Genomic DNA, 72,089 nt, shown 5'->3' with positions numbered 1-72,089 from the left:
TATATGAAGTTTGCTTTTTTTTTTTAAAAAAAAAGGGTCTTTTTTTTTTTTTTTTGCAAAGTAATAGTAGGTTATAAAAGTGAAAATTAAAGGAGTAATAGAGGACTTAAAATTTTTTAAAAAAGAAAGAAATAATGATCATAAAAATAGTAAAAATATATATAGGACTTTCTCTGATGTTGTTGTGGGTATTGTGGGTTCAGTTCATTTTCGGCTAGTTCCTTGTTCCGGCTTATATTTCTCAAGACCTATAGGCCCCTTCCTATATAGTCGGTACTAACCACGGGGTTTTAATTTATTGCCTGTCGCTTCCAAGGCGGTTCCCTCTGTTATAGCTTCTTCTGTTTGCTGGTCTCTTCAGTGTCTGATTTCCGCCCTGATACAAAGGGGGTGGTGGTGGACACCTTTTCTTTTTTTTTTTTTTAAGGCTCATTTGTTCAGTCGTGCTGTGGGGAGGGAGGGACGCTGCAAATAAATAAGACTGGCATGTGCTCGCAGTGCCTCAGCCACACTGGGCCTGCCTCCCGCTCAAGGTGCATGTAGCCTCCCTGCCCACACTGCTCAGGCTCTAGATTGCTCCACTGGGAACCATCTGCAGCTGGCCCTGGGCTGCTTGCTCCTCCCAAGTCTAAGCCACTCAGGTTCAGGCACTCGGGTAGTCCTCAGAGGCACAGACTCGGTTGGGCCTGCGTTTTGTGCCCTTCCCAGGTCCGAGCAGCTCAGACAAGAAAGACAAGACATATACTTGTCTTTCAATGATGAGGTGTTTGGCGAGCACGGTTGCTGCGACTTAACGCCTCCCCGCCGCTCGGTTATCTGGGTGTACAACCAGCGCACCTTCTCAGGCTGATGTTGACTGTCCAGAACCCCAAGAAGTTTTAGTTAGCAAAGAAGCCTGCTTACAGTTTTGTAGATAATGTCTCTCTGGGGCTGTGATTGCCCTCTTCCAGCTCTGGCTGCCTGTCCCTGGAGGGGGACGTTCTGCAGGCGGCTATCTCTGTACAGTCCTTTGTTCCGTGCGCGGGCCTGGCGGTGTCTTAGGTTAGGGCTGGCTTTTTGCGTGGTAGATATCCCACAGTATGGTTTGCTAGCCCAAATTATTTTGCTCAGGTAGTGCTCGGGGTATTCAGGCCAGATTCTTACTCTAAGCCATGCAGCCTATGCCGTGCCTCCCTGCCCAGCCCCCACTTGCTAATGGCGGATGCAGGCGTCTGCACTGCTTATCCACTGGGGGAGTTACCGTAGGGCTCGTAATCTGTGGGTTTTAACTGTTTATTTATTTTTCCTCCCTGTTATGTTGCCCTCTGTGCTTCCAAGGCTCGGCACAGACTCTGCAGTGAGAAGGTTTCCTGGTGTTTGGAAACTTCTCTCTTTTTAAGACTCCCTTCCTGGGATGGAGCTCCGTCCCTCCCTCTTTTGTCTCTTTTTTCGTCTTTTATATTTTTTCTACCTCCTTTCGAAGACAATGGGTTGCTTTTCTGGGTGCCTGATGTCCTCTGCTGGCATTCAGAAGTTGTTTTGCGGAACTTACTTGGTGTTTAAATGTTCTTTTGATGAATTGGTGGGGGAGAAAGTGTTCTCCCTATCCTATTCCTCTGCCATCTTAGCTCCTCCCTCGCTATTTTATCCTATCCAAACAATAGTTTGAAGAAGATAGGAGTTAAATCTTTGAATTTTTGTTATAATTCACTAGTGAAGTCATCTGGTCCTAGGTTTTTATTTTGGGGGAGGTTTTGATTACTGTTCCAATATCTTTACTAGTGATTGGCCTATTCAGATTTTCTATTCCTTCATGATTCATTTCTGGAATGTTTCATGATTCTAAGAATTTATCCATTTCTTTTCACTTGTCCAAATTCTTGGCATATAGTTGTTCATAATATTCTCCTATAATCCTTTGTATTTCTGTGGTATTCATTGTTATTTCTCCCCTTTTGTTTCTTGTTTTATCAGAGCCCTCTCTCATTTTTAGTGAATCTAGCTAAAGGTTTGAAAGGATGCCCATTCTCCTCACTCTTATTTAACATACTAAGGAAACTCAGCCAGAGCAATGAGAAAAGAAAAAGAAATAAAAGATATTTCAATTGGAAAAGAAGAATTAAAATTTTACTATTTGTGGATGCTGCTGCTGCTGCTAAGTCACTTCAGTCGTGTCTGACTCTGTGCGACCCCTGAGATGGCAGCCTACCAGGGCCCCCTGTCCCTGGGATTCTCCAGGCAAGAATACTGGAGTGGGTTGCCATTTCTTTCTCCAATGCATGAAAGTGAAAAGTGAAAGTGAAGTCACTCAGTCGTGCTGACTCTGAGCGGCCCCATAAACTGCAGCCTACTAGGCTCTTCCATCCATGGGATTTTCTAGGCAAGAGTACTGGAGTGGGGTGCCATTGCCTTCTCTGATTTGTGGATAGCATAATATTATACATAGAAAACCCTAATGATGCCATCAAAAGACTATTAGAAATAATAAACAAATATAGTGAATCAGGATGCAAAATCAGTGTACAAAAATCGATTGCATTTCTGCTGCTACTGCTGCTAAGTAGCTTCATTCGTGTCCGACTCTGTGTGACCCCATAGATGGCAGCTCACCAGGCTCCCCCGTCCTTGGGATTCTCCAGGCAAGAACACTGGAGTGGGTTGCCATTTCCTTCTCCAATGCATGAAAGTGAAAAGTGAAAGTGAAGTTGCTCAGTCGTTTCCGACTCTTAGCGACCCCATGGACTGCAGCCTACCAGGCTCCTCCGCCCATGGGATTTTCCAGGCAAGAGTACTGGAGTGGGGTACCATTGCCTTCTCCTTTACTATACACTAGCAAAATGAAAAATTAAAACAACCCAATTACAGTCATAATAAAAGAATAAAATACCTAGTAATAAATTTAACCAAGGAAATAAAAAACCTATACACTGAAAACTGTAAGACATTGTTGAAATAAATCGAAGATGGCACAAAGAAATAGAAATATATTCCATGTTCATGAATTGAAAGAATTAACATTATTAAAATGTGCATATTACCTAAAGCAGTCTTTAGATTCAGTGTACTCCCTATCAAAATCTGGATAGTATTTTTCATAGAAATAGAACAAAAAATCCTAAAATTAGTATGGAACCAAATAAGACCCCATGAAGCCAAATTAATTCTGAGAAAAAAGGAATAAAGCTGGAGGTATCATACTCCCTGATTTCATATTATTACAAAGCGACATTTATTGGCAGAAAAACAGGTATATAGATCAAAGGAACAGAATGGAAAGCCCACAAGTAAATCCACACATATATGGACAATTATGTGACAGAAGAGCAAAGAACATACACTAAAGGAAAGGATAATCTTTTCAATAAACAGTATTGGGAAAACTGGACAGCCACATGTCAAAGAATGAAAGTAGACTACAATATCACAGAAATATACACAAAAATCACCTTAAATACTTAAAGACTTGAATGTAAGATCTGAAACCATAAACTCCTAGAAGAAAATATAGGTTGTACACTCTCTGATATTGGTCTTAATAATGTCTTTCTAGACATGTCTTCTCAGAGAGGGGAAACAAAAGCAAAGATAAATAAATGGTACTACATCAATCTAAAAAGTTGTGGTGGATTCGTTTTGGTGTGTGGCAAAGCCAATGCAATATTGTGGAGTTAAAAAATAAAATAAAATAAAAAAGACCCTATTTTAAAAGCAAAAACAAAAAACAAAAAAATATAGTTTTTTTTCATAGCAAAGGAAACTATCAGAAAAATTTTTTTAAAAAGCCTACCAAATGGAGGAAGATCTTCGCAAATCATATATCCAATAATGTATGATATTCCTAATATATAAGTAACTTATACAACTTTAAAAAATGACAAAACAGCCCATTTTAAAAATGGACAGAGATCTGAATTCACATTTTTCTAAAGAAGACATACAGATGACCAATAGGCACATGAAAAAAATGTTCAACATCTGACATTATTAAAGCCACAATGATATATCACCTCATGCCCCTTAGAATGGCTGTTATAAAAAAGGCAAGAAATAACAAGTATTAGCAAGTTTATGGAGAAAAGAAAACTCTCATACACTGTTGATGGGAATGTAAAACTTAGTGTAGCCACTAAGGAAAAAATTATGGAGATTCTTCAAAAAAAAAAAAAAAAAGAGAATAGCACTACCATATAATCCAAATGTTACTCTCAGGATATTTATCCAAAAAATATAAAAACTTAAAAAGGTATATGCAGCCCTACATTCATTGTTGCATTACTTATAATAGCCAAGATATGGAAACAAACTTAAGTGCCTATCAACTGACAAATGGATGAAGAAAATGTGGTGTATGTATACAATGGAATACTATTCTGTTATAAAACATGAATTTTTGCCATTTTCAACAACATGGATTTTGTTGTTGTTGTTGTTCAGTTGCTAAGTTGTGTCCAATTCTTTTGTGACCCCATGAACTCTAGCCCGCCAGGTTTATTTGTCCATGGGATTTCCCAGGCAAGGAACTAGAGTAGGTTGCCATTTCCTTCAACAAGGTATTTTCCTAACCTAGGGATTGAACCCATATCTCTTGCATTGGCAGGTGGATTCTTTAACACTGAGCCACCTGGGAATAGCAACATGGATAGACCTTGAAAATATTCTAAGTGAAATAAGTCATGTGGAGAAAACAAATACCATATTATTTCACTCATATGTGGAATATAAAAACAAAATGAGCAAACCAAACGAAACAGAAGACAAACACACAGATAAAAAAACCGGAGTAATGGTTACCAGAGGGGGAGTGGGTGGGTAGGACAAAATCGATAAAGGGGATCAATTTTATGGTGATGGGCAGAAACTAAATCTTTGGTAGTGAGCACACTGTGATGTATACAGAAGTTGAAATAAAACATTATACAGTGAAACTTATAAATCAATGAAAAGAAAATTTAAAAAATAACAAAACCAAAATAATACAAAACTGTACCTTGCATATCTGAAAATATTTTAATCTTCTCATTGCACTTGACTGTGATTTTTAATAAATATGAGGATGAATGGAAACTTTCAGATGACAATTTAATTCAGCAGCTGGAAAGCATTCAAGCATATACCTTTTAATATCAGATATTGCTAATGACAAGTTTGATGGCAGTTGATTCTTGTTTTTTCCCCTCCCACTATCCCCTACCCTAGGAAACATGTAGGCTTTCCTCTTTATAACATAGATGCTTTTTATTCATTTCATTTTTCATACACACTTCAAGAGTCCTTTCAAACTGAAGATGTGTTTCCTTCTACAGTTTTAAGGGACTTTTTCTATTATTTCTTTTATTGTTCCATTTCTGTCTACTTTCACATTTTTTTCTTCATGAAACTATTTTCAGTCACTTAAAAAATTTTTTTTGATTGATCACTAGACTTGGGGTTTGCAGATATTTTATGCAAAATGCCAGGTAGTTAATACTTCAGGCTTTGTTAGTGAAGTGGGAACTTGGGGAATACTGTGTGGTATTTACACAATAAGAGGTAAACTCTGGCTCTGCCTGCCCTGTTTACCTGTGACAGATCCCACTAAATGGTAGGCATGCTTTGCACCCAATTGCTCAACACTGGAGACACTTGAAGAAAAAAGAGCCAGTATTCAGAGAGGGAGAAATAGGGTGGATGAGGTAAGTGAGGGTGGAACAGGAAGCCACCTGGGTCAGTTTCATTCACTGCCTCAGTGATACTTAATCTTTCTGTTTCTCAGGAGAGCCAAGCTCTCTCAAGTTGGGAAGTTGCCTGGAGGTGAGGAAATTTGCTGCTTCTCTGTGTCCCCAAATAGATCTGATAGACAGAATTCCTGAAGAACTATAGATGGAGTTTCGTGACATTGTACAGGAGGTAGTGATCAACACAATCCCCAAGAAAAAGAAATGCAGAAGGCAAAATGGTTGTCTGAGGAGGACTTAAAAATAGCTGAGAAAAGAAGAGAAGCAAAAGGTAAAGGATAAAAGGAAAGATATACCCGTTTGAATGCAGAGTTCCAAAGAATAGCAAGGAGAGATAAGAAAGCCTTCCTCAGTGATCAACGCAAAGAAATAGAGGAAAACAATAGAATGGAAAGACTAGAGATCTCTTCAAGAAAAATAGAGATACCAAGATCTTTGCATTTTTTCATGCAAAGATGAGCACAATAAAGGACAGAAATGGTATGGACCTACAGAAGCAGAAGATATTAAGAAGAGGTGGCAAAAATACACAGAAGAAATGTACAAAAAGATCTTCATGACCCAAATAACCATGATGGTGTGATCATTCATCTTGAGCCAGACATCCTGGAATGTGAAGTCAAATGGGCTTTAGAAAGCATCACCACGAAAAAAGCTAGTGGGGGTGATGGAATTCCAGCTAGGCTATTTCAAATCCTAAAAGATGATGCTGTGAAAGTGCTGCACTCAATATGCCAGGAAATTTGGAAAACTCAGCAGTGGCCACAGGACTGGAAAAGATCAGTTTTCATTCCAATCCCAAAGAAAGGCAATGCTAAACTCTTCAAACTACTGAACAATTGCACTCATCTCACTTGCTAGTAAAGTGATGCTTAAAATTCTCCAATCCAGGCTTCAGAAATACATGAACCGTGAGCTTCCAGATGTTCAAGCTGGATTTAGAAAAGACAGAGGAACCAGAGATCAAATTGCCAACATCTGTTGGATCATCAAGAAAGCAAGAGAGTTCCAAAAAAAAAACATCTACTTCTACTCTATTGACTATGCCAAAGCCTTTGACTGTGTGGATCACAACAAACTGTGGAAAATTCTTCAAGATGGGGATACCAGACCACCTGACCTACCTCCTGAGAAATCTGTATGCAGGCCAAGAAGCAACAGTTAGAACTGGAAATGAAACAACAGACTGGATCCAAATTGGGTAAGGAGTATGTCAAGGCTGTATATTGTCACCCTGCTTATTTAACTTCTATGCAGAATACATCATGTGAAATGCTAGGCTAGATGAAACAAGCTGGAATCAAGATTGCCAGCAGAAATAACAGTAACCTCAGATATGCAGATGACACTACCCTTATGACAGAAAGTGAAGAGGAACTAAAGAGCCTCTTGATGAAATTTAAAGAAGAGAGTGAAAAAGTTGTTTCAAAACTCAGCATTAAGAAAACTAAGATTATGGCATCTGGTCCCATCACTTCATGACAAATAGATGGGGAAACAATGGAGACAGTGAGAGACTTTTTTGGGGGGTTCCAAAATCACTGCAGATGGTGACTGCAGCCATGAAATTAAAATACTCTAACTCCTTGAAAGAAAAGTTATGACCAACCTACACAGTATATTAAAAAGCAAAGACATTACTTTGCCAACAAAGGTCCGTTTAGTCAAAGCTATGGTTTTTCCAGTAGTCACATATGGATGTGAGAGTTGGACTATAAAGAAAGCTGAATGGCGAAGATACTTTTGATGCTTTTGAACTGTGGTGTTGAAGACTCTTGAGAGTCCCTTGGACTGCAAGGAGATCCAACCAGTCCATCCTAAACAAATCAGTCCTGAATGTTCATTGGAAGGACTGATGCTGAAGTTGAAACTCCAATAGTTTGGTCACCTGATACGAAGAACTGGCTCACTGGAAAAGACCCAGATGCTGGAAAAGATTGAAGTGGGAGGAGAAGGGGACGAGAGAGGATAAAATGGTCGGATCATATCACCGATTCAATGGATATGAGTTTGAGTAAGCTCTTGGAGTTGGTGATGAACAGGGAAGCCTGGTGTGCTGCATTTCATGGGGTTACAAAGAGTGGAACACAACTGAGCAACTGAACTGAACTGTGTTCCCGACTGAAATTCCACCACTTGGTGCTTGGTAATTGCCAACTGCAGTGTCCCCTACATGCAGTGGGATTACTATCCTGTAGCTTGAGCATGGTTGTGGTTGCTAGTTGGGGACGCAGGCCAGAACTGGAGATGGAGCAGGAATAGGACCAAAGCGAGATGCCCTGGCTTGGTTTCTGGAACTCACAGTGGTAACCTCCTTGAACAGTGTCCAGAGGCAACAGAAAATGGCAATAGGCAATAGTCTGCCACCTCTTCCACCAAACCTTAATTTTCTTCTTCCTATATACAATTTCTTTGTCATGTCCTGAAAGGATTTCTTTTTTATATTCATTTGTCCTTTATTCTGCTTTCTATTTCCAATTGCAATTATGTTTCCAAGATTACTTTCTGTAACTGTTATTTATTTGATGCCATCTTATTTGGGATTTATGAATCATCTACCTTTACAAATCATTCTAGGAATAATAGCTTCTGTGTGTCTAGGCTTGTCAGATTAACAAAAAAGTAAAAATAAATAGATGAATAAATTTTTTTTAAAATGCAGAACTCCCAGTATTGCATGGGACATACTTATACTAAAAAAAAAATGCTTGTTTAAAATTAAATTTAACTAAAGAGTTTATTTTATTTGGTAACCCTCTCTCTAACCATGAGGTATTTCAGTTACCCTTTCAATTTACTTTATATCTTCAAGAAATTTATTGAAATGTCTTATTCATGGAAAGCTCCCTTCAGATTGCCTTTATTTTTGCTGGCTTATGATTTATTTTTATCCCTTATTACCCTTTAAATGAGATTCAGGGAAAGAGAAAAGTAAATGTATTTGTGTAGACTTTAATATTTAAACATAAATGCTTTCAAACAACCTCCCAAAATACTAAGTAGGACTACTCACACTGCAAAAATTTTTAATGTTTAAAATTTTCATAAATTTTAATAATCCCTTTGTGATTTTGACACTATTATATCCCTGAAGTCTAAATCATCTATTTATTTAAAAGAATATAATTCCATTTGGTTTAGTCTTTCTCATTTTATCTTCAGAATGGAAGATATGGCTTTCATCATAATAGTGATGCCTCGGGGACTGAAATCAAGTAGTCCAGGACTCAAGTATATTATTAACTAAACATAGTAGTTCTTACAGAAAACATCAGGTGGGACATTTCTGATGTCTCAACACAATCAACTCAATGATTGTCTCATCAAATATTCATGAATTTCCTAGAAATATGTAGTATTTTATTCTAAGATATAAAATTATATTTTTTTAATGAAATTTAGATATCTCATTATTAATATTAAGAGGAAAGCTGTTCCCTTCCATAAAAAGTGCATTATAATATAGTCATCTTATAATGTACATGTGCACACTTAAACCACATATAAAAATATTTTTATCCTACTGGAACCACATTTTCTTGGTGATACCAAGTGGTATCTCAAGTTTGAATTTGTATTTTCAGGTTGAAAAAAAAAAAAAACAATCTGTGGCATTTAAAAACTTTCCTAGCACTTACAACAAGACTATGTAATTCTATTAATATTTGATATAAATAATTTCAGAGAGTACTAATATCAGAGAAATTTACCCTGAGACCAAAATAAATGAGACAAAGCAAGACCACATCATTATTTTTGTCCAAGTGCCACAAAGACACAAAGCCACTGTGCTACTCAGAAAATACCAGATGCCTCCTCTCTTGGCCAAAATGAATAATTGTTGTTTATTTACCAATGATACTTTTATCCTCTTTCTAATCTTTTCTTCCTATAGATAAGATTTATTATGTAACTCCACATAGAATTACTCCTGCTTTCTGATAGGAATGAATATAGAGATAACATCTTCTGTATACCTTCCCCAAATCACCAATCAAAGCCTAAACTGTATAATAAGTATTGTACTACTTTTTTTTACTGAGACCTCATGGTCCCTCACATGTGTGTTCTCTCACTGCAATGAGTAATAAACCAGCTTGCATAACAGCATGTGTTCCTATACATCTTTGTCTAAAGAATATTGACAATTGTTATTTGAAATATTTTTAAAACATTATATTCTGATGTAAACAACAATATTCAAATGAAATTATGGTATCCTGGATCACCTATAGTTTTTGTATACAATTAAATGCTTATGACCAACCTTGATAGCATATTGAAAAGCAGAGAGATTACTTTGCCAACAAAGGTCCATCTAGTCAAGGTTATGGTTTTTCCAGTGGTCATGTATGGATGTGAGAGTTGGACTATAAAGAAAGCTGAGTACCAAAGAATTGATGCTTTTGAACTGTGGTGTTGGAGAAGACTCTTGAGAGTCCCTTGGACTGCAAGGAGATCCAACCGGTCCGTTCTAAAGGAGATCAGCCCTGGGTGTTCTTTTGAAGGAATGATGCTAAAGCTGAAACTCCAGTACTTTGGCCACCTCATGCGAAGAGTTGACTCATTGGAAAAGACTCTGATGCTGGGAGGGATTGGGGGCAGGAGTAAAAGGTGATGACAGAAGATGAGATGGCTGGATAGCATCACCAACTCGATGGATGTGAGTTTGAGTGAACTCCAGGAGTTGGTGATGGACAGGGAGGCCTGGCGTGCTGCGATTCATGGGGTCACAAACAGTCAGACATGACTGAGCGACTGAACTGAACTGAACTGAATTGCAATAGGAATCCCATAAGGATAACAGCTGATCTTTCCATAGAAACTCTTCACACCAGAAGGGAATGGCAGGACACACTTAAAGTGAAGAAAGAGAAAAACCTACAACCCAGATTACTGTACCTAGCAAGGATCTCATTCAAATATGGAGGAGAAATCAAAAGCTTTACAGACAAGCAAAAGCTCGGATAATTCAGCACCACCAAACCAGCTCTCCAACAAATGCTAAAGGATCTTCTCTAGATAGGAAACAAAAAAGGAGTATAAATTCAAACCCAAAACATTAAAGTAAATGTCAGCAGGATCATACTTATCAATAATTACCTTAAACGTAAATGGGTTGAATGCCCCAACCAAAAGACAGAGACTGGCTGAATGGATACAAAAACAGGACCCCTTTATGTGTTGTCCACAAGAGACCCACCTCAAAACAAGGGACACATACAGACTGAAAGTGAAGGGCTGGAAAAAGATATTCCACACAAACAGAGACCAAAAGAAAGCAGGAGTAGCAATACTCATATAAGATAAAGTAGACTTTAAAACAAAGATTGTGAAAAGAAACAAAGAAAGATACTACATAATGATCAAAGGATCAATCCAAGAAGAAGATATAAAATTATAAATATATATGCACCCAACATAGGAGCACCGCAATATGTAAGTAATAGTGGGGCCCAATAAAAAAAATGGGCCAAAGAACTAAACAGACATTTCTCCAAAGAAGACATACAGATGGTTAACAAATACATGAAAAGATGCTCCACATCACTCATTATCAGAGAAATGCAAATCAAAGCCACAATGAGGTACCATTTCATGCCAGTCAGAATGGCTGCGATCCAAAAGTCTACAAGCAATAAATGCTGGAGAGGGTGTGGAGAGAAGGGAACCCTCTTACACTGTTGGTGGGAATGCAAACTAGTACAGCCACTATGGAGAACAGTGTGGAGATTCCTTAAAAAACTGGAAATAGAACTGCCTTATGACCCAGCAATCCCACTGCTGGGCATACACACTGAGGAAACCAGAATTGAAAGAGACACTTGTACCCCAATGTTCATTGCAGCACTGTTTATAATAGTCAGGACATGGAAGCAACCTAGATGTCCATCAGCAGATGAATGGATAAGAAAGTGGTGGTATGTATACACAATGGAGTATTACTCAGCCATTAAAAAGAATACATTTGAATCAGTTCTAATGAGGTGGATGAAACTGGAGCCTATTATACAGAGTGAAGTAAGCCAGAAAGAAAAACACCAATACAGTATATTAACACATATATATGAGATTTAGAAAGATGATAACAATACCCTGTATGCAAGACAGCAAAAGAGACACAGATGCATAGAACAGTCTTTTAGACTCTGTGGGAGAGGGAGAGGGTGGGATGATTTGGGAGAATGGCATTGAAACATGTATAATATAAGAAACAAATCACCAATCCAGGTTCGATACAGGATCCTTGGGGCTGATGCATGGGATGACCTGGAGGGATGGTACAGGGAGGGAGGTGGGACGGGGGTTCAGGATGGGGAACACGTGTACGCCCATGGCAGATTCATGTTGATGTGTGGCAGAACCAATACAATATTGTCAAGTAATTAGCCTGCAATTAAATTAAATTAATTAAATTAAAAAAAAACACAATAATAGTGGGAGAATTTAATACCCCACTCACACCTATGGATAGGTCAACTAAACAGCTGTGTGTTACATATACACAATGCAGTATTCAGTTCAGTTCAGTTCAGTTCAGTTGCTCAGTCATGTCCGACTCTTTGCAACCCCATGAATCACAGCACGTCAGGCCTCCCTTGTCCATCACTAACTCCCGGAGTTCACCCAGACTCATGTCCATCGAGTCAGTGATGCCATCCAGCCATCTCATCCTCTGTCGTTCCCTTTTCCTCCTGCCCCCAATCCCTCCCAGCATCAGAGTCTTTTCCAATGAGTCAACTCTTCGCATGAGGTGGCCAAAGTACTGGAGTTTCAGCTTTAGCATCATTCCTTCCAAAGAAATCCCAGGGCTGACCTCCTTCAGAATGGACTGGTTGGATCTCCTTGCAGTCCAAGAGACTCTCAAGAGTCTTCTCCAACACCACAGTTCAAAAGCATCAATTCTTTGGTACTCAGCCTTCTTCACAGTCCAACTCTCACATCCATACATGACCACAGGAAAAACCATAGCCTTGACTAGACGGATCTTTGTTGGCAAAGTAATGTCTCTGCTTTTGAATATGCTATCTAGGTTGGTCATAATTTTCCTTCCAAGGAGTAAGCATCTTTTAATTTCATGGCTGCAGCACCATCTGCAGTGATTTTGGAGCCCCAAAAAATAAAGTCTGACACTGTTTCCACTGTTTCCCCATCTATTTGCCATGAAGTGATGGGACCTGGATGCCATGATCTTAGTTTTCTGAATGTTGAGCTTTAAGCCAACTTTTTCACTCTCCACTTTCACTTTCATCAAGAGGCTTTTGCGTTCCTCTTCACTTTCTGCCATAAGGGTGGTGTCATCTGCATATCTGAGGTTATTAATATTTCACCTGGCAATCTTGATTCCAGCTTGTGTTTCTTCCAGTCCAGCATTTCTCATGATGTAGTCTGCATATAAGTTAAATAAGCAGGGTGACAGTATACAGCCTTGTCATACTCCTTTTCCTATTTGGAACCAGTCTGTTGTTCCATGTCCAGTTCTAACCATTGCTTCCTGACCTGCATACAGATTTCTCAAGAGGCAGATCAGGTGGTCTGGTATGCCCATCTCTTTCAGAATTTTCCACAGTTTATTGTGATCCACACAGTCAAAGGCTTTGGCATAGTCAACAAAGCAGAAATAGATGCTTTTCTGGAACTCTCTTGCTTTTTCCATGATCCAGCAAATGTTGGCAATTTGATCTCTGGTTCCTCTGCCTTTTCTAAAATCATCTTGAACATCAGGAAGTTCACGGTTCACATAATGCTGAAGCCTGGCTTGGAGAATTTTGAGCATTACTTTACTAGCATGTGAGATGAGTGCAATTGTGTGGTAGTTTCAGCATTCTTTGGCATTGCCTTCTTTGGGATTGGAATGAAAACTGACTTTTTCCAGTCTATTACTAAGCCATTAAAAAGAAAACATTTGAATTAGTTCTAATGAGGTGGATGAAACTGGAGCCTCTTATACAGAGTGAAATAAGCCAGAAAGAAAAACACCAATACAGTATACTAACGCATATATATGGAATTTAGAAAGATGGTAATGACAACCCCATATGTGAGACAGCAAAAGAGACCCAGATGTATAGAACAGTCTTTTGGACTCTGTGGGAGAGGGAGGGGGTGATGATTTGGGAGAATGGCATTAAAACATGTATAATATCATATAAGAAATGAATCGCCAGTCCAGGTTCGATGCAAGATACAGGAAGCTGGGGCTGGTGCACGGGGATGACCCAGAGGGATGGTATTGGGAGGGAGGTGGGAGGGGGGTCAGGATGGGGAACATGTGTACACCCGTGGCAGATGCATGTTGATGTATGGCAAAACCAATACAGTATTGTAAAGTAAAATAATAATAATATTAAAAAAATTTTTAAATAAAAATAAAAAAAGAAAATTAACAAGGAAACACAAACTTTAAATGATACAATAGACCAGTTATTTCTAATTGATATCTATATGACATTTCACCCCAAAACAATGAATTTCACCTTTTTCTCAAGCACACACAGAACCTTCTCCAGGATAGATCACATCATGGGCCATAAATCTAGCCTTGGTAAATTAAAAAAATTGAAATCATGGCGAACATATTTTCTGACCACAATGCAGTAAGATTAGATCTCAATCACAGGAGAAAAACTATTAAAAATTCCAACATATGGAGGCTGAACAGCACACTGCTGAATAACCAACAAATCAAGAAGAAACCAAAAAAGAAATCAAAATATGCATAGAAATGAATGAGAATGAAAACAAAACAACCCAAAACCTGTGGGACACTGTAAAAGCAGTGCTAAGAGGAAGGTTCATAGCTATACAGGCATACCTCAAGAAACAAGAAAAAAGTCAAATAAATAACCTAACTCTACACCTGAAGCAACTAGAAAAGGAAGAAATGAAGAACCCCAGGGTTAGTAGAAGGAAAGAAATCTTAAAAAATTAGGGCAGAAATAAATGCAAAAGAAACAAAGATCAGATCAGATCAGTCGCTCAGTCATGTCCGACTCTTTGCGACTCCATGAATCGCAGGACACCAGGCCTCCCTGTCCATCACCAACTCCCGGAGTTCACCCAGACTCACATCCATCGAGTCAGTGATGCCATCCAGCCATCTCATCCTCTGTCGTCCCCTTCTCCTCCTGCCCCCAATCCCTCCCAGCATCAGAGTCTTTTCCAATGAGTCAACTCTTCACATGAGGTGGCCAAAGGACTGGAGTTTCAGCTTTAGCATCATTCCTTCCAAAGAAATCCCAGGGCTGATCTCCTTCAGAATGGACTGGTTGGATCTCAAAAGCTGGTTCTTTGAGAGGCTAAATAAAATTGACAAACCATAAGCCAGACTCACCAAGAAACAAAGGGAGAAAAATCAAATCAATAAAATTAGAAATGAAAATGGAGAGATCAAAACAGACAACACAGAAATACAGAGGATCGTGAGACTACTATCAGCAACTATATGCCAATAAAATGGACAACTTGGAAGAAATGGACAAATTCTTAGAAAAGCACAACTTTCCAAAACTGGACCAGGAAGAAATAGAAAATTTTAACAGACCCATCACAAGCACAGAAACTGAAACTGTAATCAGAAATCTTCCAACAAACAAAAGACCAGGTCCAGATGGCTTCACAGCTGAATTCTACCAAAAATTTAGAGAAGTGCAAACACCTATCCTACTCAAAATCTTCCAAAAAATTGCAGAGGAAATTAAACTTCCAAACTCATTCTATGAGGCTACCATCACCCTAGTACCAAAACCTAACAAATATGCCACAAAAAAGAAAACTACTGACCAATAGCACCGATGAACATAGATGCAAGAATCCTTAACAAAATTCTAGCAATCAGAATCCAACAACACTTTAAAAAGATCATACATCATGTCCAAGTGGGCTTTATCCCAGGGATACAAGGATTCTTCAATATCTGCAAATCAATCAATGTAATACACCACATTAACAAATTGAAAAATAAAAACCATATGATTATCTCAATAGATGCAGAGAAAGCCTTTGACAAAATTCAACATCCATTTATGATAAAAAAAAAAAAAAAACCATCCAGAAAGCAGGAATAGAAGGAACACATGTCAACATAATAAAAGCTACATATGACAGACCCACAGCAAACATTATCCTTAATGGTGAAAAATTGAAAGCATTTCCCCTAAAGTCAGGAACAAGACAAGGGTACCCACTCTCACCACGACTATTCAATGTAGTTTTGGAAGTTTTGGCCACAGCAATCAGAGCAGAAAAAGAAATAAAAGGAATCCAAATTGGAAAAGAAGAAGTAAAATGCTCACTGTTTGCAGATGACATGATCCTCTACATAGATAACCCTAAAGACTCCACCAGAAAATTACTAAAGCTAATCAAAGAATATAGTATAGTTTCAGGATATAACATCAACACACAGAAATCCCTTGCATTCCTACACACTAATAATGAGAAAATAGAGAAATTAAGGAAACAATTCCATTCACCATTGCAACGAAAAGAATAAAATACTTAGGAATATATCTACCTAAAGAAACAAAAGACCTATATATAGAAAACTATAAAACACTGGTGAAAGAAGTCAAAGAGGAAACAAATAGATGGAGAAATATACCATGTTCATGGATCTGAAGAATCAGTATAGTGAAAATGAATATACTACCCAAAGCAATCTATAGATTCAGTGCAATCCCTATCAAGGTACCAACAATATTTTACAGAGAACTAGAGCAAATAATTTCACAATTTGTATGGAAATACAAAAAACCTCGAATAGCCAAAGCAATCTTGAGAAAGAAGAATAGAACTGGAGAAATCAACCTGCCTGATTTCAGACTATACTACAAAGCCACAGTCATCAAGACAGTATGGTACTGGCACAAAGACAGAAATATAGATCAATGGAACAAAATAGAAAGCCCAGAGATAAATCCACGCACCTATGGACACCTTATCTTTGACAAAGGAGGCAAGAATATACAATGGAGAAAAGACAATCTCTTTAACAAGTGGTGCTTTGAAAACTGGTCAACCACTTGTAAAAGAATGAAGCTAGAACACTTTCTAACACCATACACAAAAATCAACTCAAAATGGGTTAAAGATCTAAACATAAGACCAGAAACTATAAAACTCCTAGAGGAGAACATAGGCAAAACACTCTCGGACATAAATCACAGCAGGATCCTGTATAACCCACCTCCCAGAATATTGGAAATAAAAGCAAAAATAAACAAATGGGACCTAATTAAAATTAAAAGTTTCTGCACAACAAAGGAAACTATAAACAAGATGAAAAGACAGCCATCAGAATGGGAGAAAATAATAGCAAATGAAGCAACAGACAAAGAATTAATCTCAAAAATATACAAGCAAATCCTGCAGCTCAGTTCCAGAAAAATAAATGACCCAATCAAAAAATGGCCAAAGAACTAAATAGACATTTCTCCGAGGAAGACATACAGATGGCTAACAAACACATGAACGCATGCTCAACATCACTCATTATCAGAGAAATGCAAATCAAAACCACAACGAGGTACCATTTCATGCCAGTCAGAATGGCTGCGATCCAAAAGTCTACAAGCAATAAATGCTGGAGAGGGTGTGGAGAAAAGGGAACCCTCTTACACTGTTGGTGGGAAACTAGTACAGCCACTATGGAGAACAGTGTGGAGATTCCTTAAAAAACTGGAAATAGAACTGCCATACAACCCAGCAATTCCACTGCTGGGCATACACACTGAGGAAACCAGAATTGAAAGAGACACGTGTACCCCGCTGTTCATCCCAGCACTGTTTATAATAGCCAGGACATGGAAGCAACCTAGATGTCCATCAGCAGATGAATGGATAAGAAAGCGGTGGTACATATACACAATGGAGTATTACTCAGCCATTAAAAAGAATACATTTGAATCAGTTCTAATGAGGTGGATGGAACTGGAGCCTATTATACAGAGTGAAGTAAGCCAGAAAGAAAAATACCAATACAATATATTAACGCATATATATGGAATTTAGAAAGATGGTAACAATAACTCTGTATGCAAGACAGCAAAAGAGACACAGATGTATAGAACAGTCTTTTGGACTCTGTGGGAGAGGGAGAGGGTGGGATGTTTTGGGAGAATGGCATTGAAACATGTATAGTATCATATGTGAAACGAATCTCCAGTCCAGGTTTGATGCATGATACAGGATGCTCGGGGCTAGTGCACTGGGATGACCCAGAGGGATGGTATGAGGAGGGAAGTGGGAGGGGTGTTCAGGATGGGCACCCGTGGTGGATTCATGTTGATGTATGGCAAAACTAATACAATATTGTAAAGTAATTAGCCTCCAATTAAAATAAATAAATTTATATTAAAAAAAGAATCACTATATATCTTAGGTAAGATATTTAAGATAAGTAATGTTTGGGGTCAGGATAGGCTACATTATCCTGAAGAAACAAAGAAAATCCAGAATCTCAGTGTCTTCATAATGTTTACCCTTCTCATCCTGCTTGTTTTTTATGAATCAACACGGAGTTTTATTCAGTGTAATCATTTAGGGACCCAGGATAATGGAGACTCATTTTTTGACACGTGCTTCTATGGCTACTGAGGTTAGGAAAATAGGACACTGTTAAATGTGCAGTGACCCCTAAATCTTCTTCCCAGTGGTGATATTCCTTACCTTTCAAGATTACATGACACAGTTCCACACTTAATCTCTTTGTCTCTGAACAATTGTTTCAGATTCAAAAGACTAACTTGGAAATATCTAAACCCATTCAGAATTTTTAACTAACTCTGGGTGACTAAGTCTGGCATTTAAAATTTTTATTTACTTTTACTGTGAGGATGAATTTTATTGGATGTATTTGATTTAAATTTGAATTTTATTTCATTTATTCTTCAAAAATTGCTCAAAATATGTGTTTTTTTTTCCCTTTTCTCCCTCTAACTCTGTTATTTTTCAGTTGTTAGGTCGTGTCTGACTCTTTGCAACCCCATGGACTGCAGCACACCAGGCTTCCCTGTCCTTTACTGTCTCCCAGAGCTTGCTCAAATTCCTGTCCACTGAGTCAGTGATGCCATCCAACAATCTCATCCTCTGTTTCCCCCTTCTCCTGCCCTCAATCTTTCCCAGCATCGGGGTCTTTCCAGTGAGTCAGCTCGTCACATCAGGTAGCCAAAGTATTGGAGCCTCAGCTTCAGTATTAGTCCTTCAAGTGAACATTCAGGAATAATTTCCTTTAGGACTGACTGGTTTAATCTCCTTGCTGTCCTAGTGACTCTCATGAGTCTTCTCCAGTACCACAATACAAAAACATTGGTTCTTCAGCACTTAGCCTTCTTTATGGTTCAACTCTCATATCCATACATGACTACTGGAAAAACCATAGCACTGACTATATGCACCTTTGTCAACAAAGTGTTGTCTCTGCGTTTTAATGTGCTGTCCAGGTTTGTCATAGTTTTTCTTCCAAGGAGCAAGTGTCTTTTAATTTCGTGGCTGCAGTCACTGTCCACAGTGATTTTGAAGTCCAAGAAAATAAAATCTATCACTGGTTCCACTTTTTCCCTATCTTTTTGCCAGTTCCCTGGTGGCTTAGCCAGTAAAGAATCTGCCTGTGATATGGGAGACCTAGGTTCGATTCCCAGGTTGGGAAGATCCCCTGGAGAAGGGAAAGACTACCCATTCCAATATTCTGGCCTGGAAAATTCCATGGACTGTATAGCTCATGCAAATAGTCGGTTACAACTGAGTGACTTTCACTTTGTCCTTGATAACGCTGTAAATCCCTGCATCTCTGGATTTTCTTCTATTCCTATTCAATACTGTTTGGAAAATGAGCATTTATATTCTGAATTTGTATGTATCTGTTATTATTTTGTTAAAAGAATCCTGTAATCACTAACTTATGATATTAACATGCTGTTTTCCAATATGTTCACCTAAAGCTCTAACTTTACATTGTCTACCTCAAGTTATTATAGGTGAGAGTTTTACCAAGTGTTTTGTAACTGCCTGTCACTCATTACCTTCCTCCCATTCTCTAAAACTGTTTCACCAACCACCATTCTTTATACTGACTACATCCCATGGCTTGAACAAAATTTTTTTTAAAACAATCAAGGTAAATTTGCTTATGCTTCTGGTAATGAATTGTCTTAACATCTTAGTGGCTTAAAACAGCAAGACTTATTTCTATTTATTGTTGCACATAGGCAAGGAGGCTCTGACTTTAGTGGCAGTTCAGTTGCCCCAAGAGTGGGAAAATACAAAGCTGGGAATGCTATACTTCTGTCTGAAAAAAAAAAAAAAAAAAACATCTTGTTTCTATTCATATTTTCTTGGCCAACTCAAGTTATATTACTATACCTTATTTCAAGCCAATGAAGAAGTGGACTCTTGTTATGTGTCCAGAGTGGAAAGAATCATTAGACTTTATGTACAGCTCAGATGACTACTACAATGGTGAAATCAATTATTAATCATATTCCAAGCATCTATTAATTAAACTCCCACTAATTTTTAAAAAGGGCAGTTTAACATTCAGAGATACACAGTTAACTTAAGGGAAGAAAGTTAAAGGAACAATGAAGCAACAAAATGAAGAAAGAAATTAAGAAATAATTCTATTTTTCTTCCATTTTTCTTTGAAAATTATATTTCTCAATTCTGATGTACTGATACTAGTGCACATATCATCAACTTTTTTAAAATAAAGAACCTGATAGAAAATATTTTAGGCTTGGTTTTGTCAACTGTACGGCTTCTATCTTAATCCTCAACTCTATTAAAATGTAAAAACAACCATGGACAATATGTTAATGTATAGGTGTAGCTGTGTTCCAATAAAACTTTATTTATAAAACCAGGTTGCATGTCAAATATGGCCCACAGGCAATATTTTACTGACCTCTATAATAAGAATCTGTATGCATACACGTATTTTGACAAATGTGCTATCCACTAATAGTCAAACTAGAATGGTAGAATCTATATTTATTGAAGTATAATTTATGTACATTGCTATATACAGGTATAAATATAGTGTATATTGTATAATGTATATTATACACAGTTACATGTGTATAATATAGTGATTCATGGTTTTTAAGGTTATGTTTCTTTTATAGTTACTATAAAATATTGACTATATACACTGTACTGTACAATATATCCTTGTAGCTCATTTTATATGTAATATTTTGTACCTCTTAATCCCCTAAGCTTATATTGCTCCTTCCCCTTTCCATCTCCCCAAACTGGTGGTTACCACACACTGGTAACCCCTAGTTTGTCATCATAGCTGTGAGTCCTCTTCTTTTTTTTTTATATTCATTAGTTGACTGTATTTTTTAAATTACATGTATGAGTGATATCATATAGTATTTGTCTTTCTCTGTCTTGCTATTTCACTCATGTTGCTGCAAATGGCAACATTTCATTCTTTTTCATATGGTAAAATTTCATTCTTTTCCATAGCTGAGTAGTGTTCCATCACATACATACATACATATACATATAAATATGTATATATATATATATACATACACAAACACATATATATACACACACACACACATCGCACATCTATTTTTCTTCTTTATCCATTCATCTACTGATGTACACTGATGAACACTTAGGTTATTTCCATAACTTAGGTTACTTCCACAACTAAGTGACACACACACAAATACTCGAGTGGAATTTCTACATCATGCTATTTTGCTGTGCTTTCTTGCTCACTCATGTCTGATTCGTTGCAGCCCCATGGACTGTACCCTGCCAGGCTCCTCTGTCCATGGGGGATTCTCCAGGCAAGAATACTGGAGTGGATTGTCATGCCCTCTTTCAGGGGATCTTACCAACCTGGGGATCAAACTCAGGTCTCCCACATTGCAGGCAGATTCTTTACCATCTGAGCCACCAGGGAAGCCCAAGTATACTGGAGAGGGTGGCCTATCCCTTCTCCAGGGGATCCTCCCAATCCAGGAATCAAACTGGGTTCTCCTGCATTGCAGGTGAATTCTTTACCAGCTGAGCTACCAGCGAAGCTGTTTCTGGGTCATATGGTAATTCAAGTTTTATTTTTGTGTGAAACTTCCATATGTTTTTCACAGCAGCTGCACCAATTTACATTCCCACCAACAGTGTAAAAAGGCTCCCTTGCCTCCACATTTTGGCCAACATTTGTTATTTTTGGTGTTTTGATGATAACCATTCTGAAAGGTGTGAAGTGTTATCTCATTGTGGTTTTGATATTCATTTCCCTAATGACTAGCTATGCAAATACTCTGGGGGCTTGTCTTCCCAGTGTAGGACCCTCAGGATGGAGAGACACACATGAGAGTCAAAATTCTCATTCCTGTGGGAGAACCTCTCCAATATAATTATTCTCCAACTTGTAAGTCTCCTACCTGGGAGATGTGGAACTTGACTATATCAAAAGTATGCCTCTCCTACCTGTCCCCTTGTCATTGCTTCTCTTTGTCTTCAGTTGTAGAAAATCTTTCCAGATGGATTCTGGTCTTTTTTTTTTTTTAATTAGTGATTGTTCTGTAAAATCCAGTGCCCATTTATGATAAAAGCTCTCCAGAAAGTGGGCATAGAGGGAACATACTTCAACATAATTAGGCTGTATATGACAAACCCACAGCTAAGATTATAGTCAATGGTGGAAAATCAGAAGCATTTCCTCTAAGATCAACAATAAGACAAGGATGCCTGCTCTCTCCACTTTTATTCAACAAAGTATTGGAAGTCATAGACACAGCAATCAGACAAGAGAGGTATATAAAAGGAATCCAAATTTGAAAGGAAGAAGTGAAACCGTCACTGTTGACATAATACTATGCATAGAACATTGTTCATATATGTTGGATATAATGCCAGGCTCCTCTGTCCGTGAGGGATTCTCCTGGCAAGAATACTGTAGTGGGTTGCTGATGACATAATACTATACATAAAAAGTTGTGAAGACACTACCAGAAAACTACTGGAGCTCATCAATTAATTCAGTAAAGCAGCTGGATACAAAATTAACATACAGACATCCATTGAATGTCATTACACAAACAACAAAGTATCAGGAAGATAAGTTAATGAAACAATCACATTTGCTATCACATGAAAACAATAAAATACCTAGGAATGAACCTGCAATTGCTATCACACAAAAACAATAAAATACCTAGGAATGAACCTACATAAAGCTGTAAAGGACCTGTATTTGTAAAACTATAAGACACTGATGAAAAACATTGAAGAAAACACAAACAGATGGAAAAGCATATTGTGTTCATGGATTGAAAGAATTAGTACTGTTAACATGACCGTACTACACAAGGACATTTTAAGATTCAACACAGTATATAAAAACAAACTCAAAATGAATTAAAGACCCAAATGTAAGAGTAGAAACCATAAAAATCTTAGAAGAAAACATAGGCAGAACACTCTCTGACATAAAGTGTAGCACTTATTTTTTTGGTTATATCTCCAAAAGCAAGGGCTTCCCTTGTGGCTCAGTTGGTAAAGAATCCGCCTGCAATGCGGGACACCTGGTTTCAATCCCTGGGTTGGGAAGATCCCCTGAAGAAGGGAAAGGCACCCACTCCAGTATTCTGGGCTGGAGAATTCCATGGACCGTATGGGGTCACAAAGAGTCAGACATGACTGAGTGACTTGAAGGAAGTATGGTATTAACATGCTATACAATTCATATTCAGAGACACATAGATTGAGCATGTAATATAATAAGAGGAGATAAAAGTTAGGTTTATGGATCTCCTAATGAATTTGCAAAACTAACTTGTTCTCCCCCATAAACTCTCTGAAACTGATAGCTAGGTAAAAAGTCTCTTTGCTGTCAGCTATCTTCCTTGCTGTCAGCTATCTTCCTTCAGTGTGAAAATCCATAAAAAATTATACTTGTGTACAAATGTAAAATATTCTTTCTGTTCTGCCTTATAGAGACTAGATGTCTATGGGTCCACAGAAGATAAATGAGATTGAAGCATTTAGATATATTTGAAAATCTAATTTAGCTATCTATTTTATCAGAATCAAATGCTCTAATTGGATAAATTGAGCACTGAAGCATATTTACTATAAAGAATGCCAAAATGATCAAATTAGCCATGCATTGATCTTTAGAATCATGTCTAATTATACAGTACTTTTCCCTGATAGAACTTTGACTTGGGAATAGCATTCATGATTAAGAGTGATAAGGAATGAGTTCTGTTTTAATGATTCATCTGGGTCATTCTAAACTAAGAATAAAGACAGATGAGATGGCTTGGAAAATCAGAAGTTATTACAGAAAATCATGGAATAATTGTTTCTGTAGACTATGAAGATATTATAACTTATGACCTAGGAGTTTTCCCTTATGTTATATAGAAGACACATAGAGGAATACTTAGTAGTATGGTCCATTTTAACAAAATGCCAGCAACTCAATGTTCATAAATAACAGAATAGATACATAAATAATATATTCATAGATGAAAAGAGTCTACTTCAATAAAAATGAGAAAACTGCAACTGTTGCATTGATATGAATTATTAAAAACATAATGTTGAGCTAAAGATGCAACTCATACAAGAATACTTACAATATGATTTCATGAATTTGAATTTTATAAGCATCACATTTAAAAGAAAATATTGTTTAGGGATATAGATATAAGTCGGAGAAGGCAATGACACCCCACTCCAGTACTCTTGCCTGGAAAATTCCATGGACAGAGGAGCCTGGAAGGCTGCAGTCCATGGGGTCGCTGAGAGTCGGACACGACTGAGCACTTTCACTTTTTCCCTCACTTTCACTTTTCACATTCATGAATTGGAGAAGGAAATGGCAACCCACTCCAGTGTTCATGCCTGGAGAATCCCAGGGACGGCGGAGCCTGGTGCGCTGCCGTCTATGGGGTCGCACAGAGTCGGACACGACTGAAGCGACGCAGCAGCAGCAGCAGCATAGAAATAAGTAGAAAACTATAAAGTAACACAAGGAAATAATTGACACTAAAGTTAAGACACCATTTAACATAGAGAGGATAGGTAAGGATTTAAGATTAAGAATATAGGGAACATCTAAATATATTAATAATTTTCTGTCTTAACCTGTCTGAGTAGGTTAAATTACTTTTAGTCTATGGCCTTTTTAGGGGGCTTCCCAGATAGCTCAGATGGTAAAAGAATGCCTGCAATGCAGGAGACCCGGGTTCAATCCCAGGGTCAGAAAGATCCTCTGGAGAAGGGCATGGCAAACCACTCCAGTATTCTTGCCTGGAGAACTCTATGGACAGAGGAGCCTGGCAGGTTACAGTCCAATGCATCTCACAGAGTTGGACACAACTGAGCAACTACAATTTCACTTTCATGGTCTTTTTTATGGCCAATTAATTTCACAATTAACTAATAAAAATATAGTCTCTGACACTCAAAGTTGTTAATATATTAGAGTCAACTATCCTTCCATAAATTAATTTCAAGGAACATCAGATATGCGAGTCTTGTTGTCTTAATAAACTGTCCCTTTCACATACACAGATACGCAAACACACCGAACCTACATTTTATTCTCTAGTCCTAAATTCAGTTTTCAACAATTAACAATAAATATCAAATTTCCTCTGTTGCAAAACTCAACATGAGCCATCAATTGACCTAATTGATCAAAATCACATTTTCTCTAAAGTAATTTGTTCCTCTATAAGCCCAATGAAATAAACATAGTAAATCTTGTGCTATAAAACCAGTGAGGCAAGCATAATATGTATAAAATTTATGAAACCTAGCTTAGAAACTATGCATTAAGCTTGAGGGAGGCTTGGATTGACTAGGAAGAGCAGAAAAGTTAGAAAAAATCCTGAAAATCTCACTGGAGAATGAGATGAAAGGGAACTCACTGGAAAGGGCTTATTATGTATCTGTTATTAATACTACAGGAAATGTGCTACTTTTAGTGTAAAGATATGTAATGATAGATCTGATACTTGCTTCGGATAACCTGTGGCAGATTCATTTTGATATTTGGCAAATCTAATACAGTTATGTAAAGTTTAAAATAAAATAAAATTAAAAAAAAAAAAAAAGAATTAGAATGGATAGTCACTGTTTCCCTAAAAATTAACCCTAGAGAAATTATAGAAGGAAACAAAGAATTCAGAAAACAACATCACAACCAAGAGAAGTTCTTCTAACAAACGAATGTGCTAAGTCACTCAGTCATGTCTGATTCTTTGTGACCCCCATGGACTCAGGCTCCTCTGTCCATGGGATTCTCCAGGCAAGAATACTGGAGTGGGTTGCCATGCCCTCCTCTAGGGGATCTTCCCAACTCAGGGATCAAATCTGGATCTCTTATGTCTCCTAAATTGGTAGGTGGGTTCTTTATCACTAGTGCCACCTGGGACGTCTAATGAAAAAGGGAGAGATCTCTTCAGTTCAGTTCAGTTCAGTTCAGTCACTCAGTTGTGTCCAACTCTGTGACCCCATGAAGCACAGCACGCCAGGCCTCCCTGTCCATCACCAACTCCCAGAGTCCACCCAAACCCATGTCCATCGAGTTGGTGATGCCATCTAACCATCTCATCCTCTGTAGTCCCCTTCTCCTCCTGCCCCCAATCCCTCCCAGCATCAGGGTCTTTTCCAATGAGTCAACTCTTCGCATGAGGTGGCCAAAGTACTGGAGTTTCAGCTTCAACGTCAGTCCTTCCAAGAACACCCAAGACTGATCTTCTTTAGGATGGACTGGTTGGATGTCCTTGCAGTCCAAGGGACTCTCAAGAGTCCTCTCCAACATTACAGTTCAAAAGCATCAATTATTCAGTGCTCAGCTTTCTGTATAGTCCAACTCTCACACCGATACATGACCACTGGAAAAACCATAGCCTTTAATAGACAGACATTTGTTGACAAAGTAATGTCTCTACTTTTGAATATGCTATCTAGGTCGGTCATAACTTTCCTTCTAAGGAGTAAGTGTCTTTTAATTTCATGTCTGCAGTCACCATCTGCAGTGATTTTGGAGCCCAGAAAAATAAAGTCAGCCACTGTTTTTTCCACTGTTTCTCCATCTATTTGCCATGAAGTGATGGGACCGGATGCCATGATCTTAGTTTTCTGAATGTTGAGCTTTAAGCCAACTTTTTCACTCTCCTCTTTCACTTTCATCAAGAAACTCTTTAGTTCATCTTCACTTTCTACCATAAGAGTAGTGTCATCTGCATATCTAAGGTTATTGCTATTTGTCCCGGCAATCTTGATTCCAGCTTGTGCTTCCTCCAGCCCAGCTTTTCTCATGATGTACTCTACATATAAGTTAAATAAGCAGGGTGACAATATACAGCCTTGACATACTCCTTTCTAGTCTTTCCCATTCTTTTGACTTCCTCTTTCTTTGCACTGATCACTGAGGAAGGCTTTCTTATCTCTCCTTGCTATTTTTTAGAACTCTGTATTCAAATGGGTATATCTTTCCTTTTCTCCTTTGCTTTTCACTTCTCTTCTTTTCACAGCTATTGTGAGGCCTCCTCAGATAGCCATTTTTGCTTTTTTGCATTTCTTTTTGTGGGGGGATGGTCTTGAGCACTGCCTCCTGTACAACGTCACAAACCTCCATCCATAGTTCATCGGGCACTCTATCAGATCTAGTGATGGTTTTCCCAGTAGTCATATATGGATGTGAGAGTTGGACTATAAAGAAAGCTGAGCACTGAAGAATTGATGCTTTTGAACTGTGTTGTTGGAGAAGACTCTTGAGAGTCCCTTGGACTGCAAGTTGATCCAACCAGTCTGTCCTAAAGGAAATCAGTCCTGAATATTCATTGGAAGGACTGATGTTGAAGCTGAACTCCAATACTTTGGGCACTTAATGCTAAGAGCTGACTCGCTTTTGCAAGACAGCAAAAGAAACACAGATCTAAAGAACAGACTTTTGAACTCTGTAAGAGAAGGGAAGGGTGGGATGATTGGAAGAATAGCATTGAAACATGTATATTACCATATGTGAGAAAAAACTGACAAAGAATAATATAAAATCTGAATAAGTCTATTAAAGTAATTAAACTCATCATCAAAAACCTCTCAGTGAAAACTTTGGGTACATATAATCTTGTTGGTGAATTTCTTTATTAATAAAGATCCAGTGATTCCAATCATATACAAACTTTTTCAGAAAATAGAAGAGGAGGACACATCTCTTAATTTGTTTTTCAAGGCCTGCATAACCCTAGAAGCCAAAATTGGACAATAAAATAAAATTATAGACCAACATTTCTCATGGGCAGAACAGAAAAGTCTTCAATAAAATATTATTAAAATGAATCCAGCAAAGAATAACTGATAAAACATAATAGAGCATGTGGGATTTATCTTAGAAGTGCAAGGTGCTTTAATAACAAAAAAATCAGTCAATGTACTTTACCTAATTAACAAATTAAAGAAAAAATAATGATTATCATCATAAATGTGTTAAATGAAATCATTTGATGAAATCCAACAGCCATTCATCATTTTTAAAAAATTCAGCAAAGTAAGAATACAGAGACTCTTTTCTAATATGACAAAAATCACCTGTAATGCTCTCTACTTAAAATTGCATAAAGGAGAAGGTGACGGTGCTTATTACTTCTACTTAGCATTGTATCGAAAGTCTTCTTGAGAACAAGGCAAGAAAAAGAAAGATGCAACACTGTCTTTATTCACAGATGACCAGACACAGCTATAAAAAGAAAACCATAAAAATCTGTAAAGCAACTTCTGGATCTTATCAATGAATTAACAAGGCTGTATGACCCTATTTCATTAAACAAAATGAATTGTATTTCCATGTACTCAATGCAGTGTATTGAATGGTGTCCTTCACCCCAAATTCATGCCACTCAGGACCTCAGAATATGACCTTATTTGGAATGAAAACATTTGCAGTTAGGAGATGGTCATATTGGATTACTGTAGACTCTAAATCCTACAATTAATTTCCTTCCAAGGAGATGGATGGGCATAGAGACACACAGAGAAGAGCCCATGTAAAGATGGAGGCAGAGATTGGAGTTGGGCTTCTCTGGTGGCTCAGATGGTGTGAATCTGCCTGCCATGCAGGAGACCTGGGTTTGATCCCTGGGAAGATCCCCTGCAGGAGGGCATGGCAACCCACTCCAGTATTCTTGCCTGGAGAATACCCATGGACAGAGTAGCCTGGTGAACTATATAGTTCATGGGGTTGCAAAGAGTCAGACACGGCTGAGCAACTAAGCACACACAAACAAGGAATATCCACTGTCCCCGTCCACCTTGAAGAGATAAGGAAGGCTTTTTCCTTAGAGCCTTCAGAGGGAGTCTGGCACTATTTACACTTTGATCTCAGACTTCTAGGCTCCAAAACTGTGAGAGAATATATTCCTGGTGTTTTAAGTCATCTAATTTATAGTACTTTGTTCTGAAACTTATATATCAGGAATAAAATTTTAAAAATAAAATTAGAACATTCTATTTATACTAGCATCAGAAAACACAAAATACTTAGAAATGAAGTTTTTAAATATGTGAAATTTCTACATGGAAAACTACCACAAATCATTACTAGAATAAATTAAAGAAGACAAGTAAATAGTTACATTTACAGACTGGAAGACTGAATATTAAAATGCTGGTCTTTATAAATTGATCTATGAATTCAACATGATCTCAATAAAAATCCAGTCTTTTAAAAAAATAGAACTTGTCAAGTTATTTCTAGAATTTACATAAAAGAGAAAACAAAGGAAAAAGAAAACAAAATTTTATATGCAAATTCAAAAATAATATTATAGTTAAAGCGCTTACAGTTCAGTGCAACGCCATGGACTGTAGCACGCCAGGCTTCCCAATCCATCACCAGCTCCTCAAGCTTGCTCAAACTCATGCCCATTGAGTTGGTGATGCCATCCAACCATCTCATCCTCTGTCATCTCCATCTCCTCATGCCTTCAATCTTTCCAGCATCAGGGTCTTTTCCAATGAGTCAGTTTTCTCATCAGGTGGCCAAAGGATTGGAGTTTCAGCTTCAGCATCAGTCCTTCCAATGAATATTCAGGACTTATTTCCTTTAGGATTGACTGTTTTGATCTTGCTGTCCAAGGGACTCTCAAGAGTCTTCTCCAACACCACAATTCAAAAGCATCACAAAGGTAAACGTATACAGTGTACTGTTGGTACAAAGATAGACAAAGTGGTGAATAGAATAGAATAGAGGCTTCAGAAGTAGACCAACATGTACCTATTGATTGAGATTGATTTTTTTTTTCCTACCTGGGTACCAAACTAATTGAAAGAGGTAGGGTAGTCTGCTCAACAGATGTAAATGGAAATATTAAATAAACTTAATGGAGAAATACAAAAAATCATAATATCATAAAAATTAATCCCTGATATATCATGGTTATAAGCACAAATTAAATATAAACCTTGTAAAGGAAAACCTCTATAAGCGAATATCTTTGTGACCTTGAATAGGCAAATATTTCTTAGAATACAAAATGAACTTTTAGAAGGAAAAAAGTATATTAGACATAAAACCCCTGCTATCTAAAAACATTGTTAAAACTATCATAATGCAAGTTGCAGATGAGAAAAAATTGTAATAATTATATCTAAGTACTGCATATATGTTTTCTCTCCCTTTTAATAAATAATGAAAAGACAACATAATTATATTGATAAAAGGCTTGTTGCCCCAAAGCATGGGAAAGGTGCTTAACATGTTTAGTCTTCATTAGTGAAGTTGCTCAGTTGTGTCCGACTCTTTGTGACCCCCATGGACTGTAGCCCACCAGGCTCTGAAAGGTTGTTGTTGAATCACGCGAATACACCAGGATTCTTGGCTCCCGGAGGAGAAGAATTCAATCCGGGGCCAGAGACAAGGCTTGATTGCTCAGAGCTTTTGTGTAATAAAGTTTTATTAAAGCATAAAGGAGATAGAGAAAGCTTCTGACATAGGCATCAGAAGGGGGCAGAAAGAGCACCCCCCTGCTAGTCTTCAGCTGGGTGTTATATAGTCACTAGCAGTCTGTTAATGAAAGAAAGGAATGTTTTAAAATTTAGAATGGCACCAAATGGTTTATCTTGGGCCATAAAATAATTAACTTGAATCTTAAAGAAGGGCAGACCACCATACAAATAGTTTCATTTACATAGATTAGGGGAACAATATCTGAGTATAACATACTAGTTTGTCAAGTAGGTTTTGGGCCAAGAGGCGAACCGACTTGGAGACAGAGTTTGGGGTAAAGGCGTAGTACATTAGCATAGCTTAAGACAAACATTTTCATAAGAAAAAGGCATTGGTTATCTCTAGGCTCAAGAATAGCTAACTTTAGGAGAAACCAGGTGTCATTATGGCAACACAGTATTTTAAGAGAAACCTCTCTTTAAATTTGTATAGAGAAGGAAAAAAATATTGTTACCTTCTGCCCCTTAAGAGAGAGAAAAATGTCTGACACTTGCAGGCTATTTCCTCCATTTGGAGACCCCTGGCCTTCCTACCTGTTACCCTCTCAGCTCCTCCGTCCATGGAATTTTCTAGGCAAGAGTACTGGAGTGGGTTGCCATTTCCTTCTCCAGGAGATCTTCCTGACCCAGGGATCAAACCTGGGTCTCCCTCATTGTAGGCAGATGCTTTACCCTCTGAGCCACCAGGGAGTCCCCATAGACATACAATTAAATTTTAAAATGAAAAATCATTTTTTAACTAGAAATCATTTTACATCAAGTTAGAGTAGTTAAAAAATATAAAAACTTGCAGCACAAAATGTTGACAAGGACACGGATTAGTTGGAACTCTGTCTTTGCTCATAGGAATATAAATTAATACAATTACTTGGCCAACTTTTTGTTCTGTGTTTTTAATGTATATTATTTATTGTACAGATTTGGGTGTGCTAGGTCTTACTTGTGACATGCAGTATTTTCAATCTTTTTTGCAGCATATGAGGTCTTTTAGTTGTTGCATGCAAGATCTTTAGCTGTGGTATGCCAACTCTTAGTTGTGGCATGGGATCTAGTTCCCTGACTGGGGGCGGAACCCAAGCCTCCTGCAGTGGGAGCACAGAGCCTTCACCACTGGAACACTGGGGAAGTCCCTCTCTTGTTTTTTATAGTGCTACATGTGTACCAAGCCAATTGTAAGATAAATGAAAATATAAGTCCTTAAGGAAAGAAGATTTGTGCAAGAAAGTTCATATAATGTTTTCATTTAATTAAACAATAACCACAAACAGGAAAGAGTCTAAGTGTCCATCAATCAGGAAATGGACAAATTGTGATATGAAATACTAATAAACCCAACAGTGTAGATGCATCTCAGAAGCCTAAAACTAAGTGTAAGTGCCCAAACACAGAGTGCATACTGTAGGATTCCTTATATATGAAATTCTGGAATGTTCCTTACTAGTCTATAGAGGTAGAAATAAGAACTATGGTTGCCTACGGAAAAAGGGAAATTGCTTTTAAGGGTCTCAAGAACACTTTCTTGGCTATGAATATTTTACATATATATATATATATATATATATATATATACACATACACACATGTACTAGTTACATGGGTGTGTGTGTATATATATATATATATATATATATATATCAAAATTTACAAAATGGTAAGCTTGACTCTGAACATACACATGCATGCACACACACACACACACTCCAATTTATTAGTGAGTCTGACAGCAAATCCTTATATCATATTTGTATATCTTTCCTCAGCAGTATTTTTTATGAAAGTTAAACTGAAATTCAAAACTGTTTCCAAGTTAGCCAGATAAGTGGGTCTTACATATTTTTCTGGTCTCTTTGAAGCTTCACACAGTTCATACCATTTTGGAATGACTGATCCATAATTATGCCCCAAACTTCTTGCATCTCAACTGAATGGCATTACTTATTTCTTAATCATTGAGGCCCAGTGTATAGAGCTCTTCATAAGGTTCTCTTTTATGTTTTGTTTACCACATACACACTTAGCTACAGGGCATATTGAACCCCACCTGTGTTTGGTTGCGGCTTCCGCTACTTCTCTCCTCCCCTGAAATTTTGGCTGATTAATAATTCCAACTAGTTCACAGTCAGTTTCTTTCTCTAGATCATTTGTACAGATTAAAATCAGCAGAAGTCCAAGGACTAATTTCAGCAGGACTCCAGATATGTTCTCAATATATAAGCATTTGTCTATTAATAAGGAAACAAGATAAAGGAAAATGTTTACTTAGGTAAACTGTTGATGGAAAGGAGAGGTTTAACTTCAAGAGTTGACAAAATGATATATGTCCAGAATCCATAGCAACATAGAAACTCTGTTGTTCAAATCCGAGCTTAAAAAGGAAGCTATGAAGGTGAGAGTAAAGTCACTCAGTCGTGTCTGACTCTTTGCGACCCCATGGACTGTAGCCTACCAGGCTTCTCCTTCCATGGGATTTTCAAGGCAAGAGTACTGTAATGGATTGCCATTTCCTTCGCCAGGGGATCTTCCTGACCCAGGGATCAAACCTGGGTCTCCTGGTAGGCAGACACTTTTACTGTCTGAGCCACCAGGGAAGTCCAAAAGGAAGCTATTTGGGAAAGAGTAGAACATTCAGGCACCCGATAGTTGCAGAGGGCAGCGTGATCAGTGTGGGGATAAGCATTTTATTAAAGATGGTGGGCAGGGGTTAGGCTACCAGAGAGAAAAAGTTGTTAATGGAGTTATTGGGTAGATTTAAAGATGCTATTGAAGGTCTTGTCTTGCCGAGTATGTGCAATGGACAGCAGGGTTTATCTGACACTGGATCAATTTTTTTGCAGCTTAACGAAGTTATTTAGTGTCTTTAATATACTTTAAGAAAGTAGAAAAAGACTGTGCATTTGAAGCAGCGTCTCATGGCTCTCAGCCTCAGTTATATAGGCACTCATGTATCAGAGCGTGACATGATTTACTAAACCATATTGCCATTTGTGAAATATATTCGGTCACCCAAGACTGAAGATAAAAGCCTTCCCTTTCCATTGCTATTCCTTTCTTACCACCCAAAATCTTTGATTCTTCCCTGAAATGCTTCACAGATCATCCTCTTCTCACCAACCCCTAACTGCCACTACTTTTGCTTAGAACCTAACTCATGTCTAATAAGATCGACTGAAAAAAATTTAAATTTGTCTTCTTTTATCAGTATAACATTTAATTCACAGAATGTTCAATAATGAAGAAAATAAAGATAATGCTACAGTTACTACTGCTTATGCTGCTTCCTACTATATATATTTAACACCAACAATAGGCAAAGTGCTTTATGTACATTATTTCAGTTTTCCTGGAAGACAAATGGGATAATGTTCTTATCTTATATTACATTTGGGGAAATAGAAAGCTGAGTAATTTGCCAAAGATCATGCATATCTAGTAGACAGGATCATGTATTAGTTTCCTATTACTGATAATAACAAATTACCATAAACTTAGTGACTTAAAACAATTCCATGTGGGTTATCTTACAGATTTGAAGGTTGGAAAGTCCATAATGGCTCTCAGTGAGCTAAAATCAAGATGTTGATTGAACTTTTCTGGAGACTTTGTAGTATAACCTATTTTATTGTCTTTCAAGTCTGTGGAGGCTGCCCTCATCCCTTAGCTTATGCCCCTTTCCATCTCCAAAGGCTGTAACAGCCAATGAGGTCTTTCTTACATTTACTTTGACAGTAATGCTTCTGCTTCCATCTTCCACATTTAAAGGACTCTTGGAAACAGTGAAAGACTTTATTTTTGAGGGCTCCAAAATCATTGCAGATGGTGACTGCAGCCATGAAATTTAACAACGCTTGCTTCTTGGAAGAAAAGTTATGACCAACCTAGACAGGATATTAAAAAGCAGAGACATTACTTTGCCAACAAAGGTTTGTCTAGTCAAAGCTATGGTTTTTCCAGTAGTCACTTATGGACTATAAAGAAAGCAGAGAGAAAAAAAAAAAAGAAAGCAGACAGCTGAAGAATTGATTATTTTGAACTGCGGTGTTGGAGAAGACTCTTGAGAGTCCCTTGGAGAGCAAGGAAATCCAATTGGTCCATTCTAAAGGAAATCAGTCCTGAATATTCATTGGAAGGATGCTGAAGCTGAAACACCAATACTTTGGCCACCTGATGGGAAGAACTGACTCATTTGAAAAGACTCTGATGAGGTGAAAGATTGAAGGCAGGAGGAGAAGTGGATGACAGAGGATAAGATGGTTGGATGGCATCCCCAACTCAATGGACATGAGTTTGAGCAATCTCCAGGAGCTGGTGATGGACAGGGAAGCCTGGTGTGCTTCAGTCCATGGGGTCACAAAGAGTCAGACAGGACTGAGCAACTGAACTTAACTGAACTGAACTATGATTACGTTGGATCCAATTGTAATACAGAACAAACTCTCATTTTCAGGTCAGCTAATTAGCAACCTTCATTACCTCTTTCCATATTAGTTAGCACTTTATATATAGTATAGCATAGTCACAGGTTCCAGGGATTATTAAAACATGTACATCTTTGGGGGACCATTTTATTGCCTAATGCAGGTATAAATTGAGGTCTCTCAGATTCTACCTGACTAATCACTATCGTGTCCAACTCCTTGCAACCTCATGGACTGTAGCTGCCAGGCTCCTCTGTCCATGGGGTTTCTCCAGGCAAGAATACTGGAGTGGATTGCCATGCCCTCCTCCAGGGGATCTTCCCAACCCAGGGATTGAACCCAAGTCTCCCACATTGCAGGTGGATTCTTTACCATCTGGGCCATCAGGGAAACCCAATCAGTATTCAAGTTTAACAGTACATTCTAACAGAGAAATATGATTGCAATGTACCCCTGCTTTAAAAACTTTAATAACTCTACGTTTCCTTTAAGATAAAGTGTTAACACAGCATCTCAGACCCTTCACAATTCAGACTCTACATATTTTCCTAGTCTAGGTTTTCCATGTTCCCAGCCATGTTTTGTGTATGGCCACATGGACATATTCGCTTCTCAGTGAGAGCACTGGTTTTTCCCCCTATCTTCAATAGTGAGCACATTCTAATTTGTGCACCTGTCATAGTCTCCATTCTTTCTCTACCTAGAAAATTCTATTAATTCTTTAAGGAGTAAACTCAAGCATCAATCCTTTTATGAAGACATCTTTTTTTTTTTATGTTGTGGGAAGAGTATACCCCCACAATGTGCTCTTTTAGAATTAAATGTAATTCTTTTTTATAAAGAGTAATTTTCACACTGATTTTTACTACATACATAAACCACTCACTAAAGTCTGGGGTATCAAATTCAGGGCCATGTCTCTTTGCCTTTCTTTTTTGGGAGAAAGCAGAGTTCTTTAAAAATGCTGGAAATAAATGAAAGCTAAGTGAATAAGCAACAGAATAATTTAGTATGCCTCTAAACTATTTATTTATTTATTGAGAAACCTATATGCAGGTCAGGAAGCAATAGTTAGAACTGGACATGGAACAACAGACAGGTTCCAAATAGGAAAAGGAACACGTCAAGGCTGTATACTGTCACCCTGCTTATTTAACTTCTATGCAGACTACATCATGAGAAACGCTGGGCTGGAAGAAGCACAAGCTGGAATCAAGATTGCTGGGAGAAATATCAATCGCCTCAGATATGCAGATGACACCACCCTTATGGCAGAAAGTGAAGAGGAACTAAAAAGCCTCTTGATGAAAGTGAAAGAGGAGAGTGAAAAACTTGACTTAAAGCTCAACATTCAGAAAACTAAGATCACAGCATCAGGTCCCATCACTTCATGGGAAATAGATGGGGAAACAGTGGAAACAGTGTCAGACTTTAATTTTTGGGCTCCAAAATCACTGCAGATGGTGATTGCACCATGAAATTAAAAGACACTTACTCCTTGGAAGGAAAGTTATGACCAACATAGCATATTGAAAAGCAGAGACATTACTTTGCCAACAAAGGTCCATCTAGTCAAGGCTATGGTTCTTCCAGTGGTCATGTATGGATGTGAGAGTTGGACTGTGAAGAAGGCTGAGTGCCAAAGAATTGATGCTTTTGAACTGTGGTGTTGGAGAAGACTCTTGAGAGTCCCTTAAGTGCAAGCAGGTCCAACCAGTCCATCATAAAGGAGATCAGTCCTGGGTGTTCATTGGGAGGACTGATTGCTAAAGCTGAAACTCCAGTACTTTGGCCACCTCATGCGAAGAGTTGACTCATTGGAAAAGACTCTGATGCTGGGAGGGATTGGGGGCAGGAGGAGAAGGGACGATAGTAGATGAGATGGCTGGATGGCATCACCGACTCCATGGACGTGAGTTTGAGTGAACTCCAGGAGTTGGTGATGGACAGGGAGGCCTGGCATGCTGCAATTCATGGGGTCGCCAAGAGTCGGACACGACTGAGTGACTGAACTGAACTGTATTGAACTGAAACCTTTTATTTTTAAAGTTTTAAATTTTATTTCTACTTGTAATTTTTATAAACCCTTGCAATTTTTATTTGGCAGAGATGATATCATCAATAACATCTCGCAGAGTTAGTGATAAGTTTCTTATAGCCTTTTCTCTTTGGATGAGTACTACCAATAGGATCATTGTTCTGATTCTTTGTATAAACAATGTCAGTAATTCCCCCAAGTAAACTGGCTGAATAATTGAAGTGGCCTCATTATGGAGCCTACATATGAGCTGCAATTTCTAGACTTGGTGACTTATGAAATTAGGATCTTAGTGACTAGTTAAGTCTTGGAATATTATTCTTAATGGGCATGAGGTGTTATTATGTGTTTTTTGGTGCCCTGGCCTCAAAGGAAAAAAGTATCCAGTGGAACATATCAGTTCCTGATATATCCAGGACATATCAGTTTTCCATTTATGAATTGGCAACTGGAAGACCACACCTTTAGGGAAGTTATCTTTGATACTAGACTTTGCCCTACTGCATGCAGACATGGCAAAACACCGAAAGGAGTTCATGTACTATATCCCTGTACTATACACATTAAGGCTGCCTTACCACATATTTCTAAACTGACTCTTCATGATTGTCAACTAGGAGATTTCATCTGTTGGAGCAGAGCCCTGTGGAAAAACAGGGCGGGGCAGGGGGGTGGGGGGCGGTGGAAATGAGTTGTGCACAATGCAAAATTGGAACAAAGATCTTACATTAGCTGGGTTACATATACAGACTTCCATTAGTTTTTTTCCTAGATGGCAAGTATTTGCCTATTGTTCTCTGAAGGTTGTTGAATCAAATTTAGAAATGCCTCTGGTCTAATCAATAGATTGTAATAGTTTGTTCTTTCTCTGGAAGAGAGAGAGACTAACAAAACAATGGTTTGATTAGTTTAACATTGCTTGTACATGTTAAGTGCAAATAGAAATGCAATTGCCTGTAATTCCTTCCTGGTGGTCTCATTTGATGAGTCCAGCATTGCTCAGAGGTTTTTGTTTAATTAGTAGGGCCTTATGATAGATGGCAAATTCAGCTGTCAGCAGGACTGAAGGTAGTGGCATGAGAATGAGAATGTTCTCAATTAACAATTACAGCGAGGAGGGAAGAAAAGGGGAAAAGGGTCACTCCAAATGGATGACAACCAGGGATCCATAGGAAATGAGAATAGTTACGATCACGCATATCAAAGAGAAAAAGGAATTAGATATGAGTGTTGGTCACACACTTGGGAAGAAGCTGTTTACTATTTGAAGTCGATCACTTATTCCAAAGACCTTGGATGAGCTGTCTTCTGTTAAAGATCAGCTGCTTCTAGGGGGTCTCTGCTAATTTTCAGTTTGAAGTTCCCTATTGGAAGAGACTTCCAGGTGTGAAGAAATTTAAATTTCTTCTTAGCTGTGAAATACAAACTCGAGGTTTGATTCCCTGGAGTTTACCTTCTGTATTTGTTCTTTCCAATATCTGATAAAATCTCTCCTCATAAGGTTCAAGAGCATATTTTCTCTGATCTCTCCTCCAACAAATGAAATCTCCTAGTTGACAATCATGAAGAGTCAGTTTAGAAATATGTGGTAAGGCAGCCTTAATGTGTATAGTACAGGGATATAGTACATGAACTCCTTTCGGTGTTTTGCCATGTCTGCATGCAGTAGGGCAAAGTCTAGTATCAAAGATAACTTCCCTAAAGGTGTGGCCTTCCAGTTGCCAATTCATAAATGGAAGACTGATATGTCCTTTTAACCATGGTTCAGATGGCTATAAAAGGTACTGCTAGTATCTTTGGCCAAGAGAACTCAAGGACTTCTGAAAGTTTTACTGGTTTGAATTTAAGTATGCTATTGGTCCTTCACAGGTCGCTCAGTGGGTAAAGACTATGCCTGCAATGCAGGAGATGCAGGAGACACAGGTTCAATCCCTGGGTTGGTAAAATCCCCTGGATAAGGGCCTGGCAACCCACTCCAGTATTCTTGCCTGGAGAATCCCATGGACAGAGGAGCCTGACGAGCTACAGTTCATAGGGTTGAAAAGAGTCGGACATGACTGAAGAGACTGAGCACAGCACAGCACATTGGTCCTTCCAATTCTTTCAGAAGATTGTTGGTGGTAAGGAAAGTATAATTTTTGGAGTAAGGGGTAACACTCCTGTGTGTGTGTGTATTTGTGTGTGCAGGGTATGTGATAAGTTTAACTAGTTTTTAGTCTGTCAGGAGAGAGTGCTTTTCTCTCCTTAGATAAATCAATCTATAGATACTTAACTGTGTTTTGACAAAATTGTAATTTATCTTTTGAGACTTTATATCCCTTTTCTGATAAGAATGAGAAAAAAAAAAAAGCAATGGGAATCTTTTCTACAGGCTTCTATGTTCTCTAAACAATTTGGAACATCTACATATTATTTCAGAATTGAATAAGAGAGGGAAAGTTAGATCTTTTAAGTGTAGATTGAGGATGTGGGGAAAATAGAAGGGGTGCCTACCATTCTACTCTTTGATTCCATGAATTTGAATATTTTAGATACCTAATATGGCTTCCCTTGTGGCTCAGCTGGTAAACAATCTGCCTGCAATGCAGGAGACCCCAGTTTGATTCTTGGGTCGGGAAGATCCACTGGTGAAGGGATAGACTACCCACTCCAGTATTCTTAGGCACCCTTGTGGCTCAGCTGGTAAAGAATCTGCCTACAATGTGGGAGACCTGGGTTTGGTCCCTGGGTTGGAAAGATCCCCTGGAGAAGGAAAGGCTGCCCACTGCAGTCTTCTGGCCTGGAGAATTCCACAGAATGTATAGTCCATGGGTTATAAAGAGTTGAACACAACTGAGTGACTTTCACTATTTGATTATCTAATAAGTGGAATCATATAATATTTGGTCTTCCCTGGTGGCTCAGATGGTAAAGCATCTGCCTATAATGTGGGAGACCTGGGTTCAATCCCTGGGTCGGGAAGATCCCCTGGAGAAGGAAATGGCAACCCACTCCAGTATTCTTGCCTGGAAAATCCCATGGACGGAAGACCCTGGTAGGCTACAGTCCATGGGGTCGCAAAGAGTCGGACATGACTGAGCGACTTTCTTTCTTTCTTACGTCACTGACTTACAGTTACATCTGGTTTTAGTGCTGACCTATAGCAGAGTTTTTCCAAATGTGGTGAGAGTAAAAAAACTCAAGAGGAAGTTCTCTGGCTTGAACAACAGTCATATAGGGCCTATGCCTGTGTTCTCCCTTGTGATTTTCCTTTATATGACAAACGTTTCTATACAACCCCATACCACCCAGTGTGTGCACAAAAAGATAAAATGAAATAGACAGCCTGGTTCTTCCAAGGATGCCACCAAATGGAAATGTATAATAAAACCCAGTAATCTTACTGTCAATAAATATCTGAGAAATGCAGCATAAATAGAATAGTGCCCATCAACTGATGAATAGATAATTAAAATGTGGTGGATTCATTTTGATATTTGGCAAAACTAATACAATTATGTAAAGTTTAAAAATAAAATAAAATTAATAAATAAATAAATAAATAAATTACAAAAAAAAAGATACCACAAAAGGGATGAATCTTGATCCTTGTACATGCTATAAGAGGGATGAACCTTGAAAACATTATAAGATCACATATATTATGTAAAATATCCAGAATAGGCAACTCAATGGAAATAGACATTTGCTTAGTGGTTATTACCCAGGGATGGGGTACAGAGGATACTTGAGAGAGAAAACTGGGGCTAAAGGATATGACTGCAGGGCTTAATAGTCAGCTGCCTGTTGCTCTGGCTAAGCCATGAGCCACCATAGTTAAATGGGAACCCTCAGCTAGTTCCTGCACTATTCCCAAGGTAAAAGGAGAATTTACTCCATAATTCTGAACAGCTTGCTTAAGTTCCTTCAGTATTTTGAAGGGAACCTGTTTGTGTACAGCCTCATATACCCCTTTAGGATTATTAGGCTCTGTCCCAGAAGCTATCCGTTCATGTATTGTCACTGGAAATGCCATAGTTATAGCATCCAAGTCACCCTCCTGCCGAGTCTGACAAATGCCTTTCTGGAGAAGTGACAGAACTGCTGCCTGTTGTAAGGAAGGATAAAGCTTAAGCCTCTCCAGGGGTTAAGCCAGGAGAGGGAGAAAGAGGAGGCAAAGGAAATTTGTCCTTCCCAAACAAAGGTGCAGAAGGAACTGTAGCTTTAATAGCCTCCTGCATTTTTGTTCTATCCCCTCAGGCTTTGCATATTCAGGTTCTCCCTTTGATAGGGTTTCACCTTCATCTTCACTCCCTTCTGAGCTTTCTGTGTCTGAAGAGGTTCTAAAATAGATTTTATCAGTGTCCAAATTGACCAGATAGGTACAGGCAAGGGCATTCCCTTGCAAAGAAGCTTGTCTAATTTATTATCTACCTTCTCCCATGTTCATAAATCTAAATAAGGAAGAAGGGAACCATGAGCAATGTTTCTCAATGGTGTGTAAAAGCTCCAATAGCCTGTCCTCACTTATTTTTGTTCCTCGGCTTTTAAAAGCTGCCTTAAGAGGCATATAGGCTTCCCTCAATGCAGGAAACCCCAGTTCGATTCCTGGGTTGGGAAGATCCCCTGGAGAAGGGATAGCTTACTCACTCCCGTATTATTGGGCTTCCCTCGTGGCTCAGCTGGTAAAGAATCTGCTCGCAATGAGGGAGACGTGGGTTCAATCCCCAGGTTGGGAAGATCTCCTGGAGAAGGGAAAGACTCCAGTGTTCTGGCCTGGAGAATTCCATGGACTATACAGCCCATGGGGTCGCAAAGAGTCGGACAGCACTGAGCAACTTTCACTCTCTTTCTTTCTAAGAGGCATATATGCTTCTGATATTTCAGCCTAGAAATCAAGCAAGATTCAGTTCAGTTCAGTCATTCAGTCTTGTCTGACTCTTTGCGAACCCATGGACTGCAGCACGCCAGGCTTCCCTATCTTTCACCAACTCCCGGAGCTTACTCAAACTCATATCCATCAAGTCAGTGATGCCATCCAATCTTCTCCTCCTGCCTTCAATCTTTCCCTCCATATTTTTGGGCTCCCTAGAACAGGACGGGGGAGCCTGGTGGGCTGCCGTCTTTGGGGTCGCACAGAGTCGGACAAGACTGAAGCGATTTAGCAGCAGCAGTATATTCTGAGATTTTTGTGTATGTCTGACCAATATTCTTCCGAGGTGTCTGCAACAAAAACAAAAAGGGGGATATGCAGGGGTTAATAGTCAGCCACCTGTTGCTCTGGCTAAGCCATGAGAAATCACCATGGGAAAATAATAAAAGCAAATATGACAATACAGCATAATCCAAGTAAAAGTACATCGGGTTGATCAGTTTGGGTTGTCATGTCCTGCTAAAGTAAGGAAAAACATAGTGTGGACCTTGGAAAGCCTGGTCAGCGCAAGTTCAGAACACCGCTTGTGCACATACTAAGATGTTTTCCCAAGGCATATGCAGGTCTTTGACCTCCAGCTAAGGGATAGCCCTTGTCCAAGAAAATAGCAAAGATAGTTGAAAGTAGTCAATAAAATGGGAGATATGACCGAGGACAGAGGAGACTGACTTCATCGTAACACAACAGATACTTTCTGCTTGCCAAGACGCTAAATAAAAGTGATGTGGCTCCAAGAAACAGGGCTCTTGACCCAAGAGGTCTTGAGTCCCCTAGTCCCATCTTTAAAACTTTAATTCTGTCTCTAGTTTATTTTTCCCAAACTGTGCATCGACTACTTTCGATCCCTACCTGCTGTGCTGGCTGCAGCATATGACTTTTTTTTTGAATGATAAAATCTTCTAAAATTGATGAAGTAATCATTGCACAACTAAAATATTTATTCTATGCTTTAAATGGATAAGTTGCATAATATGTGAATTATATCTCTAAAAGCTGTTGCCAAAGTCCCCCACAGATTTCTAGTTCTTATTCTTAGAAACTCTGGAAAGTCAAAAACAAAACAAAAAAAACACAGTAGGTTTGACATTATAGCAATAGAAATCATCACATTTATAAAGGGGAAAATTGTTTTGTTTTTTTTTTTAAATGGACAGATCTTCAGTAACTTGTAGGAGAATTTTTAAAAGCCAACAAATAGATAATTGCTGTTCCAAATGCAGGAGAAAAAAAAATATTTGAAGAAATAATGATTGAAAACATCAAATTAGACAAAATATATAAATATACACAATATACAGACTTAAGAAATTGAAAATCTTCCCCGAATAGGATAAATTCTAAGAAAACAATGATCATAATCAAATTATATATATTAAAAAAAAAACAAAAAAAACTTTGCCTCCTGAGAAACGTGTGTGCAAGTCAGAGAGCAGCAGCTAAAACTGGACATGAAACAATGGACTGGTTCCAAAATTGGGAAAGGAGTACATCAAGGCTGTATATTGTCACCCTGCTTATTTAACTTCTATGCAGACTACATCATGTGAAATGACAAACTGGATGAATCACAGGCTGGAATCAAGATTGCCAGGAGAAATATCACCAACCTCAGATACGTAGATGTTACTACTCTAACCACAGAAAGCAAAGAGCCTCTTAATGAAGGTGAAAGAGGAGAGTGAAAGAGCTAGCTTAAAACTCAATAGTCAAAAAACTAAGATCATGGCATCCAATCTCATTGCTTCATGGTAAATAGATGGAAAAAATGGAAACAGTGGCAGGTTTTATTTTCTTGGGCTCAAAAATCACTGTGGATGGTAACTGCAGCCATGAAATTAGAAGACGTTTGCTCCTTGGAAGAAAAGCTATGACAATCCTAGACAGCATATTAAAAAGCAGAGACATCACTTTGCCAACAAAAATCTATATGGTCAAAGATGTGGTTTTTCCAGTAGTCATGTAAGGATGTGAGAATTGGACAAGAAAGAAGGCTGAGCACTGAAGAATTGATGCTTTCAAACTGTGGTGCTGGAGAAGACTCTTTGGAGTCCCTTAGACAGTAAGAAGATTAAACCAGTCAAAGTAAATCAACTCTGAATATTCATTGGAAGGGCTGATACTGAAGCTGAAACTCCAATACGTTGGCCACCTGATGCAAAGAGCTGGTTTATTGGAAAAGACCCTGATTCTGGGAAAGATTGAGGACAGGAGGAAAAGGGGGTGACAGAGGATGAGATGGTTGGATGGAGTTACCTCCTCAATGGTCATGAGTTTGAGCAAACTCTGAGAGATGATGAAAGACAGGGAAGCCTGGTGTGCTGTAGTTCATGGGGTCGCAAAGAGTCAGACACAACTTAGTGACTAAACAACAACAAAAATAAATACAATTTAAAAAATGAAAATAGCTAGATTTGAAAAATGACATTTTAGGTATAGGGGTCCAAATTACCAAATTATGGTAAACAATCTGTTTATATATTTGCTTATCCATTAGAGTGGATAGTTTTCAATTTGGGGATTGAGTCTTCATTTTCTCTGGAATTCCAGGAGGTAATACAAAGCCTGGCACAGGGTTAAAGAGTACATAGATGCTTATTTGAAGTATCCTGAGTAGTTTTCAAGATTTATCTAGCGTTACCACAATAATATAGCACTTTAAACAAGCACAGTAAGTATTATTTATAGAGAATCAATGTGATCAACTTTCTTTGTCCATGACCTATTTTAATCCTCTCAATTGTCATGCAAAGTGTCATTTGCATTTTATCAAGCTCCAGACCTGGAAAGGGTTCAAGTGCATACAATACTCAGTTAAGCAAAAATCTATTTGCACACCTGTCTGACCCATGCTCATGCTTCAAGTCTAAAATCATTTTCTGCACCTAGCTGCTTTTCAGGTTCTTAATTAACTAACATTCTTGGATGGAAATTAAGGAAAATGTACTCTTTTAGCATACCCTGGTTTAAGGTAACTCCTTTCAATAATGTTCCAACATACTTGAAATATATCTTGAAAATTGATGTGTTCTATTTAAGGCAGTTTTGATTTTGAAGTTTTAATGGTCCCAACAATGGGAGGATAAAGATCTATTGTTGGCTCTCCTGCCATATCACACCTAAGGCCAATAAGACAATTTTCTTTTGAAGCATTAGAGCTCTCTGGATTTGTAAAGGAATCAAAAAAGAAAGCGAGAAAGTAGAATTGGCAGCTACAGATAAAGTGCCCATAACCTCTTTGAGACTGAGAGTTGTTCCCAAAAGGCTTTGTTAATGAAAGTGACTTTTTTTTTTTTTTTTTTGATTATGTGCTTTTTCTTCATCTTTACTTGCAGGTATCTCAAGAAGTTGATTAGTTCAATTGTGAATATCATATGCATCTTCATTCTCTAGATTTTGAATCAGTTTCTTGGAAGCTGCTCATGTATCATTGATAAAAACAGCCTATTATAGTCAATGTGTGCTGCTTTATAAGCAGAGTCTCAGGACTCTTTCTGCCACAAAAAAGAGGTATGCCAAAACAGGCAAAGCATTCTAGGAGAAAGGCACATGGGAGCAAGGAGTTAGGACTCCATAAACCAGTTTGGAAAGTACTGTTTTTAACTCTGAGGTTTAAAAGGACATGTTGATTTCATATTTTTTTGGGGTGGGGGGAAATTTGGAAAAAAATATTGAAATTGGTTTTAGAAATACAACTAATCCACAGAAAGAGATAACTTTCATATTCGTATAATAGAATACTCTGATGCTGTCTATGTGGTGAGTTTACAGGGTTTACAAATAGCTAATAATTACCAGATGTAGAAAGTGATCTCTCCTTTTTCCTTGAAAGGAATGCCTATAACATACAATGTTTGCATTTTCTTGTCCATAAAATTTTATTCTAATGATATCTATTACAGAGGGTTGTAAGGTTAAGCAAGTTGGAAAATCTAAATGCTAGTTTAATTATCTGCTCAAAATACATAATACATGAAATAACATCAAAAAAACCAATAACAATATAATTCTTAAGATAACAACAGTTATAAAAGGGCAAATGTCTCTAAAAATAAATTCAGAATACCAAATTGCACATTGTACAAAAGTCTTTCCTGATTGAATATCAGTCATTTCAATCAGGTGTCTTAAATTTCTCTAAACACACACTTCATATCTTCATTTGGGATAAAATTTAATATACACCAAAAATACATTTTGTATTTTTCCCTTTTCAAATATTCAACTTCTTTAAACTGAATATTTGAAGATACATAAAAAAGTAAACTTCTTTCTCTTCTTTTATACAATATTGATGGCAATTCATTCCATTTAAAGAAGCATGAGAATTTCTTAAAAATTAACAAATTGCATGTAGGTGACATTCACACCTTTACTACAGAATCTAAAGAATTTGTCTTGCAGTTTTGGGCAGTAGCTTTCATGTAAAATTCCTCAGTAATTGATACTTAAGACCTAGAAGTTTCCATGTTCCTAAGTGCCTGACCCTCTCTTTATAAGTAAATATTTCTAAGTTTTAAGTGTTGAATTTGCTGTTTGAATTTCTAAGGCCCAGTGTTATTCTCCCCCTACTATTTTGGATGCTTTAACCAAAACATATTATTTTTTTCTGTACATGAGTTTTCCATTCCCTTGTGTCCTTCCCCAGTCTTAGCAACCTGGAAAATTTGGATTCCATCAGGGATTACTTCTCATGTATAACCCATTGTACTTAATACTACCTTCTTAATGGCAAAAATTACTGTTTTTCATATTGTGTTTTATATGATTTTCTATGGACTATTAATGAAAAGAAGGGACCACATTTAAATTTTTAAATATATATATATTTTTTTTCTTCAATCAGCCAAACCCTTCCATATATTAGGAACTCATGACAAAGATAGCTAATAACCTATAAAACATTCCTTTCTATTTAGCAGGCTCCCAAGTTTTATCTTGGTCTATTGTTGCTAGAAATGAATGCTACATTTCCAATCTCTGTTAAACCTAGATGTGGTCCAGAAACCTTAAGTGTTGGGAAGGAATTCCAGGAAGGTTCTGTCAGAGGATCTGACTCAAATGAGAGGGACATTTTTACCCATCTCTTTTCTCTTTTTCCTTCATTAGACTGGAAATTCAGATGTAATACCAGAGATTCAGCAGTCATCATGACCCTTAGAATGGATGCCACATGGTAAGATGGTGAAGTAGGCTGTTAGATGAAAGAGACAGACTCAAGAGGCTACAAAGCTAAGGTAGGAGCCCAAAGAGGGCTATATTTGTTTTTTTAACATGAGAAATAGAATCTTCGAGTGATTAAACCATTTTTTTAATATTCTGTCACTCAGTCAAATACAATCTAAAAGAGCTAAATTTAAAACAAAAGAAACAAAAATGTTAAATGCAACATTCATTTCTTTATGTGTGCAAGATAAAGGAAAAAGGTATTTTGAAAGTAATAGCATTTAATTAAGTACATGATCTTCACCCGTTTGTTTGAAAAGATAACAAAAAATTAACAAATCATGCATGAAAGTATTAACATGGCAGCCTTATAATACATGTGTTGTCACTTGACAGAGTTGACTCTGAATTTTTGGAAATGATCTCTTTTGGTTTTTAGAACCAGCAACAATGTACAATTGTATGGCATTTTCTTAGTGTTCTTCTTTGAATCCTCTTTCTTCATACCCCTTCAAATGCTACATAGTTCCTTAGGGTTTTTTTTCCTCAATTTTTATACTGTTCCTGGGTGAGTTCCTCAACTGATAGAACATCAGCTATTGATTTTATGGGCTTAAGGGTCAAGACCCAAACCTGTATGTCTAATGAGCATCCTTTAGGAATTTCAAAACCACCACTGGTACAAAGATCTCACTTATTTCTACTTTCATTCTCTATCCCACCCTCGTCAATCTGCTTCTCCTATAATATTCCTGAGCTTGATAAATTGTACCACTGTCCTTAACCTAAACTGTTATCTTAATCTTCAGTTTTTTCTTTCCCCATTATGACTAATCAATCATTAATTGCTACTTTGGAAATGAAGGCTGGATTCTTTACTTCTTCTCTATCTAATAGGCTTTTGAATTAGATTTTTCATCCTGAAACAGCCTCATTACCAACTTCCTGCTGCTTGTTTCTCCTTCTCATACCTCATTCTCCACTTACAGCTCATAGAACTGCTGTCAATTATCTTTTAAAAGGCAAATAGATAATTTCTAAATATGGTCATGTTTACTGACTGCTTATTGCCTACAAGCCAGTGTTCAGATTCTTTGTCTTGTCAGGGAAAGTCCATCATGAATTTTCTTCAGTGATAGCTTCTATGTCCCAGCCTAACTGAACTTCCTAAAATACACTGTGTCCTTTCACACTTTCTAGAACATTCTCCTGCCTCTGCCTAAAGGTTCTGTCTTTTTTTTCCTCCCTCTTCTTTGTCTATTGTGCTCATTTTCATAATTCTAAATTCATATTAAAGCCTGGTTTCCCTACAGTGCCTTAATCAACTCTAGTAGAGTTGCTTATGTTGTTATCTGTGGGGCTCTAAACTCCAGGGCACCATTTAGAAATCTGTGGCATATAGTTTATGAACTATGAATTTATAAATTTGTTTTCCATACTAAACTTGAGGTTTTAAGGATGTGGGCATTTTTAAAATATTATTTCTCATGTTTTCCTGAAATTAAAAAAAAAAAAAAACTGTGGTCAACATATTAATTAAAAAAAAAAAAACTCTTTTTTCTACATGAGGGATAAAACAGAAATGTAGTCAGTCTTTAGATTTAAAAGACAAGTCCTCAGCAATGGTGCACAAGAATGTAAATTGTTCCTTAAAATAGATTTTAAAAGATTTTTACTGGCCAGGCGAACTCTTAACACATAAAGGATGCATATTCATGAAGATAAGTTTTAACTTTAGAGTGGACCTGCATTATCTATAGCCTTTAATAAAAAAAATTCATTCAGGTTATCTCAGTTTAATGCTTGCATGGCTAAGCCCACTGCTCTTAAAACAAATATGTCAGAGAAGATTGTAACTGTGGGTCAAATTTCTATGATTAACATGACATTTCACTGTCCATGAAATTTAAATGAGTCTTTTAATCTTAGTTTCAAAGTTTGAAGAGGCTGATCTGTGAGTTTTACTTTTGTCTGCATTGATTGTATTGCTCCTGAAAAGACTACATTTTTAGCTTTGAAGTCTAGATCCTGATTTAGCCAAAGAAGAGGATGAGAGAAACTGCTTCAGTTAAGTTTTCATTTACAGAACAACCTGACCTGATTTTTGAAGCTGAGTGAGTGGAAAGGAAGTAATTTTCAATTCCTGTTAATATCATTTGGATAACTAGAGCACTATCCCCCTAAAAACTGAACCAATGAAACTTTACAAAATCCTAGTAGCAATCAGCCACAGTTACCTTTTCTATCATATCAAGTATCAGAGTTAGCTTATAAGAAAGAAAGAAAGAAATAAAAGCCAGACCATTAGTAAATCCTTATGCCCCTTCCTCAAATCAGTCAGCTCCTCTGTAAAATATAATGATTTCCTTAACAACAATCCTTGCTGTTTCTTCTCTAAGGAAAGTTTGCAACATCAAAATGAAATCAAGTAAGAAATCAAAATGGGCTGTAATGTTCTACAAGATATGAAGTTAAACTTGTTCCTCAGCTTGATAATATGACTTCTTTCAAGGAAACACCAATTTTACAAGTAGATAACTTTGGCCCGTAAAAGTAGCATTTCTAACACAAGAATTGTCTCTGTTTCTCTTTTCATGAAAGATACTACTATGTATCAACACCCATACTCTACTAGCTGAGAAGCAGAACAATCATTTTCCTTAATAGTGATTTAAAATATTTTTTACCATGCATTTCTTTCCCATACATTGAAATATTGAAGATAAAATATTAATAGAAAATAAATAATGTTGATAAATATAATACATGACTTGCATTGTTCAGTTCCTATTACAGTGCTCAGTTATGAAAATATATCTTAATAAAATTTCATTTGTAGTCCCATAATAGTGTGTATCATGAATGCCAAAGCTATCTTGAGTTGTATGTTTTAAGAATCAACATTTTGGAAGCACATGTAGAGTTTTAATTTAGGAATCATGCTTATATATACAAGCATATAGTGATAGCCTTCAGCAAATGTGAAGAAATAGCAAAATATACATGATTATAATATCTTAATTTTATATTTTTTATTAATATAAATTTATACTTCTCGCCACTTTTAAGTATTTGTACATGGAATTATATTTTGACTTATATCAATAGTGTGAGTCTTCCTTAAGGAATAAAGCCTTACAAATTGATAGACTGAATAGATGAATGGATGATGGTCAGATTATATATAAAAATAGAACTCTAACCCATTAGCTTTAGCAGCCATCCCACAAAGCCAAATCGTTATCTGTAGCAACCAGCCCAAGAAGACAGGCAGTAACCCCTGAAGCAAGTGGTCCCAAAGGCCAGGACTTGATGAATAACCAACAGTTTCCCTAATTTATGCTTCTACATCCAATGTAAGACCGCCCAACTGGAAAAAATCATATATACTCCCCTAAAGAATTACATGTATGATGTCCCAATTTTAGTTAGCTTTCCTCCAGCTTCTCAGGCCAACAACTTCCAATCAGGGCACACCTGAATCCATCTCTCTTCTTTTATCTACTATAAATCTTTCCCACTCCTCTGTCTTCCTTTGAGTCTCTTGTCAAATGCAAGTAATGGTGTCCGACTTTCTTTCTATAGCAAGGTCATTTAGGTCATCTTCATTTATTTGCATAAAATCATTGAAGTCTCATTTTCCACTTTACCAGTGTTAATAAAAACTGTAATAAATTAATTGGTTATCATTTTAATAAATGAATTTAGTACTGTCTTTATAGATTTGTATTGTATATATATATCTGTGAGTATTGTTTAGTATGGCTTGGTATTTTTTTAATTCATTATAATGTAATTATTCTTCTTAATTTTTTCAATCTTTGTTATATCTTACAAACTCTCCATATCAGTAAATGTAGCTGATTTAAACTAAATGTCTAGTGGACATTTAGATTTTTCCATTTCTTTTTAATATTATTAGTAATGCTTTTATAAATCATCTTGTAACATTTCTTCTTTCTTACATTTCTCATATAAGGGTTGATATCTAATGTTATCTCCATAATGTTTAAAAATTATGTATACACACAATGCCCCCAAATAAACACAATCCTGACTTTTCTTTTTCTTTTTTTTTCTGCTCTTTAGTCACTAAATCTAGGACATATTTTTTCCAATGGTAGGATAGTTTCTAAAAACAAAATTAGAAATCGAACAAATGTGTCCCAGTACCTGTGCTAGTGCAGATGCCTATAGCAAGCTTCAATCTTAAAACAAACAAACAAACACTTAAATACACTTGACATATGACTGTCTGGCTGTCATCACCCTGCTCCATTGCCATACCTCTTTTTTCTTAACAGCTTTTCAGTTGTCAGGAGGCACTGATTTTCATCCACTTTCAATACAGCTTCAACTCAATAAGGTAAAGGTTGGGAAAGATTACGTCCATGGAAACAGGTTAAAAGATCACAGCATGTACTGCTCAAAACAAAGCAGTCCACAAGATTTCCTGGGGACTTTATAGGTCTTTGTATTTGGTTTTCCTTTGAGACAATAATATTGACACATGAAAAACTCTTTGTATCCCATTTTATATATGAACTTGCTTATAACAGAACTTATTTGTGATTATTTTATCCAGTGAAAGATTTTAAAGCCTCATACTCAATTACACTTTAGTCCCAGATGACCATATGCTGGAGCTACTGTAGAGAGCATTTTGGTTAAACATCATCCATATTTGCTAGAGAAGATGAGAGAGGGAAAAGTGGTATAAAAGGGACTGAAGCTGTTCAAAATTCCCTTTATGGAAATACTGAAAATTAAATTAACAAGCTTAGAAGCAAAGTTTCAGTATCATTAAATGAAAAATCTAGTTAATTTTTCTTCATTAGAAATAAAAATTATATACTGCTGTAATAATATTGATTAAGATAGCATTTTGGTTCTATCTTTCGCATATTTATACAGATATTTCTATCTAAACACATAAAGCATGCTAAAAACAAAAATGTTACTTTAATCAATATTACTAAGGTATATAATATACATACAATATATTTGTTTTAAGCAGAGAGTTTAGACAAAGTGTACATTATAGAATATTTTTATCACCCCAGAGAGTTTTCCTGTGCCCTCCACTACTACTACTACTACTAAGTCACTTCAGTCGTGTCCGACTTTGTGCTCTGCTATCCCTCAAAGCCCACTTCATACTTTGCTCCTCCACCACTGGCCTCCGGTTGTTGTTGTTCAGTCGCTCAGTCGTGCCCAACTCTTTGTGACCCCATGGACTGCAGCACGCCAGGCTTCCCTGACCTTCACCATCTCCTGGAGCTTGCTCAAACTCATGTCCGTTGAGTCGGTGATGCCATCCAACCATCCCATCCTGTTACCTGCTTCTCTACCTGCAGTCGCTAATTTGCTTTGTATCACCACAAATTAATTTCTCCAGTTCTGGTCTAACACACAAAGGAAATTTTACAATACAGGCTCCGTTGCATCTGGCATCTATGAGTGTGTTTTAGCAAATCAAACATGTTGTGCTTTTACAGTAGCTTGTTTCTTTTGGTTGCTGAGTTGTGTACTATATTATGGATATATCAGAAATTGTTTATCAAATCATTAGTCTGTGGACATTGAGTTGTTTCCAGTTTTGGGGTCAATATAAATAAAGATGCTATGCTTAAGTATAAGAATTTCCATGAACATAGTTTTAATCTATTTTATTCTCTTGAGTAAATACCCATGTATTGAATTACCATGTAACGTGGTAATTGTATACTCAATGCTATTTGACACTTTCTGTTTTCTAAAGTAGTTGCACCATTTTATATTTTAAACAGCAGTGAATGCAGATTCCAGTTGCTTCACAACATTCTTGACACTAGGTGCTTTTAGTCTTTTTAATTTTAGCCATTATAGTAGGTATATAGAGACTTTAACTCCCATTGCCCTAATTGTAATTGTGTTGAACATCTTTTCATGTATTTATTGACTTATATATCTCTTTTTGGAAGTATCTATTCAAAAATATTGATGAATTTGCATATAGTAAAATGTAATTGCTTTTCTATAGTGTTCAATGAATTTTGAAGGCATACAGTTGTGTAATCAATACTAGAAGCAATATGTAGAACAATTAAATCACTGTAAAAATATCCTCATTATATCCCTTGATTGTAATTTTGACCTATTTTAATTGGGTTGCTTTCTTTCCAATTTCTGAGTGGTAGAAGATAAAGCATATATATATATAAGCACATACGTGTGTGTGTGTGTGTATACATATATATATATTCAAACTTTTTACTGAAATAAATATTATTAATTCCTGGATCTTAATTTTTAATATTGACATTATTAAGCAGAAATTAAAATTTTGATATTCAGTTTAACATTACTTTATCCTTTACAGTTTTCACCCTATTTAACAAATTAACCTGATTTTGCAAAAATAATATCCTGTGTTTTCTAATAGAAGTTTTACAATTTTAATTTACTATACTCTTATATGATTTAAAGTTTTTGTGGGGAAGGGATCTATAAGAGGTAAAGATCAATGTTGTTTTTTTAATTTCAAACGAATATACAATTTGTATATCCATCGGAAATAAAGTGGTATTTTTATTTGATATTTGTATTCAAATGGATGTACAAATATTGCCTTATTCCCAGTCATAGAGAGAAAAATTTTAAGTGTTTTATCATTAAGTGCATATGTGTGTACTCGGCTGTGTCTGACTCTCAGTGACCCCATGTACTGCAGCCACCAGGCGCCCTGTCCATAGAATTTTCCAGGCCAGAATACTGAAGTGGGTTGCCATTTCCTGCTCCATTATCATTAAGAAGATGTTCATTGTTTTTATCTTGGTTGATGTCACTTGTTTTTTCAGTTTTCTGAGACTTTTTATCATAAATAACTATAATTTTGATAAATACTTTCTCCCCATCAATCAAAATTATCATATTTTTTTTTACCACATATTCTGTTAATGTGTTAAATTGATTTGGTTTTCTAATGTCAAGCTGACCTTTCATTGCTAAGATTAGTTCCACATGGCTGGGTTCAATTTGCTATTATTTTGCTAAGGATATTTTAATCTGTATTTATGAATAAGTTAGTTTATAATTTTCTTTTCTTGTAGTATTTTTGTCTGATTTTGACATTTGAGTAATGCTGGCCTATTAAAATTAGTTAGAAAGTGTTCTCTCCACTTTTTTTCTGAAAAAATTTTTTGGTAGGATTAGTATTATCTTTGCTGAAAATGTTTAGCAGAAATTTCTAGTTAAGCTATGAGTTTGGAGTTAACTTGATGCCAAGGTCTTTCATTGTAATTCAATATCTTTAATATATTTATAGGCCCTTAATATATATATATATATATATATACTTTAGTAAGTTTTAGTAATGGAGTCTTTCCAGAAATTTTTCTATTTCTTATAGGTTGTCAAATCTCAGTGAATTAGAACAAATTTGTTAAATGAAAATTCTTTATATGTTTGGGTTTAAGTATATCACCTTGGATTTAAATATGTATTCCTTGTTCCCAGTATTCTTTGTTACTTATATTTTGTTTTCCTTGTTCCTTTTGACTGTTTTTGATATTTTACATTATCATGAAATTGTTTTTAATATTCTCTAATATTCTCTTGTTATCCTTATAATTTAGGATGATGTTCTGACTTTAATCTTGATATGGTCATTTGGACCTTCTCTGTTTTATTTTTCTTAGACTAGATATATATCATGTTATTGATCTTATTAAAAACAGCTTTTAGTTTCATTGTTTTTTCTCTTTTGTCTACTATTTTAATGATTTCCATTTTAGTGTTATTATTTAAATTCTTCTACTAACTAATGTTTTATTTGTTCTTCCTTTTCCAGTTTCACATGGAAGACACGTAGATGAAAGATTTAGAACTTTATTGTTCCCTATATAAATATTCTGAATTATAAATTTCCCTCTAATCAGTGTGTTAGTTTCATCTTACAATTTTGATATTTTGTATTATTGGACAATAATATTGTCCAATTCAGCATATTTTTTGGTATCTTTAGTGATTTCTACTTTGATCCCTGGGCTTTCTTACAAGTGCTTATTCTGTCTCCAAATTTTTGAAGATTTTCCAGGTATTTTTTTGTTATAGATTATAATTTGATTCTATTTTGGTCTGACGTTGAGATTTGTTCTGTGAACCAGTCTATGATATTTCCTGTGAATGTTACATGTTCAACTGAAAGAAATGCATATACTGCTTGAATAAATATGTTTGAATTTTCACATTATCCTTTATATGAAATAGAATGATATTAGTTAGAAGCTGTGATAAAATTTTAGTTACATCCTTTCTGTAACTCTTCTATTTTTTGTACTATTACTATCATACTTTTACTTCTACACGTTATAAAACATGTTATATTGTTCTTATTTTCACTTTAAACAGTTAGTCATATTTTAAGACAAATAAAGATAAACTTGTCTTCTGTTTCTTATGCATTTACCATTTCCATTTACCATTTTCCATTTACCATTTCTTATGTATTTAGAATTTCTCATTCATATATAGAATCAGTTTTCATCTGCTATCATTTTATTTCTATTAGAAGAGCTCCTTTTAACACTTCTTGTAGTACAAGTCTGCTGGAGAATTTTTTCTTTATTTTTCCCTTCAAAAGATTAATGAATCCTTTAGAGATTTGTTGAGTTTGTGTGGTATAGTTTTATCATTTAAGAATATTGTTCCATTGACTTTTGTTTTGTTCCCAAGAAGTTTGCAATTATTATGTTTTTCTCTGTAAGGAATGTATCTTTTTTTTCCTCTCCCTATTTTTTAAACTTTCTCTTTATTATCAGTTTTTATTCAGTTGATCTGTTCTTTTTTCCTTTAACATTTTGCTCACTTTACTAGCATAATATGGTGATATTATTATAATAATAGAATAAAAGTCTTCCTCCCATTTAAAAAAAAACTTCACAACATTATAGCATGACCTTCAATTCCTCAAAGAAAATGAATCTCCTTTTATCCTTTCTTAGAATTATGTGCTACAGTGGCCATTTCACCAAGAATGAGAGAGTCAAGCCAGAAAATAGCTTTTTATTTTGGGGGATTTTATTTCTTTATTCATAATTTGACTCTAATTAATGATAATCACCAGGTGGATAACCTGTGTTTTTCACTGATTTCAAATGTATTGAGAACTCTTAAAATGCAAGAGATTTTCAGTTTTAGATTGGAAAAGAGAATGAACACTATTATTGCAATTTATGTATTTCAAAATGCTCAGAGAATTTTAAAGCATCTGTTTATACAACACCAAGTATAGGTAGTGTGATTTGAAAGGCCCCCACAAAACCACCTAAACAACAGTTTTAATAGTAGTAGCATGTCACCTATATTGGATGTATCAATGACTCCCATATTTCTTATTCATGGTGCTTATTCATTGTACATAATACCTGACATGTGCAATATGTATCTGCCCTCCCACTTTGGTTTAAATAAGTGGAAAACTGTTTCCTTCACAGTAAAACAGAGAAGAAATGCTGCCTTATCTATTAATGAATCATTCATTCTTAAACAGTCCATTGGGTTAAAAAAAAAAATTGGTGTTAACTAGTTGAAGACTGCCTAGATTGTCTTAGACTGAGGGGGAATTACACAGAATGAGAAAAGAATGCTAATTAAGAGAGAAGAATGTGAAAAATGTTGTATTTATTACTTTCCTTTTGCTGTTGCAACTTACAGTGGCTTAAAGCAACACCAATTTATTATCTTACAATTTTGGAGGTCAGAAGTCTGAAGTCAGTTTCACTGGACTAAAGTCAGCATGTCAGCTGGTTTCTTCAGGAGGCTTTGAGAATATATACAAAATGTGTGTGTATTTGAATTTCTTTTTGTACACCTGAAACGAACACCTTGTAACTATATTTCAATTAAAAATGTCTAAAATTTTAAAAATGAGAGAGTAAATATAAAGAAAAATATTAATGAAGAAAAAAAAAAAAAGAAGTGAATCTGATTTTTCCCTTTTTCTGGCTTCTGGAGGATTCTGCATTCTCACATTCATAATCTCTTTCTGGCATCACACCAGCCTCTTGTGCAATCATATTTCCTATATCTCGTGTATAGTTAAATCTCCCTCTTCAATACTTTTATAAGAACATTGGTAGTTACATTGAAGCCCATCAGATAAGCCATGCTAACCTTCTGCAAGATCTTTAATTTAATCCTATCTGCAAAATCTCAACTGCCCATGCAATAAGATTCACAAGCTTTAGGTTTTAGAACTTGGATAACTTTGGAGACCAATATTCAGCCTACCACAGTGTAGTTCTATCTTTGCCTAAATTGGGTAGGAATAAAAAATTATTTATATAACATGACCTGTGATTGTTTAGTAGTTAAAATAAGTCTAATCCCCAAAACACTTTTTAAAATTTGTGCTATCTATATAGAATAGTTAAGTCATGCTTTTTTATAAAATTTGATCTTAACTTACCAAAGTAAAACTGACATGTTACTGACATGTCTCTTCTCAATGCCTGATTAACTGTCCTATTTTTCAGTGACCTTTCAAATTTAAACTAATTATGTTGGCCACCCTACTCCAGTATGATTTCATCCAAACCATAGTTAGTTAATTACACCTGCAAAGACCCTATTTCCAAATAAGATCACATTTTGAGGTAATGAGGGTTAGCACTTAATATACATATATGAAAGAAAGTGAAAGTCGCTCAGTTCAGTTCAGTTCAGTTCAGTTGCTCAGTCGTGTCTGACTTTGCGACCCCATGAATCGCAGCACGCCAGGCCTCCCTATCCATCACCAACTCCCGGAGTTCATTCAAACTCACGTCCATCGAGTTGGTGATGCCATCCAGCCATCTCATCCTCTGTCATCCCCTTCTCCTCCTGCCCCCAATCCCTCCCAGCATCAGAGTCTTTTCCAATGAGTCAACTCTTCGCATGAGGTGGCCAAAGTACTGGAGTTTCAGCTTTAGCATCAGTCCTTCCAAAGAACACCCAGGACTGATCTCTTTCATAATGGACTGGTTGGATCTTCTTGCGGTACAAGGGACTCTCAAGAGTCTTCTCCAACAGCACAGTTCAAAAGCATCAATTCTTCGGTGCTCAGCTTTCTTCACAGTCCAACTCTCACATCCATACATGACCACTGGAAAAACCATAGCCTTGACTAGACGGACCTTTGTTGGCAAAGTAATGTCTTTGCTTTTGAATACGCTATCTTGGTTGGTCATAACTTTCCTTCCAAGGAGTAAGCGTCTTTTAATTTCATGGCTGCAGTCACCATCTGCAGTGATTTTGGAGCCCCCAAAAATAAAGCCTGACACTGTTTCCTCATCTATTTCCCATGAAGTGATGGGACCAGATGCCATGATCTTAGTTTTCTGAATGTTGAGCTTTAAGCCATCATGTCCAATTCTGCAACCCCATGAATTATGCAGTTCACGAAATTCTCCAGGCCAGAATGCTGGAGTGCATAGCCATTTCTTTCTCCAGGAGATCTTCCCGACATGAGGGACTGAACTCAGGTCTCCCACATTTTGGGCAGATTCTTTACCAGCTGAGCCACCAGTGAAGCCCTATATATATATATTATATGAAGGGACATGTAATTCAATTGATAGCAGACTGTGAGGTGGAAAACCACTGACTTACACTAGAGTCTGTATTTTATAAATGAGAGAATAGAGCCCAAGAAGGCTTGAGGAACTAGCAAAGATCACCAGTGAATGATATAGCTCTAGCTGATTTAATAAATCAAGGTTCCTAATTCCCACCCCAGAGGTCTTTCTGAATTACTGGAATTGACTCTGTTTTGGATAATTAGGGTTAGATTTTGACACTTCCTGTCTGATTTCAGCTGGTGTGTACCCTGGGTATGCATGTTTTAAACAAGCCTGACTTTAACATTATCTGACAAGACTCTCAGCCCAAGAGAATGCTTGTGAAATTGCTTCATAAAAGGAATCTTGGCAGCTCATCCCATCTCAATTGTAATTCCAAAGAAATTGTCCATCAATTTTATATATGTCCTTATTTGTGCCAAACAACTTTATCATGTCAGACACAGCAAGGATGATTAATTTACTTATACTGCACTCAATAAGCCATCAGGGTAGTATCTCACCTTTTTTTTTTTTTTTTTTTCTCATCTACAGTATTTCTGGAGAGTGCTTACCTCACTAAAACTTTCCCAGGTTTAATAAAAATTTCTATTATAACAACAATTTAGCAGCTTAGAAACAGCATCCTGAGAGCTATCTTCAGAAATTATCAGAAACTTTGGCATAGAATTCAGATAATAAGGATTTAAAATAATTTTTGTGTTACTACATATTAATTTGAAATTTCAAGTAAGTGGCATCAACGTTATTTAGATTCTTCCATCATCCTGTGGCAGTCAGAAGATCAACAGATTTATTTACGTAAAGTTTATGTTAGTTTGTAGTTTACAATGTTCAGTATGAAGCTAGTTACTACTTTAGAGAACAATTGGGATTGTGTTGCCTGGAGCTACTACATACTTTTCATAGAAACAACATAAGCCTAAGCAAAATTAGAAAATTTCAATTGGTGTTGAGGCCAAAATTTACCTTTTGACCCTCAGTATAGTTCTCTCCCCATGCCATGTTCATCACAAATGAAACTGGAAACATGGAGAGTAGACAATACCTTGTTGTGCTCAGTGTCAATGAGAACAAAGGATGCAGTGGGATTCAGTCTCATTTAAGTATTTGTTTATTCCTCTACAGTAGCCAGATTTTTCTTACCAAACTGTAAAATTCGATTTGATTCCTATCCCAAGTCAAATACTGCTGCTACTGCTGCTGCTACTAAGTCACTTCAGTTGTGTCCAACTCTGTGCGACCCCATAGACGGCAGCCTACCAGGCTCCCCCGTCCCTGGGATTCTTCAGGCAAGAACATTGGAGTGGGTTGCTATTTCCTTCTCCAAGTCAAATACTGGGAATAGTAATCCTGGTAAAGCTGCATAACTCTTCATCATTACATTTAGGATGATCTTTAGGATAACCCATCTGAATCTGCTTATACCAGTCATTGCAGAAACTCTGCATTGAATAAATATGCTTTCAGGTTTCTGTAGAATGTTGACTGTGTGCGTGTGCTCGGTTGTGTGCAACTCTGTGATTCTATGGACTACAGCCTGCCGGGCCCCTCAGACCATGGGATTTTATAGGTAAGAATACTGGCGAGGTTGCCATTTCTTTCTCCAGGGGATCTTCCTGACCCAGGGATTGAACCTGCATCTCCTGTGTCTCCTGCATAGCAGGTGGATTCTTTACCAAAGGAGCCATCAGCTTATTCATTTTTAAAAATGTAAATATTGCAGAGTAATTGTCTGCAAGTCCCATTTTAAAAATAAGAATCTTTTTAAAAAGTTAATTACAAATGTTTTCTTAATATGTGGAACTCTGAAGTGTTGAAAATAATTAAATATTCAAAATCAAATTTTGATGAGGTTTAGTGGTATTTTTAATATAGAAAATTGGCTTTTCTTGCAAACTGTAAGTAGTATTTTCTTCTTAGGAATAATAGTTTAACAAATAGATGTTTTAATCAGAGAATATAGAAAACTGTAGGAGAACAAAATTTGCCACCCCAAAATGTCTCTAGCATGCAGATTATTTTAAGCTGAAAACAATCAGACCCCAGAAAAATACTCAACGCAACAATTTGACCTTCTCTCTATCTGCCTAAAAGAACATATACAAAGGACAGGGTTGATCACTATCAGTTCACTTCAGTGTCTCAGTTGTGGCCAACTCTTTTTGACCTTATGGACTACAGCATGCCAGGCTTCCCTGTCCATCACCAACTCCCAGAGCTTGCTCAAACTCATGTCCATTGAGTCAGTGATGTCATCCAACAATCTTATCCTCTGTTGTCTCCTTCTCCTCCTGCCTTCAATCTTTCCCAGCATCAGGGTCTTTTCACATGAGTCAGTTCTTCACATCAGGTGAGCAAAGTATTGGAATTTCAGCTTCATCAGTCCTTCCAGTGAATATTCAGGATTGATTTCCTTTAGGATGGACTGGTTGGATCTCCTTGCAGTCCAAGGGACTTTCCAACACCACAGTTCAAAAGCATCAATTCTTCGGTGATCAACTTTCTTTATAGTCCAACTCTCACATCCATACATGACTACTGGAAAAACCATAACTTTGACTAGATGGACCTTTGTTGGCAAAGTAATGTCTCTGCTTTTTAATATGCTATCTAGGTTGGTCATAGCTTTTCTTCCAAGGAGTAAGTGTCTTTTAATTTCAAGGATGCATTCACCATCTGCAGTGATTTTGGAGCCCCCCAAAATAAAGTCTGTCACTGTTTCCATTGTTTCCCCATCTATTTGCCATGAAGTGATGGGACCAGATGCTATGACCTTAGTTTTTCTAATGTTGAGTTTTAAGCCAACTTTTTTTATGATGATCACCATAGATAGCCCTAATATGAACTAGGTGTGTAGATAGGGATGAAACCAGCAAAGTCTCTTTGCTAGAATTCATCTCTGTGCCCCATTGTTTCTGCATGGGTCAGCAAACATTTGTTTACCATTGAGTTGCTTTTCCATCTTCATAAAACTTTCCTTTTTCCCCTTTGCAGTCCTAATCCATTACCCCCAACATCTTTTGTCTTTAGCTAAAGATGGCTTTAAGGTGATGGCATCAGCTATTTTGGCAAGTTATCAGTTCCTCTGGGTCTCTTCCATGTAAACATATTATTAAACATCTGTTTGATTTTTTCCTGCTAAGCTGTCTCATGTCATTTTAATTCTTAGATCACCAGAAGAACCTGAAAGGGTGGAGGAAATTTCCTTCCTCCTCGATAAAATGTTTTAACACAAATAACCCTCAAGTTGACTATCATGAAAATAAATAGCATTTATTTAAAATAGTGTCTTGAATTTTTGAAATGTCTGAGATTATGAGAAAGATAATTTTTTTTCATACCTAAACCATATACTTTTTTCATTTTTTTGTCAACAAATAGAATTTTTCTTTTTCTGTTTTTTAAACTATTGTGAACAAGTAAGTGTGAATTTCAAGCTGAAAACTCTGAAAACTCTGCTTGCCCGAGACAGCATTTGCAAAATATAACACAGTTGTTCATTTTCCTCTGAAAGTCTTTTACTACCCTATGTTCTTTGGGAAATCTGTTTCTTACTGTCGCCTCCAAATGGGAAATAGCCAAGAAACCAGTAGAATTATTTCCCAAGGAAGTTCCTTTATATGGATAGCCTGTAGAAACTGTAAAGCAAAGAATATTGCCCACCATCCAGTTCTACAAGAATCAAGTAATTAGTCCCTATAGTTATTGACCTCTAAGACACCCTGAAAGGAATTAAAGACAAAGATAAGATGGAATGGGAAGGGAGGAGGGAGGAGGGTTCAGGATGGGGAACACATGTATACCTGTGGCGGATTCATTTTGATATTTGGCAAAACTAATACAGTTATGTAAAGTTTAAAAATAAAATAAAATTTAAAAATAAATAAATAAATAAAATAAGAATGAGGCTCTGGGAAAACAGGTATTACTAGCCCATAGACTGAGGGACTTCACTTACACTTTTCACTTGCATGCATTGGAGAAGGAAACAGCAACCCACTCCAGTATTCTTGCCTGGAGAATCCCAGGGACGGGGGAGCCTGGTGGGCTGCCGTCTATGGGGTCGCACAGAGTCGGACACGACTTAAGTGACTTAGCAGCAGCAGCAGCAGCTGCAGCCCCTAGATAACTAGAAACATTTCAGGAGAAAATGTTTATGAACCTGGATTCTTCTATCTTTCCAAACTCAGAACAGTAGTAAAATCACTGGTTGAGATATCTGTTCCTTCTGACTAGCAGTAACCTACCAAGATGTGTGCTTGACTGTTGCTGCTGCTGCTAAGTCGCTTCAGTCATGTCCAACTCTGTGCGACCCCATAGACAGCAGCCCACCACGCCCCGCCGTCCCTGGGATTCTCCAGGCAAGAACACTGGAGTGGGTTGCCATTTCCTCCTCCAATGCATGAAAGTGAAAAGTGAAAGTGAAGTCGCTCAGTCGTGTCCGACTCTTAGCGACCCCATGGACTGCAGCCTACCAGGCTCCTCCGTACATGGGAGGAGGAGCATTTTCATTTCCTCCATCCATTTTCTAGGCAAGAGTACTGGAGTGGGTTGCCATTGCCTTCTCCAAGATTACCTATAAATTCTATCTAAAGAAAAATTTAAAGTGGCTTTCCTCTACCTTCAGGTGCTCAAAAGTTACATTTTAAAATTTATTATTTAATCTAAATCTTCAAACTGTTGTTAGCAGAAAATCTTCAGAGAAATCTTATTTGGGAGGCCAATATATAAAACTAATTAAAGTGAAGCTGTTTTGGTGGTAAGAGACCTAGAGCCCTGAAGCCTCCTTGAGAAACCCTTAAGGCAGTGGTAGGGGTCACACAGGCAAAATGAATGAACGTAGGTATGTAAGACAGTAGGAAGCTGTGCGGCAGTGCTTGACTGTACATGGCCCTTTACTGATCTCCTCACCCTGCAACACACACTTTTTTGGAGCAGCTCCCCTGTCTCCTGGACTACAGTCCTCAGCAAGTCCTTAGGAAAGAAAAAAACAGAAACTCACAGCTCTTACTTTGTGGGTGGTTTTTTTTTTTTCAGTCGACAGAGCAAAAGGGTGAATGCTGTATACAAGTTAATGTGAATGAGTAGTATCCCCCAGATATTTTCTTAAAGATTTGAAACTGTGAAGAGACATGAAATCTATTCAGAATCAGTTTCTTAAGAATATATGGGAGTTAAAGTTCCTTTCCAAACTCATAAATTTAAAATCTCCCCTGATTATTTTTAAGAAATGCAAATACTACACTGGAAAAACAGAATAGATTTGTGGAGTGGGAAAACAGAGAATTTACTTTAAAAAAGTGACTTGAATATAACCTTGACTGAGTGAAGTCATATGAAAGGAGTTAACTCCTTAAGAACTGTCTAGTTGGTTTGTCTCTGCCAACTCTGTGATAGAATCCAAGTTGTTTTTAGCCTAGATATTTGAACTACCTCATTAATGTCTCATTAGACATTAAAAGGTCAGAGTAAATGATCCTTTTATAATCATCTATCCCATCTGACCCATGCTTCCAGTCTAGAGGTGGTAGATCCATTCTCAATGCCATCAATGCCATAAGCGTTTTGAGACAGTTCACATTATAATTGTTAAAAATATTCAATTTTCTATCAGGATAGTGTAGCTTTTTTTTTTTTTAATTTTATTTTATTTTTAAGCTTTACATAACTGTATTAGATTTGCCAAATATCAAAATTAATCCGCCACAGGTATATATGTGTTCCCCATCCTGAACCCTCCTCCCTCCTCCCTCCCCTATTTTTTAAAAAATAGCAAAGTGTGTTTAATTTTTTCTTCCCCAGTGTTATATCAGGAAGCCTTATATTTTAGGAAATGTTTATATTCATTTCTTAAAAGTCCCTGCTACTTCTTCCAATATTAATGTAGAGATATGATTGTTGGAGAGGATAGAGGTTTATTGACCTTGCTCTCATCACCTGAAACTCAGTCATATAAATGTGGCATTTGGCAAGGTGGACGTAGAGTACACACAGGAACTGACAAGAAAATGAGAGAAAATAGGATTTAAAAAGAAGAAAACTTGTTTCTGCAAAATGAAATTCCCTTGAGGGTGTTGGAGCTGTATCAGATTGAGCAGTTGATTTCTTAAAAGCTATATTTTTGGTTTCATCTTACCGTGGAGAAGGATAAAGACAAAAGTGGGTGTTATCCTATACAATTAGTGTACTGATTGATATTCTTTTGAGTGTAAGTATCAAAACCCATGTGAAATAATTAAAACTCATTTAGGGCTTCCCTGTTGACTCAGACAGTAAAACATCTACCTGCAGTGCAGGAAACTCTAGTTGGGAATATCCCCTGGAGAAGGGAATAGCTACCCACTCCAGTATTCTTGCCTGGAGAATCCCATGGACATAGGAGGCTGGTGGGCTATAACCCATGGAGTTGCAAAGATTTGGACACGACTGAGCTACTAACACACACGCAGAGAAATTTATTTAAACTTACAGAAAATGTCTCACTGAACCAAAACATAGAGATAAACCTAAGATTTCTTTTACTTTCAATTTTTTTTTTACTTAACAGAACATCCTGGAAGTCAGTCCATGTCAGATCAAGTGGATCCTTCCAGATATTTTAATGACTGCATAAGTCCCAGCTGTGTGATACCCACTGCAGTGTTTGTACCCAGTTTCCAGTGGGTGGGTATTGGTATTTCCCAGTATTTGTTTTTACATATAATGTCATCACACATACCTTGTGGACACATATATTATAGTGTGGAGTATATATTTAGGATGAATTCAGAGCAGGAAAAGATATGTTTGTACTGATGGTTGTTTTGCCTAAAGTTTTCACTTTCATCTCAGGTTCAAAGAATTTGTTAACAAAATAAGCCACTCACTATTTACAGATAAATAATACAAATATTTATTAGAGAATTATCTAGCTTACTTTCAATATACTAACATTCAAAGAAGAGAAATAGAGCAGAGGAATCATCACCAAATTGGGTTTTGACCAACATCCAGATTTAATCAGCACTGGGAAGTCCCATCACAGCACATCTGGAGTCTCAATTGGGAAAAAGTCCCAGGCAGTGCATCCACTGCATGGGTAAGGCCTCAAAGATTGCAGTTCGGGCTTCCTGCTTATAATCCCAGGACACAAACTGATTTCATCATCAATCCGTGACCAAATTGCAGCTCTGGTTTCAGGTTAATGTTGTTGATTTTGTCATGTAAAACTTAGAATGTTACTAAGCCTGGAGTTTGGTTGCCCAGGTCCCCTCCAGGGGCTCAACATCTCAAGATTCCTCCTCCATCTTATCTAAGCTGCTGCAAGTCTTGCACTCACAGCAGGCAAATACTCAGTCAACTCACCATCAGGGTAGTGTCTAGGTAGGTTAGAAGCAAGGTCAGAGGTCTACTCTGCTTGGTCTCTGAAGCCTAAACAGGACTATTTATATAATTTCCCTAACAATTGTCAAATCCCTTTCTTAGGTATAGTCCAATTTTATACTTCCACAGGAATAAATTAGACTACTGCTTTCTTCATACTGCTGCTTTCTCTTTTTTTTCTTCTCTTTCTTCTTTCTTCATACTACGGCTTTCTCTCCAACAGAATGTGTTGTTTAGCTTTACATATTTGACTAATTTCAAGAGAAATTTTATCTGCATATTTTATTATGAGAACAAAAGTCTTCTCACATGTTATGATGGTAAATCTTATTTGGTGAACTGTCTTAACTATTTTGTGTGTCTGAGAGCCTAGGTTTGTATAATAATTTTGGATTTCAGTCAGTGTTTATTTTTTTAAAAGCTCATTTTATGTTAGGTAAGTGATTATGTTAGCCTATTTTTTGTGTGATATTTGTTGAAAATATTTTCCTTTCACTTGTTTCATTTTCCTTATTACAAAAAGTTCTTTTTTTAAGTGGCTAAATTATCCATCTTCTCTTTTATTGCTTCTAAATTTTAACAAAATATTAAAATCACTTCCCTACCCAGGCTATAAATTAATATTGTTTTTGCTTTACATTTAAATACATATCTATACCTATGCCTATATCTATATCTATCTACACTGTGGTAAGAACAAAACCTGAGGCATACCCTCCTAACAAAACTTTGAGTGTAAAATAGGGTTTTAAAGCATAGGTAGAATATTGTGCATCACATCTCTAGAGCTTACTCATCTTGCTTAACTGAAACTTTATGATTTATAGGAATAATCTTTGATTAGTAAATTTCCATTCCCGTCTCCCTCTAGCACATGGCAACCAGTCTTCCACTCTTTGACTCAATGACATGACATTGACATGACACTGAAGTCGCTCAGTAGTGTCCAACTCTTTGCAGCCCCATAGACTGTGGCCTACCAGGCTCCTCCTTCCATGGAATTTTCCAGGCAAGAGTACTGGAGTGGGCTGCCATTTCCTTCTCCAGGAGATCTTCCCGACCCAGGGATTGAACCCGGGTCTCCCTCATTGTAGGCAGATGCTTTACTGTCTGAGCCACCAGGGAAGTCCAATGAATTTGATTGTTTTAGATAATCCATATAAGTGGAATTCTGCTTTACATTTGTATCACAGACCATTTGAAAATTGTTTATTACTAACAAGTTAATTTAAGTTCAACTCCACTGGGCAATTCTTCTGGCCTTGGCTAGGAACACTGATGCATCTGCACCCAACTCCCTGTCCCTTGCAGGACATTTGGTCTTAGCTAAAAGACTAGAGATCTCTTTAAGAAAATTAGAGATACCAAGGGAAAATTTAATTCAAAGATGGGCACAATAAGGGACAGAAACAGTACAGACCTAACAGAAGCAGAGGATATTAAGAAGAGGTGTCAAGAATACACAGAAGAACTATACAAAAAAGATCTTCATGAGCCAGACAACCATGATCAGTCACCTAGAGCCAGACATCCTGGAGTATGAAGTCAAAGGGGCCTTAGGAAACATCACTACGAACAAAGCTAGTAAAGGTGATGGAATTCCAGTTGAGCTATTTCAAATTCTAAAAGATAATGCTGTGAAAGTGCTGCACTCACTATGCCAGCAAATTTGGAAAACTCAGCATTGGCCACAGGACTGCTACAGGCATTGACAAAGAAAGGCAATGCCAAATAATGTTCAAATTACCACACAATTGCACTCATCTCACATACTAGCAAAGTAATGCTGAAAATTCTCCAAGCTAGGCTTCAACAGTATGTGAAAGGAGAAATTCCAGATGTTTAAGCTGGATTTAGAAAAGGCAGAGGAACCAGAGATCAAATTACTAACATCTGTTGCATCATAGAAAAAACAAGAGAATTCCAGAAAAACATCTACTTCTGCCTCATTTACTACACTAAAGGCTTTGACTGTGTGGATCACAACAAACTATAGGAAATTCTTCAAAAGATGGGAATACCAGACCACCTGACCTGCCTCCTGAGAAATCTGTATGCAGGTCAAGAAGCAACAGTTAAAACTGGAAACTAAACAACTGACTGGTTCCAAATTGGGAAAGAGTACATCAATGCTCTATACTGTCACCTGGCTCATTTAAGTTCTATGCAGACTACGTCATGTGGAATGATGAATGTGGATGAAGCCCTAGATGGAATCAAGATTGCTAGGAGAAATATCAATAACCTCAGATATGCAGATGACAGCATCCTTATGGCAGAAAGTGAAGAGGAACTTAAGAGCCTCTTGATGAAAGTGAAAGAGAAGAGTGAAAAAGTTGGCTTAAAACTCAACTTTCAGAAAACTAAGATCATGGCATCTGGTCCCATCCCTTCATGGTAAATAGATGGGGAAATAGTGAAAAAAGTGAGAGCCTTTATTTTCTTGGGCTACAAAATCACTGCAGATGGTTACTGTAGCCATGTAATCAAAAGACACTTGCTCCTTGGAAGAAAAGCTATGTCCAACATAGACAGTATATTAAAAAGCAGAGACATTATGTTGCTGGGTCTGTCTAGTCAAAGCTGTGCTTTTTCCTATAGTCATGTATGGGTGTGAGAGTTGGACCATAAGGAAAGTTGTTTAAAATAGGACTGATTGCCATGATATATACCATGATAATCACCCCCTGCTATCAATCAAGGCTGCCCCCCATCAAGGTAGTTTACCAGTTCATTTCTATACCCTTCTACAGATTTATCTGCACATGCCTGTGCATACCAAAACTGTATCATAAATATACATCCTATCTTGCAATCTGCTGGTTTTGGTCAATTATTTCCACCATTTCATTTAAATAAAATTTTAGATTATCAGCCATATTAAACATTTTTAATTGACTTAAATATCTTTATAACTTTTTATACCTAAAAATCATATGCTGTATGAAAATTTTTGAACTCCTGTAAAAGTTTTTGTTTATGATTTTTAAGATATCAGACACTAGAACTATACTACACTCTATACTAGCACAGCAATATTTGGCTCATTGTTCTCTTCCAGACTTTGAACTCCTGACTTAGGTTTAGTTTTTTTGTTTGTTTTTTCCTAATCTGAGAGAGTATTGAGTAGTGGTTAATGCCTGACGATCTTGAAGCTAGAGTACAGCTCTGACAGTCTCTAGTTGTGTGATGTTAGACAACTTATATAATCCTGCTGTTTCTCCTACAGTTACTCAATGTGTAAACTGGAAATGATAAATACCATCACTAATTGGTCATAAAGTGCACATTTTTTTCTCTCTCTAATGTCTCTTATACCTCACAATCAATGTAGTAGCTTATTCATCAGCTTTATTTTCTGTTTTAGTGGCACATAGAAATGGTAGATCTTAGGTCTTATAATCAATGTTACAGTGGTATCATAGATTAAATAAGTTATAAAGTTACATACTTTCTAGAGTGATGTTATGTTTAAGTAGAGAAAGAGAAAGAGAGGATGATGAGCTTAGAACATTGATTAGCTTTAAGTATTTTTATTATTGATAATACTGATGTGGGGATAAATGAGAGATTTAATAGAAATGTTCTCATCTTCAATCCATCATTAAGATCTATTAAAAACAATTAAAATTTTAAAAGAACTATTAAATCCAAATTAAATTTAATTTTTTGGAGGAGATATACTATTCTCTTTTGAGTCATAAGATGAACTGCTTTTAAAAAATAAACAGTTCCGTGGATTTCTAAAATTTGTAGGAAAAAGTTAGCAAGACAAAACTCTTAGAAAAAGAACACTCCTGAAGGTATTCTTACAACAGTATCACTGAGGGGTTCAGGCTCTAATTAGCAGAGTTAATGAAGATTTAAAGTGTAAATTGGACAATTAATGAAGGTGATAACTATACTTAGCTATAGGATATTTATAATTAGCATTTGAAATGAAGTATGATTTTTAAATTTCAATACTGAGTCAATAATAAAATATCTTTTTGGTCATAAGTTTCAGGATGGTTTATTAATCTTGAAAAAATCACTAATGATAAAATTATTTTTTCTAAATTGTAAAAAATGTGTTGAGAATTGCAAGTTTGGTGAGCTAAAATATTCAACCAATCTTTGGAAACTCATGAGAGAGTATATAGAAAGTTAAGCTAGATCATTTTCTAGATTTTAAAATAAATGTGAATTTGATTTACAATCTGAAAAGAAGTTGATGCATTTTTTCCATTTAGACTGTTATATGATTATCTTGAAAATTATGGCTAACCCCACAGCAATCAGAGAAGATAAAGAAATAAAAGGAATACAGATTGGAAAAGAAGAAGTAAAACTGTATCATTGATTATAAGACCTAAGATATACCATTTCTATGTGCCACTAAAAAAGAAAATAAAGCTGATGAATAGCTACTACATTTTTTATACTAATTTATTTATTTTAACTGGAGGCTAATTACTTTACAATATTGTGGTGGTTTTTAACATACATTGACATGAATCAGCCACGGTTGTCCATGTATTGCCCATCCAGAACCCCCCTCCCTCCTCCCTCCCTATCCCATCCCCCAGGGTCATCCCAGTGCACCAGTCCTGAGCACCCTGTCTCATGCATCAAACTTGGACTGACGATCCACTTCACATATGATAATTTACACATTTCAGTGCTACATTCTCAAATCATCCCACCCTTGCCCTCTCCCACAGAGTCCAAAAGACTGTTCTTTACGTCTGTGTCTCTTTTGCTGTCTCACATATAGGGTCATCATTACCATCTTTCTAAATTCCATATATATGCGTTAGTATACTGTACTGGTGTTTTTCTTTCTGACTTACTTCATTCTGTGTAATAGGCTCCAGTTTCATCCACCTCATTAGAACTGAATCAAATGAATTCTTTTTAATGGCTGAGTAATATTCCATTGTGTATATGTACCACACTTTCTTATCCATTCATCTGCTGATGGACATCTAGGTGGCTTCCATGCCCTATCTATTGTAAACAGTGCTGTGATGAACATTGGGGTACACGTGTCTCTTTCAATTCTGGTTTTCTTGGAGTGTATGCCCAGCAGTGGGACTGCTGGGTTGTATGGCAGTTCTATTTCCAGTTTTTTAAGGAATCTCTACACTGTTTTCCAGAATAGCTGTACTAGTTGGCATTCCCATCCCAGTGTAAGAGGGTTCCCTTTTCTCCCCACCCTCTCCAGCATTTATTGTTTGTAGACTTTTTGAAAGCAGCTATTCTGACCAGCATGACATATTACCTCATTGTGGTTTTGATTTGCATTTCTCTGATAATGAGTGATGTTGAGCATACTTTCATGTGTTTGTTAGCCATCTGTATGTCTTCTTTTGAGAAATGTCTATTTAGTTCTTTGGCCCACTTTTTGATTGGGTCATTTATTTTTCTGGTATTGAGCTTCATGAGCAGCTTGTATATTTTTGAGATTAATTATTTGTCAGTTGCTTCATTTGCTATTATTTTCTCCCTCTCTGAAGGCTGTTTTTTTACCTTGCTTACAGTTTCCTTTGTTGTGCAAAAGCTTTTAAGTTTAATTAGGTCCCATTTGTTTATTTTTGCTTTTATTTCCATTATTATGGGAGATGGGGCATAGAAAATCTTGCTCTGATTTATGTCAGAGAGTGTTTTGCCTATGTTTTCCTCTAGGATATTTATAGTTTCTGGTCTTACATTTAGCTCTTTAATCCATTATGAGTTGATTTTTGTGTATGGTGTTAGAGTGTTCTAGCTTCATTCTTTTACAGGTTGTTGACCAGTTTTCCCAGCACCACTTGTTAAAGAGATTGTTTTTAATCCATTGTATATTCTTGCCTCCTTTGTCAAAGATAAGGTGTCCATAGGTGTGTGGATTTATCTCTGGGCTTTCTATTTTGTTCCATTGATCTATATTTC

This window comes from Bubalus bubalis, chromosome 12, assembly GCF_019923935.1.
Source record: "Bubalus bubalis isolate 160015118507 breed Murrah chromosome 12, NDDB_SH_1, whole genome shotgun sequence".
Lineage (NCBI taxonomy): Eukaryota > Metazoa > Chordata > Mammalia > Artiodactyla > Bovidae > Bubalus > Bubalus bubalis.
The sequence above is the reverse complement of the archived record's forward strand: the minus strand, read 5'-3'. Positions refer to the sequence as shown.